At 42.2% G+C, this 71543-nt stretch overlaps 5 protein-coding genes across 8 annotated transcripts; 3 read left to right on the top strand and 2 right to left on the bottom strand.

Annotated features, from left to right (window-relative positions):
* The first annotated feature begins 28443 nt into the window (after positions 1-28443).
* LOC130689299 (uncharacterized) lies at positions 28444-29628 on the top strand. Its single transcript, XM_057512300.1, has one exon. It carries the CDS (start codon positions 28444-28446, stop codon positions 29626-29628), a length of 1185 nt encoding a protein of 394 aa, XP_057368283.1.
* Positions 29629-36156: 6528 nt separating this feature from the next.
* LOC130689309 (uncharacterized) lies at positions 36157-37791 on the bottom strand. Its single transcript, XM_057512317.2, has 6 exons — positions 37655-37791; positions 37394-37589; positions 37308-37326; positions 36911-37126; positions 36619-36805; positions 36157-36513 (listed from the first exon to the last, which is right to left on the bottom strand). Exons 1-6 carry the CDS (start codon positions 37738-37740, stop codon positions 36297-36299), a joined length of 921 nt encoding a protein of 306 aa, XP_057368300.1. The 5' UTR covers positions 37741-37791; the 3' UTR covers positions 36157-36296.
* A 608-nt stretch (positions 37792-38399) lies between these two features.
* LOC130689319 (isoleucine--tRNA ligase, mitochondrial-like) lies at positions 38400-44864 on the bottom strand. Its single transcript, XM_057512321.1, has 19 exons — positions 44759-44864; positions 44601-44697; positions 44263-44542; positions 44051-44202; positions 43916-43965; positions 43232-43554; positions 43067-43165; positions 42909-42979; positions 42610-42846; positions 42442-42550; positions 42291-42348; positions 41026-41164; positions 40791-40951; positions 40578-40712; positions 40271-40496; positions 39917-40023; positions 39710-39855; positions 38780-38970; positions 38400-38710 (listed from the first exon to the last, which is right to left on the bottom strand). Exons 1-19 carry the CDS (start codon positions 44785-44787, stop codon positions 38429-38431), a joined length of 2892 nt encoding a protein of 963 aa, XP_057368304.1. The 5' UTR covers positions 44788-44864; the 3' UTR covers positions 38400-38428.
* Positions 44865-47847: 2983 nt separating this feature from the next.
* Positions 47848-53238, top strand: LOC130689302 (polypeptide N-acetylgalactosaminyltransferase 5-like). Of its 4 annotated transcripts, none has more exons than XM_057512308.2 (12): positions 47848-48001; positions 48780-49097; positions 49206-49447; positions 49520-49686; positions 49785-49992; positions 50087-50197; positions 50260-50437; positions 51175-51355; positions 51783-51922; positions 52150-52198; positions 52255-52439; positions 52529-53238. In XM_057512308.2, exons 2-12 carry the CDS (start codon positions 48804-48806, stop codon positions 52691-52693), a joined length of 1920 nt encoding a protein of 639 aa, XP_057368291.1. In that variant the 5' UTR covers positions 47848-48001; positions 48780-48803; the 3' UTR covers positions 52694-53238. The 4 variants fall into 4 exon arrangements, with proteins under 4 accessions (XP_057368291.1, XP_057368290.1, XP_057368292.1 ...); XM_057512307.2 differs by lacking the exon at positions 51175-51355 and adding an exon at positions 50599-50779 and having other exon boundaries at positions 47849-48001; XM_057512309.2 differs by lacking the exon at positions 51175-51355 and adding an exon at positions 50599-50779 and having other exon boundaries at positions 47857-48001; positions 48788-49097.
* Positions 53239-57996: 4758 nt separating this feature from the next.
* LOC130689298 (uncharacterized) lies at positions 57997-64329 on the top strand. Its single transcript, XM_057512299.1, has one exon. The coding sequence runs from the start codon at positions 57997-57999 to the stop codon at positions 64327-64329; it is 6333 nt and encodes a 2110-aa protein (XP_057368282.1).
* Positions 64330-71543: the final 7214 nt, after the last annotated feature.

Below are 71543 nucleotides of genomic sequence, written 5' to 3'. Positions count from 1 at the left end.
AAACTCCTCTTTCATTCACGAATAGATAGTCCGAAAAATCCGTCTTTCAGGAAAAAAGAATTCCAAAAATTCTGAAGGCGACTATGTGTACAAAGAGCGTGGAGAACAGTATTTGAAGATTCACTCTCTAAGGATGTAAATTGGCTTGGGAGACGTGATAAGAGAGTAAACGGCGGAATGGGAAAAAAAGGAATCCACTCTTGTCGTATAACGGAATTAGTAAGAGGTAACCATTTTACATAGAGAAGAGATATAAGTAAAGAGTAAAATAAGTAGTTAAATAAAAATATTTTATATTTAGTTAGAATCATCTCCAATTCAAAGTTTAAAGATCTGGAAAAAGAAGTGTTCGTCGCTGAAACCAAATCGTATCTTCATAATGCAAAAGGGCGTTTTGTGGCAGAACAAGCGAAACTTGCGGCGGAAGACAACAGCAGCGATTCTAATTAATAATAAGACTTGAATGTCTTCCTGTCACAGTTTGTAACTTGTGTTTCTTTGCCAATTGTAATTCGGATTTTAAAAATAAACTGTCTTTAAAAAATGTATTCTTTTTTTTGTATTTACTATTTATTTTAGAGCGATAAGTTCCCTATACAGTTATGTAGAAAGTGGCTTTTAGGATATTCGTAAGATATATAAACAAGATATCTCCACCCCATGACATTTAGCTAGTACAAAGCTAGTACAAAGATAGTAGTAAGATATCTAAGATGTATTTGCCATAGATGTATCGCTATCTTTAAGATTGTGTGAAGATATCTTGTTCTACTAGGGTTTGGTTTGTTTTTCTTCCATAGAATTAAACTAAGATTAGCTGCTAAAAATATTGCTTGATTTTGACTTCTCATAGGTTTTTCAGGGAAGTCAAAATAGATAAATTTGTTGTTTAGGTGGGATGAAAGTGTTATTATATATTGCTGCAATTTTTCTTGTGACTACTTTTACTGATGGTTTTGTTATTTTACAATTTAAAAAATGATCTATATTTTCCTGTTCGTCGCACTGATCACATTTTTGGTTAATTTTAAATTAATCTTGCTTGCATTTTATCAATCTGTCCTGTCCTGTTGGGAGAACGTTGTGGATTTGTAAAAACAAGTGTTCTTTCAATTGTGGAGATAAAAATTTTTTCGTTATTGCTTTAAATCCAGGTTTAAAATCTATATTTAGATATTTAAAATGATTTTTGGATTTTTTTTTCTTCGCTTATTAGGCTACTATAAATTTATTTGGCCGTAATATTCTGGTTTAAGTTTTTTGTTCCGTTTCTTCACTTATTTAAAAAAAAATGGGATTTTTCTTTGTTTACCCTTGAATTTGTGGCATTCTTGAAGACTTCAATGCATCGTTCGAGTTGTAAAAGTTTCTTTTACTCCGTGTATTTTCAGTGGGTTTCCAAAAAACTCCAAATAACATGGTACAAGCATGCGGTATTTATACTAAAACAAGACACAAATCTCAAGGTAAAAAAGGTGGGATTACAATCACTTTTATTTGTTATATGCTTGAGGGGTGTAGAAGGCGAGACTTCCTTTTGTTAGCCTTTGGGCTCGTTACACAGTTTTGTTAGTTCCTTCGGGTTCTTAATAAAAATTGAAATGTGGTCTACGAAAGCACTACCTTGGTGACTTGCCTGGGCTATTTTTATTGGTTCAATTTCTTTTTGACTATTCTAAGAAAGAGCTTAATAAAAACAGTATATAAATACATTGCCAATGGACACCCTTTGCTTATTCCTCTTGTTCGGGAAATTTCTTCTCCAAATACTTTGTTGATAAAAACTTTACTAGAGGAAGTTTCGTATAAAATTTTTATATAATTTATAAAGATGTTACGGAAACCAAATTTGAATAGTACTTCATATAAAAAGGTTCTATCTACCATGTCGTAGGCTTTTTCGAAATCGAGACTTACAATTCCTGCTCTTTTTGTTCTGTTTCTATATAAAAAGTCCCTCTTACACTGTCATGCTGCTCTTGTGTTGAAAAATATTCAGTAATATTTCTAAATGTTACTAAATACTAAAAGTTATATCTGTAACGAGCCCAAAGACTACCCAAGGGAAGCTCCGCCTCTTACATTCCTCAAGCATTTAACAAGTAAAAGTGAATGTAATCCCTCCCATTTTACCTTGATATATTGTAGCCAAATGACAGCGCCAGTTTGAAGACATTCTCCAACAAGCTTCATGGAGCAGTCTCCGCCCTGTCAAACACTGGACTTGCGAGCGAGCTAGAATCGCTGGGCAACCTAATGCACGTCGTCGCCAAGTTGCCGAAGACCTTGCGGGAAAGATGGGGAGGAAAAGTGATGAAGATGCACCCTGCTACCTTCAATAGTCGATCTGGACGACTGGTTAACCCTCCAGTCGAAGGGTTCAGAATTCGCAAAACTTATGGCTGGTCCTCCAGCGCTTCTACCACCACCAGTTGTGCCCAAGAAGAATGGGAAGGGATATCCAACTCCTTATGTTTCTACCATCAATCACGTCACCACCTCAACGTCTGAAACAACTTGCTGCAAACAAAAGGGGGAGGTTTGCGCGTGAACCCCCCAATACAACCTCGTTTAGCCAAACAAGACGCAGCCCAACATGCTTTGTTTGCAAAGAGCCAATCCACAGAATTGGAGAGTGCAACACTTTCAAGCAGATGTCTCCAACGCAAAGAGCAGAGACAGTCTTCAAAGCAGGCAGGTGTCTCCGATGCCTTACGGGCAAACACATCAGTCGACTCTGCAGACAGAAATCGATTCGATGTACGGTCGAAGGATGCAAGTATCCGGGGCACTTGACGTTACTTCATGGTTCCGAGTTTTCGACAAGAACCAATGCAAGCATCTCCAGTGACTACAAGACTACATCAGAATCGAAACCACCGCGTCGAGTAACTTTCGACAACAAAGTCGGCGAAGCCTTCCTTGGTGCCGTATCACGCACTGGGTTAAACACACCACGCCAAGTGCTTTTCAAAATTGCTCCTGTTCCTCTACAACAGGGGGAGTAGGTCTTCGATACCTTTGGATATTTAGAAAGTGGAAGCGACTCCTTAATCCGAAGTGATGTGGCCAGAACTCAACTAGGTTTATCAGGGCAAACAACGAAGATCAACGTGACCTCTTACGACGGGGGGGGGGGTTTACTCCAGTCAATGCTCACATCGTGGACTTCGTCATCAGTTTGCTAGACGGGTCGACGTCGTTCCAAACAAGAAGGGCGTATGCAGTAGATAATCTACAAGTTGCTCAAAATCCAACCTTCTCGAGCGTACAATCTAAGGCGTTCTCACACCTGCAAGGCCTGAAGCTCCCGGAAGTCCAATCCGACCAAGTAACGGTTCTAATTGGTCTCGATGTAGCAGACGCTCACGAACACAGTGAATCGCGTAAACCAATGGATGGGTTGACTGGACCGGTGGCTTTCAACCCGCCGTTTGGATGGTGCCTAGGAGGCAAAGTAAGCCCGCACAGCGAACATGAGCAAACAAGCCATTATGTAGCTCACATCGCATCATAGGAAGAGGAAAGGAGCCTTTCCGAACTTGTCGAGCGTTTTTGGAGGCTGGAGGCGAAGGACGCTTTACAGCCTCCCCCACTCATGTCAGCAGACGACCGCCGGGGAGAGGAGATTCTGAAGAGGACCACCAGATACATCAAGAATCACCATCAAGTCGGTCTGATGTGGAAGGTCGACAATCCAGATTTACCAGACAACCGCAGTATGGCGCTAAGCCGCCCGTTTCAAATCGAACGGCGTTTCAGGAGAGACCCCAGTTACCCTAAACAATACGACGGCGTCATTCAAGAATACAACCTTGGTCATGCTCGTCTCTTGTCCACTGAAGAAGCCAAAAGGAGAACACCAAAGACAAACTACATGCCTCATCATGGTGTTCAAAGTTCGACGAGTTCGACGACAAAGACAAGAGTGGTCTTCGACTGTTCAGCAGAATGTGAAGGTACTTCCCTGAACAAAAATCTTTTTCGCGGCCCGAACTACCTCCTAAATCTACTTGGAATGCTTGCGCTTTCGCAAGCACCAAATTCCCATCAGTAGCGACATCGAGAAGATGTATCATCAAGTTTTAGTTCCAGAGGAGGATCAAGATGCCTTTCGATTTTTGTACCGGTCGCCGGATATCACGTCGCCACCGCTCACCTACGGAATGACAGTCCATGTCTTTGGAGCCGTCTCTTCGCCGTCAACTTGTTTGTTTGCCCTAAACAAAACAGCCGAAGACAACAAACCGAAATTTCCAGACGCAGCTGCCAGCGTGAGAACAAGTTTCTACGTCGACAACTATCTGGATTCGTTCAAGTCGGAAAAAGAGGCAATCAAACGGGCCCGCCAGCTAAAGGAACTGTTGCAGCTGGGGGGTTTTAACCTCACCAAGTGGTGGTCGTCGTCAAGACAGGTCCTAGCAGCGCTCAAACCATTAGGCTTGAGATATTTGCAAATTATTCAAAATCAAACAAATCAGAACAACAGCATACCACCCCCAAACAGACGGATTAGTAGAACGATTTAACAGAACCCTATGTGACATGCTAGCTTGCTACGTAACGGACGAACCAGAAAATTGGGACAAATATCTACCATTTGTCACCTTTGCTTACAACACAGCGAAGCAATCAACACTGCAGCAAAACCCATTCTTTCTATTCTTCGGGGGAAACCGGTGCTCCCAAACGACATCAAAATAGATAGACGGTACGAAACATACGAAGACACCAGTGTAATGTACTCACATCAATGGAAGAAGGCTCAGCAACTAGCGAAGGAACACCTATTTCGGGCGCAGACAAAAATAAAAAAGATATTACGACAAAGGAACAAAAGCAATCAAATACAACATCGGTGACTTTGTGCTACTGAAAGCCCCACCAACTGCCGGAAAATTCATCAAACAGGTGGAATGGGCCATTCAAAATAATCAGAAATTTCTCAGATCTCACTTACGAGATGTTAGCCAAACGGAAACGATCCATTCAGCAAGAAGTTAAATTCGTGCTAAACACTCCTCTCGAAGACTCAGGCAAACGCCTTTACAGCATTTCGTACGCCTGGGGACCAATCAGAATGGGATATCCACAATCAGTCAGAATCGGAGAGAAAGACCGGTTCGTGAATTACAACGCAACGATATACATAATATACAAACCAGAAGAAAGCAACCAGGTAACCTCACACTTTCGTCTCAAAAACGATTATCCACTTCCACAAGGATCAGAATTCGAATACATCGTTGACCAAACAATCAGAGTACAGAACGGTGATATATGTATCACAGAAGGAGAAGCAGCCAGATTGATCGTGGCCAAATGTTCAGAATATTCTACAAGATGGATCCTAGATCAACAAAATTATCAATTAATTTCACAGGAATCAAACCTCGGTATTACACTCGGAAACCAACAAACAATCATACTAACAGAGTGCAGAGAGGACAAAAACAGCGTAACACAAAAATGGATCTTCGAAACTGTAAACACCAATCCAGACATCTTAGAAAATTTCCCGGACACAACTTTGGCAGAAATGCAGGAAATTCAGCAAGAACAACGAAAGGCAACCACAACCACGATTAATTCGCCACTATTCGGAGGAATTTAAAAAAACTAATCACGGTAGCGGAAATATAATCTGGGACATGATTGCCTGGGGACTATTGAAGAATGGAAAAGCACCGAATGAAAAATGTTTAACACACCACGGAGTAAACAAACAGATGACACTAGAAGAATGCGACGCGGATTGGACCAAATGTCAAGAAGAACTAAGAACACTGGTAACCAGTAACGACCCATTGGTGCGATCACAAACTACAGTTGCTAACTGCAGCAGAACAACAGAACGAGGACAAGCTTTCGAATACACATCTGATTTTACCATCAGACCTTTTAATACAAACACATGTATCAAAGCCAATACGACAATGTTAGTGCTCCAGGAATGCGCTAAAACCAGTTCAATTTGGGGCACATTCGAACACACAGGACAGCTCATGGCAACAGATAGAACGGGGTTACATTCACCTTCATCGGACAGAAAGTGTCTCACTCAGAGAGTAGGACAAGTGAGCCTGGGGCATTGTCACGGCTCCAGCAAAAAACAACATTTTAGCTTCGAATATCGGAACCCACACCAGCCAAAAACGCTTTGAGCGGCAGCCATCATTGCATTACACACTCAACACCCATTGGACGGGAAAAACCTCCCATACATTCCACCACTAATGAAAAGAGAAGCCAACAACCAATCAGAAAGGAATGAAACATTGACTCCGCCCACTGTCACGCCCACAACAGAAAAATCCATAACAACGACAAGCGCTACAACAACTACGAAGCCCACAATAAAAACCACATTGGCAACAACGGCAAAAACAACGGTAAAAACTACGACTACAATTAGGCCAGTTACAAACACAGCAGCAAACAAACCCACAACAACGCATAAAATTACAACTAAGCCCAGTATGACGTCAACTTCAACAAAACCCCCAGCGACTACAAAGCAAATGATCACGTCAACAAGCACTAAACCTACCACTACTACTAGGCCTACGACAACTGTTAAAATAACTCAATGTCAACAACCACTACAACTACTAGGCCTACGTCAACGACAACAACGCCCACTACGACAATATCCACAACAACAGTTTCAACAACAACACACCAACCAAGCACAACTACACAAAGTACGACGACAGTGAAAGAGAGTCCAGCGACCCCACAATCATCAACACAGACAGCCAGAATGACCCCATTAGCTACAACGGGAACGACGTCAACAACACAAGAAAATCAAATCCCGGCCATAGAAGAAGACAATATTCAAAATTTACCGCCAGCAGAGTCCCTGTTAATGGATCAGAAAACGGAAGAGTCATTTAATACTGAAAATCTGGAAAGCGGTCTACCTAAAAACATCGAAGAATTCAACGACAAGATTAAATACGAAATAAGCAAGATGCACGACCAATATAAGATCTGTATTGAAACAGAACACGAGAACAAACTCACAAAAGAAATTCGAGATGTTTATTGCCAACTATCGGCCATCAAAAGAACACAGGCTGTTATCTTAGCTCAGACCAATGGAATCTTGGCCGCAGCAGCAGTAGGTTTACCTATTGTAAGGAACGGCCAATCGTACTCTTTACATTTCCCACGCTTGCAACCCTTTTCCCCCCTCTTCCGCCAACAGGTCATTTGCCGATTGTTCTGGCCTTCAAACTTGTCACTTCTTCACATATAGGTGCTACATTTACACGCAGAATATTTATTCCCGTTGGGACACTTAATCCTAAACGACCTTGCTTTTTCGTATAAATGTTGCCCTTTTTCCGGATGGTCAGTCAGTGTGTTTTAAGCTTTGAGTCAGTGTGTTACCAGCTTCAGTCTGTCTCAGTAAGTCTCCTTTCGTCAATTTGGTCCTTGTAAAATACCCGAACACAGTGCAACAATACAATTCATCATCGCTATCTAATAATTATAAGTAAGGAACAGATTCATTCGAACCTTACATTTGGTGACAGTGAACCTCGAACCCCGAACGCCTGAAGAGACTTTTACCAGTGCCATCCTTAACGTTTAGCAATTCTATAGCGCCATCTAGTCGGCAAACACTAATTTATTCACAGAATGCAGAAATCTATCAAGATAAATACGACGTTGATTAAAACAGTTTGGAACGAAAAAATTACACGTCAATTGAAGAAATTTGGAAAAATTTTGAGAGACATCTCTACACGGCAGACTGACATTGAAGTACCAGTAAAAATTCAAGTAAATCCCATGCTCAGTGAGAAACGAACTCCAGAAGATACAATCATCACTACCACTGAACCTCTTTCCATTCCAACAATTACACCTGAACTTCCAAAAACGATAGGAGGTCAACCCTCAAATGACGCCGCAGCACCGCAAGAAGACGATTCATTCATTAAATGCGCTACCGTGTCACGTAATCAAAAAGATTTAACAGCCATATCCTACTACCAAAACGAAGATCAAGCCTGCCCCAAGCATATCAAGAGTAATATCGCCATTTATTCAACCGAAGATTTTCAAACACAGTGCAATCGACAATCTAGCAATATCAAAGAAACTACCTCTTCACAGAGAACCTCTTCATCCGAACCTTCGGCTGTTCGTTCTACTGCAGCAACCACGCCATCTGCCGAGGATTTTGAACCACCTCACGTTCTTTCAACCAACTTCATTGCTCACCAAGCCAACGATATTCCTGCCAATGCCTCCATGCATTCTATCATACAAAAATATTGCTCTGAATTCAAGAAACCAGGAACAAGGTTCGCAGAAACAAAAAACTGCTACAGCACTCCGCAACTCAATGATCCACTAACCCGCCCGAGGCCCAATGCGAAGATGAAACTAACAGATCATCTTTATTATACCTTTTTGCTACACTAAATACTCGTACGACTTCACCAGCCCTCTCCTACAGCCGATTCCTGACCAATTATTCGACATCCTCATCGCACAACTCAACATAATTTACCATCGCCAACACGCTCCATCTGCACAAGTAACTGACGACCCATCAACGAAAGAAGATGTATCCATGGCCGGTTAAACATTGCACATACTGTTTTAGAAGATTCTGCTGATATCTACACATTCTTTTCCCTAATTTTCCTAACCCTTCCACCAAGCCAACTTTACAGGTCTAATATCGCATTTGGCTATCATCGGTGCGCGCAAAAAAACTTGAACTTAAAAAATTATATTATCCTCCGCCAGCCGGAGTGCATCCCTCGTATCGACTGCCGCGACAGCGTGCTAAGAAATAGACGCTGTCCCAGTCACACTTCTCCCCCTTTCTGATAGGCAAGGTGTTCTAGGTTTAGACACCCCCCTATCAGACACAAGAGCTAACGAACTAAAGAAGACGTCTGAATCCACAGAGACCACGTCGAGTTCAACGCTCAAGCAACTACGGACTTCTCAGCCCTGGACCTGGTTATGTTACAGATGTTTCTGGCATTACGGCTACCGGGTAGATGTTCGCATTCAGGGACCTCTGGATTCTCGCCTGCTGCGGAACCCACGTTCTCTTAAAAAAAAAAAAATTAAAAAAATGTCGCACCTTTGTTTGCCCGATCCAACATTGACCAAATATCTCTCTTTGTAGATTGCGGGACGCAATCTTTTGGCCCGGGATGCTATGTAAGGAACGGCCAATCGTACTCTTTACATTTCCCACGCTTGCAACCCTTTTCCCCCCTCTTCCGCCAACAGGTCATTTGCCGATTGTTCTGGCCTTCAAACTTGTCACTTCTTCACATATAGGTGCTACATTTACACGCAGAATATTTATTCCCGTTGGGACACTTAATCCTAAACGACCTTGCTTTTTCGTATAAATGTTGCCCTTTTTCCGGATGGTCAGTCAGTGTGTTTTAAGCTTTGAGTCAGTGTGTTACCAGCTTCAGTCTGTCTCAGTAAGTCTCCTTTCGTCAATTTGGTCCTTGTAAAATACCCGAACACAGTGCAACAATACAATTCATCATCGCTATCTAATAATTATAAGTAAGGAACAGATTCATTCGAACCTTACACTATCTGCACGAGACTACAAGGCTTCGGTCAAGCAATGACACTTCAACAATGCGAAGCCAAAAGAATTTTTATATCAGCAAATGAAACAAAATGTGGATTTCAACCGTTCTTTACTTACGAAGGAAAAAACTGTACGATCCGAATAGATGGATGGTCAATTCATCCGTTCTCCGATTGTTTTTGGAAAACACCGTTAGTAAATTTGAATGGAAATCCACACACCTGGGAACACAACTCTACAACAGGAGATTGGATACGCCAGAAACCTAGCATTCACATGCCTAATCTAGACCTAATTACAGAATTTGAAGAACTCCATCTCAATGACTTCGACTACTCGCTGAAAAGTCATCCAGCACACGAAACAATGGAGATGGAACAATTAAATATCATAAATAACCTAGTAGGCAGAATGCAAGAAGGCAATTCCAATTCTGTTGGAGATATTGTGATGTCAGAACAACAAGATAATCAAATAGGCCCCATGTTCTCATGGTTCGTAAAATTGAAGATAATAGGTCTATCAGCGATAGGATTTGTGCTGTTCCTCGTATGCTTACGGATCTTCATCATTTGCAGCCCCATCTCGAAGGTTAAAGAACATATCCGCAAAAACCGGAACTTTACAAGCAGATACAATGATGGCATAGAGGAAGAACACGAACTCGCATCAATGATACCAGCACGAGAAACGAATTACCATTCGGAAATAGCAGTCGAACAACCGTTCATAAGAACACCCGCCCCTGCACAACTGACAACAGAAAGACAAGGTCAAATACGCCCTCCCGGACCAAGTGCACCAAATTCATTAATCTACCCATCTATCGAAGAAACCGACACATCCACACGATGTACCGGAAAACACACCATGTGCACTTACGTCGTCGGATATGGCATGGTTTGGGAAGACCTATGTCGTTGCATGCCAGAAACAGACAGCAGTAATTCAGCCAAAAAATAAAATCCCCAAGGTCATGGAAAGTGAAAGTCCAACCTTGCCTAACTTGTTAGCGGATGATTGTTAACAATCATCCGCTAACAAGTTAGGCAATTCCATAATAAAGTAGCACCTTCCAAGTAAATATCGCACTTACCAGAATTTAAAAACTTTAACAATTAAGTTGATTATCATTAAAAAAAAAAAAAATTTCCAGCAACTAACTCGAGTACGACTATCCAATACTTCAAAAAAAACTTTATAGTAAAACAAACAAACACACAAACTCGAATAACTTTTTTTTTGTATTTCCACCTAACACCTTAACTACAAAATAACAAACAAAAACAAATAATAACACAAACAAAAGAAAATATAATCATCCGTCCGCGGAATCACGTTCGGGAAGAGGATCGCCATAGAGTAGATAATTGTAAATCTGCGCAACATGTGTTATCGCCAACCGATCTTCATGTTCTTCTTGGAGATGCTCCCGCATCAACCGAGAAGACGTTGGAGTAGGGTGATAAATATCATCCCCAGACTCCAGCCACCAAAGAAACCGGGCGAACCTCAAAGGCGGTAACGTGCGTACCCAAGATGGTTGCTGAAAGAAATCAGATTATTACTCCAACGAACAAACAAAATAAAAAAAAAAAAAAAAAAAAAAAAAAGAAAAAAAAACAAACTTACAGATAATAATAATCATTAATCCAAGGGCGCTTATACCCGAAATCACGTGGTGGAGCATCCGGCATATCAAAGGTCATTCGAAAAATGCTGAGGAAAAAGCTCTGATCTTCCGTACGGAACCTCCGGAAAACGCTTTCGGGAGAAGACAAAATAGAATGATCAACACAACACAGTACTATATCAACCAGAGAGCGATACTGAAAAACTTATCTATATTCGAATGGCTCCATCGAAAAAAAAAAAATAAAACTCAAAACAAGAGCAACAGAAACAAGCAGTAATCTCTACGAAAGAACGAAGAAAACTAACTCAACAAGTACAATAAAATCTCTATAAGAAACGACAATTACTAAAAAAGGAATAAAGAAAGTTCAAATACAAACAGGATTTTCGTCGACTCGCACTACGATAAATCCAAATGTCAACGCAACACAAGACGTAGAACCAAAACTCACCCAAAAAAAAAAAAAAAAAGAGAAAAGAGAACATAATTAAATGCACGAAAACTTGTTATTAAATTAAGAACATAGAATCAAGAACTTAAGGGGAAAGAAAAAGCAACGCGACAAACTTTGAAAGGTTTGCAAAAATGCGAAACTCTTCCCAGTGTTTCAACGGCATAAATCCAACAAAGTTTTACAATTCAGAGTGTGCATCACATTAACTCATCTCAAAATGGCAAACAATTTCATCACCAAAATTTACGACTGTAAAGGTACCATCATCCCCAGAAAAATGGAAAAAGTACACGAACTGATCACCATCGAGGACACCAAAAGTGAGGATAGCCAACCAGACTGCAGAGCAAAAGAAAGTCCGAAAAGTGCGGATGAAAACAAGAAATGAGTGCAATACATGGGATGGAAGGGAATAGAAACGGAAAAGAACGACTTTTACGGAAATAAAGAGGAAGTAAATGATAGCAGTGAATCAAGTGATGATGAAAACGAGGGATTAATGGCGTATAGTGGAATAGAACCCGATATGGAAAGTGAACACAGTGTTGATTTTATATTAGGATATGACAGTGACACCTACCTTCAATGTGAGCCTCCACAAAAAAAGGAACAAGCCGGACGACCAACAGAGGGAAGCGGAATCATGCAAAAACTGTCGGATGAAAACGATAGCATCCATATCAGCGGAGCGAGCAGAAAAAATACAACTACGAAGACAAGCCATGATAGACTTAGAAAACGGAAAACTTTCATTAACAATGATGGGAGCTCCAATGCAGGTAGTAAGAAGGTGCATCCAAAACAAATTCAAAACACAACAGGGTTGGCCAAGACAGAAGATGGCCACATTCCTCAATGAAAGATTCGATGAGGAACAGACACTACTCCACACCAGCGTACGAAGATGTAGGTACGACATCACCGATCTTCTACTATCCTTCGGAGCAGACTCGGAAATACTCTATCACGGCAAAACAATTGGTCATATCGCAGCGGCCGAAAATGATCTGCTGTTACTGAGAATCCTAAAACATAACAACTGCGAATTTACAGCTCGCAATTATAACGGTGAAACTACCTTAATGTTGGCAATCTCACACAAAAACCAAGACTGTGCAAAGTTAATATGGACACCAACTAACATCAACATTGCAACACCTGACGGCAGAACCGTTCTACATTATTTAGCCATGTATGGCCTAGAAGATCTGGCCACTCAAATTTGCGCGAAGAGAATCATCAATATCAACCAACAAGACGACTCAGGCGAAACCGCCTTACACATAGCAACCGGATTCAACCGAATCGACATGATCGAGATTTCACTGCTACACGGAGCAGACGCAGGGATAAAAGACTCCCATGGACACACGGCTGGATCAGAAACATGCAGCACAAGAGCGCAAACCATATTCCAAAAATGGGAACTAAAACATAACAGTAATTCCCTGACCAAAAGTAAAAGAAAGGAACACAAACAATACAGCCGCGAGGAAAATGAACAAGTCATAATCATCATAGCCGATATACCGGGCAAAAAGAAAAGCAAGAATAAGAGACGAAAGGAGAGAAGACAATACGCCAGCAACTTTATTAAAATTACCTACAATCCTTTTCCATAAATTTTAGGTTGAGGAACCAGTTTCTTTTTACCCATAGCAACGAATGTAGTTGGTGACGGGAAATACAAATTGGAGGACCAATCCTTCTTATCGAAGAGGGGAAGGAATGTAACAAGCCCAAAGGCTAACCAAAAGGAGCCACACCTATTACATCCCTCGAGCGTTTCACAAGTGAAAGTGAACGTATCTTCTCCCACTTTACCTTCAACATTTGTGTTCTGTAGTAGTATAAATACTGCATATTTTGTAGCTTGTAATTCGGAGTTGTTTCAGCAACTCACTGCAAATACACGGGATTTGGGAACTTTACAACACTATATTTACATTAAATACACATATATTTCTTCCTGTTTAGATTTTAATTCTAAAAATCAGTGTATCACACTATATTCCCGTTGAATAACACGTAGGCTACATTTGATCATGTTTAAGCTTAATTTATAAACAAATTTTATCACACTATATTCTCATTAAATGCACTATGTTTGACCGTGTTGAAATGTAATTCATATAGCTTATTGATCCACACTATATTCAAATTGAATACACGTCTGTTTCATTCTGTTTGGATTTACTTAATAAAACTCACTAGATTTCACGATGTTCACATTGATTGATACATATGTATTTGATCCCGCTTAAGTGTAATTCATCAAACTCGTTGTATCACACTATACTCACATTGAATACACGTATATTCGATCCTTTTTAGATTCACTTCATAAAACTCATTGGATCGCGCTATATTCACATTGAATACAGGTATATTCGATCCTGTTTAAGTGTAATCCGTAAAACTCATTGTATCACATCAAACTCACATTAAGTATACTTATACCTGACCCTATTTAGATTTTCTTCATAAAACTCGGCTTTTCATGCTATTATAACGAGCCAAAGGGGCAACAGTTGTTCTTAACAAAAGATTCTTACCTGTACTTCATTTGTGTTGTGCTCTACACTTCCCCAATGTGTTTTCAAACCCTACCACACGGCGGAACAACATCAAGAAATGCCGTTTTAATTTCCCACACCAGAGACTACTCTCAAAGAGAACACCTTATACTAAAACATTGTCAACGAGCAATTGCCACCCTTGTAACCCAAGGGTGGCCCCCGTAATGCAAGAACCAGACACAACGAGCTAAAACCCTAACCTAAATTGCTTACGAGAAAAACTCTCGCAGCCGAAACAAGCCATACCAATCCATTTCAACGAAAACAAATATCTAACAATTAGCGACAAAGAAACAAGTAACAAGCAAAGAGACCCACAATGCATTACAACTCTATATCTATTCTTTACTAGATCAAACGTAAGAAGTACCAAATGCCATAACAGCAGAAACTGTAGTAAAAACCACGAGAACACTTAATGATCAAGTTAAGGAAAGTTTAACGAAAGTTTAAGGAAAAGCCTGTTAGACACAGCCGCGAAGAATAAAGTGCTCGAAAAGTAATTGCAGAAGATCCATACACAGACAGGAGAAAAAATTTAATATCTAGAGAACCGAATAAAAGAATACAAGTGACATTCGTCGAGGCTCAAGATTTAAACAACTCAGTCCTAGAAAACGAGCCAGGAGAGAAAACGAAATTAGTGAGGGAAATAAACGACCTCACTTATCAATAGACAGTGGAGATAAATCTCTCCACTTCGAGTTAGAAGCAGGACAAATCTCCGAGTTACAACAAGTAATCGACGACCTAAAAAGCCAAATAGAGGCCCAGAACAGCAGCATATCTCATCTAGAACAGAAAATGAAGTCCTAAAACAGAAAATCAAAATAGGACTTTCACAAAACGAAGCTGAACATCGAGATTCGACTTCGAAGCAACAAAAAATGGAGGATTAAGTACCGAGGACGCAGACATGATGACTCGGCCCATTGTAAATGTGCTAGGAGAACTGTTCTCTAGAGAAGACAAGTAGTCAATTCCAGCTTTCAAAGGGAAGAGTACTGATAAACTAATGGCTAAAAGGAGCGAAACACGTCACACGTAACCACAATAGGGACGGACGAGCAAAAACTACGGTTCTTCTCAGACAGGTTGAAAGGCGAAGCCTTAGAATGGCAACGCACGATGAATAGGCAGAAGAACAAGATGGCGAATTAAATTATCGAGAATGGAAATCGCCATCATCGCAAGGTTTCAAGACGCCTACGACCCGACGAAAACTGCAAAGCCTTTGTTTCGAGACTTAACAGCCTTCACAACACTATAGAAGATAAAAAAGAAAAATCAGACCAACATCAAACCATTATGAAAGGCCAACTCCTAAACAAAGTTAAGAAAATGAGAGATAATACATCCATTAGGATCCTACTTCAAGGACTGCTACCAAAATTCATAACAGCACACTACCTAAGAATGCCAGGAGATACAGAAGATTTCGACAAGCTATATGAACAACTTTTCATATCCGAGCAGATCCTTCATAGCAAAGAGGCTGCAGAAGACAAAGAGATATCCGCAGTCATTGCAGGAATACCACGTCACGAAAAACAACAAGATAACGAACTTTCGCAACAAAAGACAAAAATTGAACTATTAGAACAAAAAATACTGGAAGTGGAATGTACTATTGGGAATCGTGGCTTATCACAGATAACGATCGAATCATAGCAGCAGCACTGTTGAGAATAAAGATTAGAAACACTAATTCATATATGCGAACATTACCTTATCAGTTCCCAGAGTTCGTGAATAAATACATTATATCTAATGTAACTATATATTAAATATGCTAAAGAACTTTACCACTTGCAGCAACAATTAATATGTAGAAGTGTGTAACGGAAGCTTTTGACAATTGACAGTAGCAGACGACAGGGAAACACCAAAATACCAAGGCTAAACAGCATCCTTTTGTGTAAGTGCATAAGAAGAGAAGAAAAGGGTTTGCGCTATATATTTCATATTAACACTCTTCCTCAAACCCTTGTTGACCCAAATAGATAGCTGACCTATACTGATCCTCCTTCTCATCTCATCGAAAGCTTGGGCCACCAGCGTCTGAGTAAATATATCAGTAACTTGATTTTCAGTTCTGGTGAAGTCCTTAAGTAGATAACTCAGCCATGCAACAGTTCTTGCAACCCTACAAGTAGATATTGTAGTCTGCATCAGTTGTCGAGAGGGCAGCAGAAGACTGCTTGTTGTTGGTTCGGGCTACTGGTCCAATGTGGAAAAAATGCCACCAAACGTAGATCCACGGTCGTTGATAAGTCCAGTTCTCTCTCCCTCGACCCCTATACCACAGGCTTCAGTTTCATTGCGATATCCGACTTTGTTGATGACAGCTCAACTTTGGGTTTTGAGAACACTTGTTACTGTTGCAGATGAGGCCGGCGTCGGACCCAGATCTTGGGCAGCTGGTAAGATGGGGCAGATAATTCGGGATATGAAGGAAAATAATCCAATGAATAGCCGAGACCGGTATATTTTACACGACACACTTAGATACAGTACACTTCACTTAAGGGTTACGCGAAGGGAAGCCAGCAATATGCGGAGCTCCTTCTTAGAACCACTTGGTAGACGGCGAGGTAACGGACTGCCCTACATGATTGACAGCAGACGACCTGTCGCCTACCTTTCGGTCTGCCATCTATCAAGTGGAGGTGGAATCAGGACACTAGATGGGGGTACATGATAGGATATAGGGTGCTCGTAACATTCGGCCCTTCCTGACTCGAAGTTACGAGAAGGTCAACATAACTACGGGGTATTCGAGGAACTTTGAAACACAAAAAAAAACAAAAAACAAATACTGATGATCATGGGAAGAGAGATGGATGAGATGAGAGAGGGAAACAAAAAAAAAACAAAATAAATAAGCAACTAATGACATCACCTTAACTCTACCCTAATTGTTACATCAGTCTTTATGACGAGAAAAAAAAAACAAATATCAAACAACAACCAAAACAAAAAACAAAACAAAACGTGGCTCGTAAGGATAGCGAAAGAAGGTGTGTTTAGTCAGTGATCGTAATCCTTCATCCAAGTCGGCCGTCTTGTTTGTCGTCCGGCTGTAGTTTTTACCAATGCGGTAGGTCTCTCTTGCTATTCTTCTGTGTCTTCAGGGCTTGATGAACTGGACGGCGATGAAGACGATGACTCCTCCACCCGTAATTTTTCAGACTGGTCCCACTCACGGTCGCATCTCGAATGGAAGCTCCGGATTGGACAAACGTGCGCATTGAAGCGTCGATACGAGTTCTTTTTCCTGTTGGCTGGTAGATCTTCCACTAAGTACGTTGTTGTCGTGATTTTTTTAACGACTTGAAATGGTCCAATGAATTTTGGCTGAGGCTTACAAGTTAATCCTTTTTTTTTTGTGGACGACGACGGACAAGGACCAAATCACCTGGAAGATGTTCGGGTTCTTTCTTTCTGCTCCTGTCGATTCTTTCCTTTGTAGTACGCTGTTTCTTTAAGATTGTTACCCTCGCTATTTTCCTCATGCTTGTAATTCGAGCTATGAAGTTAGCGTGCGTCTCCTTTTCTTCGGCTGGCCACGGAAACAAATTTTCAATTTGGAGAACTGGAGGACGCCCATTTACAAGTTCGAAAGGCGTAATTTCTGTTGTCGATTGTTTAGCCGTGTTAATAGCATACGCTGCGGCCGCCAGATGCCTATCCCAATCGTTGTCCCACATAGCACAATTCGGTCCCACGGACATCCGTGGTATATCCTATTTGGATAACGGTGACATCTTAAGGGCATCCGTGGAACTGCCTCACCTCCGAGTTGGATGTCCATCGGATACCGACTGAATATTACAAGACCTCCCGGGAATATGCCGATGGATATCCGAGGGACGTCCTGCTGGGCGGGAAAAGGACAAGCCTTGAACATGTATCAATTATGCAAAAATACCTTTGTTTTACCAATTAAAATAATTCCAAAATGGCAAATAACGCAAACGAAGAAAGAAGTTGAGGGTTCATGAGCACACTAATGTTTGCTAGCTGAAGGCATTCCTGACTACAGATGGCTCTTCTAATCCTCCCCTCCCCCGCTTCCAAGAACTGAGTAATGAATTAAGTAAAACAAAACAATTGCATTGTTACGAGAAATTTTTTTGTATTGAGAATGATGACATAAATACCGCAAGATAACATTTAACTGTTTACTTCAAACGAGAAAAAAACACCAACCAATTGCATAAAATTAAACAACCCTCGCATTATTTTTTTCTTTTCTTTGCAGTTGCGCAGTAAAGCCTGTCACCTTGATGGCATTCAGTTCTGTTATTATTGGTTTAGTTCTTTTCGCGGCCCGTATAATGAAAAATATTAGACACTATTTAAATCTATCACTGTACCCATTATACTTTTAATGGGAGAGTCCTATCTGACTAGCATCCGTCTGTATAGTGACTTCTAATGCGTCGTCGAAGTGTGCCAAAACAGGAGCAGAGGTGAGACACTCGATGATCCTGTTTTTTGCTTCTTCTTGTCGCGCCGTCCATTTCCACTCCGCATTTTTTTAAAGAAGGACATACAGAGGTTGAGCTAGTTGCGCAAAGTCAAGGATGAAACGACGGTAATAAGACGCGAGACCGAGAAACCCTCGTAACGATTTCAAATTCGTCACCGGCATGTTAGTTGGCGCTTGAATTTTCCCTATTTCTGGGCGAATGCCCTCAGCGTCGATAACGTGACCCAGATGAGACACCACAGTTGCTCCGAAAACACATTTATCTACATTCAACGTTAGATTGGCGCGCTCTAAGGCTGACAAAACTAATCCTAACCGCACTAAATGTTCTTCAAACGTCCTACCAAAAACTAATACGTCGTCCAAATACACTAAGCACATGTGCCACTTAAGACCCGCTAACACTTTATCCATTAGACGTTGGAACGTAGCTGGAGCGCAATTTAACTCAAAAGGTAAGCGAGAGAATTGATACAAACCGTCGGGTGTGACAAAGGCCGTCTTCTCTTGGTCTTCTTTAGCTACAGGTACTTGCCAGTATCCGCTCTTTAAATCTAGGCACGAAAAATAATGTGCGCCTGCCAATCGATCGAATACGTCATCGATTCTTGGCAAGGGATATACATCACGTTTGGTTACTGCGTTTAAGCGGCGAAAGTCAACGCAAAAGCGGTAGTCTCCAGTTTTTGCTTTACGAATGAGAACTACAGGCGAGCTCCAAGGACTGAAAGACTCCTCTATAATGCCATCTTCTAGCATTTCCTCCACTTTACTCGCAATAATGCCACGCTCGAATGCCGATACTCTGTACGGTACAGATTTAATTGGACGGGCCTCACCAGTGTCAATGTGGTGCACTACTTCGTTCGTATGGCCGATAGCTCTCTTGGACGATGGAAAGCATTGCATGTGACGTTTTAGCAACTCCAGTAACTTTTCTCGTTCAGATTGCCCTAGATTTTCTCCAAACTTAATCTTATCTTCAAACTTCGGTACCTGTCCCTCCGAAAAAAAAGTCGCACACACTTCCGAGCCCTCCGGGTTATCTTCTACAACGGACATATCCCCTTCATCTTGTACTTCGCCTGAACAAAAAAAATTTCGGCGGTTCAGTTTTAGTTCCGTTTGCGCATAGTTAATTATAGCTATGTTCACTTCTCCTTTTTCCATTTTCCAAACGCTCGAGGGAATAACCCACTGCTTCCCTGGTTTGGAACACGCATTAAATTTCACCACTCCCGTGCCCGAAATTCCTTCCGAAACGCTTCCTTTCAAAAACACAAGCGAATTTGGCGGAATGACTTGAAGTCCGTCTACTTTTACTGGAACCCAACTACGTCGTTTGGAAGGGGATTGTTCTGCTAGGGACTCTAAAAGCTCTTCGCTGACTTCCAGCCCACCTTCCATCTTCTCCTCTCTGTCTAACGTACTTCCGTCTACCTCTTCTTCTTGCATAGTAACGTTACTTTCTTCACCCTCTTCTTCTTCCATACTAACATTACTATCTTCGACCATCTCTTTTCCTATACCGACTACACTTCCTTCAACCTCCTCTTCTTCCGTACCAACTTCACTTTCTTCGACCTCCTTTTTTTCTTCTTCCATACCGACTATGTTTCTTGCTTCACCGATTCGACAAACGTTTTCCTCTTCTTTTTTCCTTCCCCTTCTCCTTTCAATACTTTCTTCCTCCCTTCCCGCAACTATTTCAATTCTCCCTTCCCTTATTATCATACTAGTTTTACTCGTAACAATCCAATCTACTCCTAATATCCGTGCAAATGGTGCGTGTCTCAAGACCCGTACTTTCTCTAATTTTACAAATTGACCCCCCTTCCATTGAATATTTAGCCCTATAGTTCCCTATACCTGTACCATCCTATTATCAACCCCTCTTAATTTCAACCGCAACCCACTTTGACTTTTATTAAAAACTTTACGCACAACATTTAGGCGAACGGCACTAACACAGGCCCCCGAGTCAACAAGCGCTATGACTTCCCCGATTTTCTCAATCCATACTTTAATTAAGGGCAAACCGGGGCGATGCTCTGAACAAAAATAGCCCTTCATGGTGGCCATTCACCCTGACGTGCCCTTGCGTCGTTTTTTGATGGACAGTCACGCGCGATATGTCCCATTCTATTGCAACCATAACACCTTTGTGGTGGTCCTCGTGGAAATGCTGTTCCGCTACCCCTAGGATATGCCGGTCCAGCGTAACGATTACCATTGCTCAACCCCACTGCAAGTTGAGACATCGACGAGGATATCTGGTTTACCAAACGGTCTCCTAGATTCTGAAAAAGCGCCGCAAAATCTAACGTTGCTAGAGTAGTTGTTGCAGGCGGAGGGTTTGTTCTAACAAAATCTATTTCTGGAGTCGGAGCAAACGAGACGTGTTTCGATGGCGACGGCAATCCCAATTGATCTAAATCTCGGATGCGCGTTAGAAAATCAGCAAAAGTGGCTGGCAAATTAGCGGTCAATGCGGCTATATGGATAGGGTTTGCGGGTCCCCTTAACAAGGCCCTAATCACGTCGGCTTCTGGTAGTTGAACCGGACACCGGAGGCAAACGCTGCGCTTACTAAGAGCGTACTCCATGCAGGACTCCCCAGGTTTGAACACGAGCTTCAACCTGTAGGCTCCATTCCAGGAACGAAAGAGGACGTGCGAAATTTGCTACTAAAGCAGCCGACCACAGAGGCCAAGTGGTATAGGTGTGGCCTTGTTGGATGTGCCACTGCGACGCTGTGTCGTCAAGACGTGTTACAGCTACTAATAACCGATTGTTATCATTCCAGTTTTCAAGAACTGCGACTCGGCTGATATTATCGATGAACCCATGGACATGTTCGTCTACTCCCCCCCACCAAAACGTGTAATCGAATTTACCGCAATCGACGACGGACGAACTACCTGTGCGACCTGAGCGGCAAGCGCTGCAGCAACTAGGGCTTGTAAACCAGTGTTGTTCTGTTGTTGTTGGGTGTTAATGACTTCTACTAGCTGCGTGATTTGATTTTGCCTAGCTTCGCTGTCAGCTCTGGTTGCGTCGGCGAAGTTCCCTATAGCTACGATCAAATCATTATTAGCCATGTTTATTGCCGTTGGTGGTTTCGATGACGATAGCTTAAATTCTGTTTTGGTAGCCTTTCCTACTTTCAGTGGTGGTCTAGTCACGGGGCGCACTATACGAGCTCTAACTGGGGTTGGTGGTGTCTTCCTTTCTCGATCCCTTAAATTATATTGGTGTTAGAACCCGTAAAAATGTTCTTCCTGTCGTTCTTCCGTATCGGACATTCAGAGAAGCCGCACACAAAAAGTCACTCAAAATTCCCCCAAAACAAAACAAAAAAAAGACAAACAAAAAAAAAAGTTCGTTTTGTGTCCACACCTAACCTAACCTAACCTAACCTAACCTAACCTAACCTAACCTAACCTAACCTAACCTAACCTAACCTAACTGGAGCAATCAAAAATAAATAATAACAATTAAGGACGCCAGAACGACAAGCGAGAAACAAAAACAAAAATTGGTGAAGTCGGTCAATGGCTGACAACAGGCAAAAGAGGAAAAAAAAATTCTTTAACACGCGTTGTGAAAACGAAAGGAAAAAAAACTAATTAGCAGGACTATATAAATGGCGCAGGCCAAGAGGCAGCGGGCAAAAATCAAACAATAAGGAACCAACACACCAAAAAAAACAAAAGAAAGACAGAAAAAAAAAATTAAGTAGCCCTCAAGTAGACCACACGACAAGCTCACACAAAAAGGAAAAAAAAAATTCTAACTACTGCACGTGACACGCCGTCTTTTCACGGAGAAAAAAAAGTAAGGCAAAAAAACAAGTTTAGTCTGAGATTTCTCCAAAATCTCAAATAAAAAAAAAATATTTCCACCCAGGCTCGTACAGTGGAAAAAGGAAAAAAAAATTCGAGCGCGGCGAAGAAAGGAAAAAAACAAAAAAAACAAGCGCAATTGCACAAGAGCACACAAAAAAATGATAAATAAATCACGCGAACGCACAGACACAATTCTACTTTTCTTCACACACACACACACAAAAAAAAAATTTTAAAGAGAAATGAACGAGGTGAACAAGGTCTACTTACCCACTACTTACCTGATTCCTTGGCACAAAGGCGTACAAGATGGCGGAACGCTGACGTCTCACGCGGGCGGAACACGCTAGTTCGGTTGAGGCGACTTATTAAAAGTCGTTCGATGGCCTGCAAAATCCCTCTTCTGACACCAATTGTTGCGGATGAGGCCGGCGTCGGACCCAGATCTTAGGCAGCTGGTAAGATGGGGCAGATAATTCGGGATATGAAGGAAAATAATCCAATGAATAGCCGAGACCGGTATATTTTACACGACACACTTAGATACAGTACACTTCACTTAAGAGTTACGCGAAGGGAAGCCAGCAATATGCGGAGCTCCTTCTTAGGACCACTTGGTAGACGGCGAGGTAACTGACTGCCCTACATGATTGACAGCAGACGACCTGTCGCCTACCTTTCGGTCTGCCATCTATCAAGGGGAGGTGGAATCAGAACACTAGATGGGGGTACATGATAGGATATAGGGTGCTCGTAACATTACCTAGCAGATGGCACATGCAAGAACGAGGCACGTTTGCAGAGCCAAGTAGAGAAGACCGCCAACTAGTTCATAGAAATGCTTAATTTTCTCTCCCCCGCTCTTCGACTTTAAGCAAGAGCCGGGGCGCAGCTGGGTATGGAACGGCTTCAGGTTTCACGCTCTGCCATTCGAATCCTGCCACCAGTTTGTCAACTAGGTGGTTTGCCACAAGATGGTCTGTCGATCAGTCCGATCTATTCTCCTTCACAGAGAAACTCGTTGATGTGTTTGTCTAAATGTTGGCTCGTTTCTCTCCATGTCAAGCAAGACCGGTGTAGCTCTTCCGTAAAGTCTGGAATTGAACAAGAATTACGCATTGGATGCAGTGGTAAACGCGGCAGAGTTCCTTCGAGACAGCGGACTGCTAACAACTTGTGCAAAGAAAATTCCCTAAATGGCAATGTTCAAGCTGGGATATAGTCCTCTCTGTCACAAAAATTCAAAATGAAGTACTGGGCGACGGCAGAACCCGCGACGGCAATCCTCCGCGTTACACCTAATCTAAAAGCGAACGGCATTAAAGAAACTGAGGTACATGATAAGCCATTTACAAACGCAAGACTCCAACGTACACGGTGCTAAAAATAGCAAACTTTTATAATCCTCCAAATACAAAACCATCCTTCGTCATGCTCCATGGCTACTCCTCAATCTCCAAATGATTAGTTTTCTCCAGCGGCGACGTTAAACCGTTTTTCAAAGAAAAATATGGAATTTGATGATATTGACGAAAAGAAGTGGTTCAATATACTTATTCTTGAAGTATCCTCTCTCTAATAGTGTACAGAACGCGAATGGTGTAAATAGGTCAAGTGCAAAATTTCCACTTTGCACTGCCATTGCAATTTCCTGCAATGTCCCCATTAAACCAAGAAAGTGGAAACAATTCATAGGAAAGACAATAAAACTTTGCGGAGCATGGGTGATGATATAGTGCTATTGAATGGCCTATAGTTTCTATGAAGCGAATCAATTGAACAGCAAAGAGTGTCAATAGCTTCCATCGCTTCCTTAGCTGAAGTGATCAGTTCAGAACACTTCCAACACAAAATTACATTCTACAAAAATCCAGGCTCGTTCACAATCACTTCCAAAGTTTCCACTTCAAAGAAATACCCAAAGGAAGCAAAATAGTATGTAGGCTATGATCACAAACCAGCATTAATCCAAAGTGTAATCGTCGTTCGAGAAAATGCGTTCAATCCCCTCCGTTGCAACGATGATGCGTCCTTCATCAGCTGTCAACTTTCAACCAAGCAACGGCGTACATCAGCCACCCCAATATTGAATTTAAAGGACTCGTTCAGAAGGGCTCCGATTAATGGAACTCCACGCCAGCGATGTTAGTAGTCCAGACGTCATCTCATCTCGGATGTTCGGTTTGGACACCAAAGCGACCCTGTTCAAACCATCACTATCATATATACTATAGCGAAGGTATCTCAAACTCTTCCCCCACCCCCAAGGTGAGATCTAACGTCAACTAGAACCTGCATTTTGTGGCTTCGAGAAATGCTACAAAAGTTCAACAGAGTTGTCGTCGGCTTCCAAATTCCTCTTCATGAGGTAAACCTTTGTCGAACCACTGAAAACATCTTTGAAGAATGCGATACAGGTCTCTTCAATTGGAGTTGGTGGTTAAAGCCATAAGACGAATCAGGCATATAGTTAAGTCGGATGCAAGATGCATAAAACTGTAGGCCACCAAGAAGTTAAGTATTGTTTGCATGCCAGTGGCGTTACTAGATCAAACACAGAAATTATACTTCCATAAGCTCATATTTGGATGGGGCTTTAAAAAGTAGATATCGGGATTTTTGAGTGGAATGAATAACCTGTAAATGGGAGCTCACTTCTTCCTTGAAAGAAAAAGGTCACGAAAGACTTCAGAAAATACAAACAAAAGCTACAAAATAAATGAAGAAAACACCTCAGCTCTACATACCAAAAGAAAGGATTCCTTAATCATGAAGGAGAGCTGTCTCGAGATTTGGGTACACTGTTTAAGACGAGGCACCTAATGGTAACGGTGATTGAAACAAAAAAAGAGCGGTGAGTAAACATTCACAGCTTTGTTTGGCAGCGAATCTTCACTCATCGGTTCAGAAACATTTCATCTCCACGACCTGTTGGGCTGGGAATACATAAATTCTTGACAAGTATTACTTCGCATTTGCACATTATTGGCTTGTGGGTAATGTGGATTATACGGCAGTGGCTGGCTAATCGCTTCAGAAGACATGGAGTTTCTCCTATAACGCTCGACTTTTTCTTTACCTTTGAGCACAGCTTACCGTCAAAGGGACGGAAAGTGTACTTCACACTTGGTCACCAGAGGCGCTGCAATGCAGCTGTTTTTTGTTTGAACATCATGCATTTAACACAGGATCTCAAATTGTTTGTGATATTTTTTTTATTTCTAAGAATTTTTAATAAACAGTACAAAGAGTGAATAAAACTTTGTCTGCTCTGATTGACAGCCATTATGTTTTTTAAAACCCCCCCAATTTCAAACATTAACAGCAAAAAGCTGCACTACACCGCCTCTAGTGACCAAGTGTGAACTACACTTTCCGTCGCAAAACTTAGAAGGGGTTAACTTCAAGGGATAGGGAGGGGTATTGAGAAAAATTATTTTTGAAAAAATAACATTACATCTATATTAAGTAAGGAATGCTATATCTTTTGGGAAAAAAGATTTTTTTTAGCTCAACTCTAAGTATTTTATATAAAATTTTAAAAAACCTAGTCTTAGCATTACGCTTATGGGGAAAAACCGGGTGTACCTATTTCGTGAACGAGGACCTAGAGCCTTAGCGGTAAGTTCTACAAAAAAACTAAGTATTAGTGAATTGTAGATCACGACCTAATCTGATCAGCAAAAATTAAAAAAAAAATCTACCTGTATCCATTAAATAGCAATGGGAGTTTAAAAACCACCGTAGCGCCATAAGAATACACGTAAATGAAGGAGGTGTGCCTAATAATTTGGTGGGTACTGTATATGGCACGTATCAACAACCCGATCCGCCGAAAATGCAGTAAACACGATATCCCTACCCAACAATCCACGAAAATATAGTTCAGAATCCAAAATAAAAAAAGAAATACGAAACATTAAGACATATACCTTAGTATTTGGGAAAGAAGTTCATGCCTTAGTAGACACTGAAGCTGCAGCTGGTTTAGCGTCACACAACATATTGCTTAGCCTTAAAAACAAGGCAAAATTCAAACAAATTAAAAACACAAATTTCCAATCTTTAGAACAGTGTCGGGACAAATATTGAAATCAATTGGAAAATGTGAATTCTCGATAGTTATTAACGATAATCATATTATTAATAACCATTTTCATGTAATGGAAAATTTTAATGAAAATTGTATCTTTAGATATGGGTTAGATTTTTTATCACATAATAAAGTAAAAATTTACACTAGGAATAGACAGATCTGTTACGAGCACTTTGTCTGGAAATGTTTGTGGTGTGCCTACGTTAAGGCACGCTTTTAAAGGAGACGTAAGGTCGACGAGACGTAATGAGAGCAGCGCTCGTTCAGGCTCTGGATAAATTGGAGATGGGCAAGCAGGACGCAAACTCCTTCCGGCGTTTTGCTGAGAAAACGCGGACTTTTTTATTTGAATAGAATCGGCGAGACGGCCATCACCGATATTATTGACCGGATTTGCCTCAAGCTTCAACTACTTGACCGGCTCGCGTGGAATGAGGAACGTGGAACCGGATTGGAGAAAATGAATCTCCTGACTTTAGGGAGGTGGTTATGCAAGCGGGCCGCGGCTTATCAGAATGCCCAAAGTCTTGCAGCGGAATAGTTGTCTGTCCCAACCACCAAGCCACCTAACAAGTATTCCGCCCGATCGCATTCTACCAACATCAAGATGGACCGGAAGGGAAGCGCAAGTGGATTCAGTGGTAAATCCGGCAATGGCAAAACTTTTTGTTTCCAATGCGAAGGATCGCATCGGTTAGAGGCGTGTCCAGTCTTTAACGAAATGGCTACGAAAGAAAGGTTATTCTTCTGCATCCGCCGAAGGTTATGCTTTATTTGCTTCGGCCCGAACCACTCATCGCGCGAATGCAAACTCAAGAAGCCATGTTCCTTTCCGGGATGGAAACATTGGCATCACTTGCTTCTTCACGACGAAACGGAGCCAGATACCAAGAACGTGCGTCCGGCAGCTGCACAGGTGAACTCCAAGAGACAGAAAACCGCAGTAGCGATGCTTCATTTGGATGTTTCCGATGCCGACGGGCACACAGTCAAGGCAAACGTGTTTGTGGACGAAGGTAGCGACAGTACGCTCTTTCGTGACGCCTTTGTACGGAGACTTCGAGTGAGTGGAGTCTCCCAGACCCTTTCCGTAGATGGAGCTGGAGCGGTTAAAAACAAGTACGCTTCTCAACAAGTACAACTGTGAATGAAGCTTCCCACCGGTGAAATAATAACGTTAGTCGGCTCGACGATGCCGACCGCCGCTAGTCCAGTTCCTACAGTAGATTGGGGTACGTTGAACACAAGATGGAAACATCTAGCGGATCTACCAATAACAACGAGCGGTGGACGAGTCGACATTTTGCTGGGTAGCGACGTGGTGCACTTGACAACGGCCCTGGAATCACGCATAGGCCGGGATTATGAACCTACGGCAAGCTGGACGAGAATTGGGTAGATCGTACGCGGTGCTATAGGAGATCCTTCTCCAACGGACGCCGTAAGGACCCACACTATCTTCGCCACAAACGACGACGGCGATCTCCTGGCTCAGCAATTTAAGAGGTTCTGTGACACGGAAGATTTTGGGACAGAATATAGGAGCCCTGGTCTATTCGAAGTTGATAGACAAGCCATACAGATTCTCGAGTCTGGCGTACGGAAGCTGGAGGTCGGATACGAGGCTCCAATCACTGGAAGACGGGGGAGCCATCGTTGCCGAACAATCAGCCGACATCGCCACTAGATCCATCTTAGTGGCAGAGGCGCTGCCGAGTGCAGTGGCCAAAGGATCTGCCGTGGATGGCGGTGCTGGATGAGATACGTCCAGTCCGGGCGCAACAGACGGGCACCCAAATTTCAAGTTTGGATTGGGATGGAATAAAGGTCGAAGTCGACGACCTTCCGTCTTTGGTACGATTGGACGGAGGTTACCTAGACCTTGTGAAGCGCTGTCAGGAAGAGGCCTACTCGGAGGAGATTTGTCGGCTACAGGCAGGAAAATGGCTCCAAAAGAGTTCCAGTCTTCTATCTTTAGCTCCAATTTTAGGATCAGACGGATTGGTACGGCTTGGTGGGTGCGCAGGAAGGGCGAAATTACCGTACGAGGTGCTTCACCCACCTTTGCTTCCGGCAAAACATCAATTCACCGCCACTATTGTCCGTGCGTTTCATTTGTCGCTGAAGCATGTTGAAACGGATTACCAAATTAGTTTCATCCGACAGCATTTTTGGATTCCCGGAGGCCGTGAACTTGTTAAGAGAATTCGCCGGGAGTGCGAAAAATGCCGGCGAGAAAGAGCAAAACCTGGAGAGCAGATCATGGCGGATCTGCACGAATCAAGACTGGAATTTGGGTCTCCGCCCTTCACTAGGACAGCCTGCGACCTTTTCGGGCCCATCGATGTTTTGCTGTCGCGAAACCGGACTGCCAAACGACGGGGAGTCCTGTTAACTTGTCTGGTGACGCGGGCAGTTTACTTGGAGATGGTTACTACCCTCTCTTCTGACGATTTTCTTCTGATCTTACGGAGATTCATCGGTCTCTACGGACAACCACGGGTGTTCCACACAGATAACGGCACCAACTTTGTCGGCACCGAACGAGAACTGTTTGAGGACCCAGAGGTGTTCCAATTTATCCGCCGAAAAGGAATGCAGTGGAATTTCCAGCCTCCAAGAACACCTCATTTCGGTGGAGCCCACGAATCTCTCGTGTGGTCAGCCAAGAGAGCGTTGTACGCTGCACTAGACGAAGAGAAGAAGTTTTTACGTCACCCGACAGAGGAAACGCTTCGTACAATGTTGTATGAAGTAGCGGGGCTACTGAACGGTAGGCCTCTGACCGCGGCCAGTGAAGATCCAGCGGATTTACGTCCACTGACAACCGCGGATTTCCTCAATCGTGCAAATACGGCCAGCCCACCACACGGTACTTTCGACGATGCCGCTGGCTGGACGTTCGAAATGGAAAAGGCCGACAACTAATTTTGCCGTAGGAGACCTAGTCTTAGAGATAGACAAATCGTCAAGACGGAGCCAATGGAATCTCGGCCGCGTTATTGACGTATTTCCCGGTCCGGATGGATTCCTTCGTACCATCGATGTGAAGATGGAACGTACGTTTCGCCGAGGGATCGGAAACTTCGCCCTGCTGGAAGCAACTTCCGCCCAAACTGCTCAAGGGTTACCGGATGCGGGGGAGTATGGTGTGGCGTCTGCATAGGCTTTTTCCGCAATCCGTGTTTCTATTGTTTTATCGATACATCGTTCCCAACCTTTATCTTTACCCGCTGATTTAACAAAGAAGCTTGGCTCCGTGGACAGTGGCAATTTACAATAGAGTTAGTGTTGCTTTCAAGTTCGTGTGGGTGAGTCCTGTCTTAGATTATTGTCAGTTACAGTCGTTAAGATAGTGTGTGTGTTACCTCGTGTACGGGAGGATCAACTCTGATACTCCACCCACCCCTTACGGCAATACAAAACTTTCACCGCCATCGCTTAAATTTATTGCCCTATTTCCGAGCTCCCGAACAGTTTGATTTCACTAGTGCTGGGTTGAACCCAGACACAGTGTATCAGGCTCTGGGCAGATAGGCAACGGTTTGAGTGCTGGCATTGCCAGTAAAAGTTTAAGGGCACTGAGACTTGTCACCTCAATGTGCACAAGTATCGGGATTGGTTTCACAGTGTCGTCGGGAAACCAATGGTCTGTCTCAGATCAGTGGACCTTCAGATAGATAAACATCTTAGTCGAGACATAGGTCGACTAGGATTAGAAATACTCTAGATAGAGTTATTTAATTATTCATATAAATTATGGGGTGTCTCATTTCCATGTGGGTTGCTTTGTGTGTCTTTGATGTGATGTGTTGCTTAGTTCTTATTACACATTATGCTTTTGTTAATTCTTTATATTTTTTCCCACTGCACTTTGTTTATGCCTTACTAATATTATTTTTATTTTATTTTTCTTCTTTGTAGGTTTTGAAGAGTCTTTGCCCCGCAATTTTTTAAACTCTTTCCTCCGGCCGTTCCAATGCTTTTTTTATTTCTTAATTTAATTTTTTAGCCATTGATGTTTCTTTACGTCTTATTGATTAATTTTATTTCTATTTTTTTGCGAGTGTTGGTAAGGTGCTTTGGCCAACGACGTTTTAATAAGTTCTTCAGGTCGATTGAAAGCTTTTGCTATTTTTAAACACTTTTTTTGGCAACTGATTTTTTTCTATGCGTGATTAAATTCGAGGGTGTTGACAGGGTTCTTTACCAGAAGATTTTTAAACGGTTTCTTTAAGCCGCTTAAAATTTTTTACTGTTTTCTATCAATATCCTTGGCAATTGATCTTTGCTTAGGGAAGATTAATTAATTTCGTTTAATATTTCGTGAGTGTTTATCGGGTTTTTGCCTTACGATTTTTTCAACGGTTTCTTCAGACGGCTTAAATGCTTTGGTTATTTGGTTTTTTTTTCAATTGGTTTCTGACTTCTTATGCCTTTTCATAATTAGGCTACGGTATGGGTTTCGTTTTCAGATTACATTGCAAATCTATTTTTCAATAATTATTGATTTTTTCAATATAATTTGTCGTTCCGATATATACCAAAAAGCACCGTGAAATGAAAAAAGGCTTTAGAGATGGAAAAGATTTTGACAACACATTTAGAAAGGCATAAAGGAAGTAGGAACGCCAGGAGAGCAAAGCAAACATTTGACAACAATAGTTTTGCCATGACAAAACTTTTGTTGAAAAGAACACCCGTTGCAGCCTTGACCGATGATTCCGAAGAGTGGTACCCACCTCCTCCTCCTTCACATTCTTTGCCCTTTCCCTCTGCTATAGATTATTACTAAGTAAAATTCACATAATATACAACATAAAACTACCTTTTCTATCAATATTCCCAGTTCCGCTTACAGTTTTAGACTTCCGCTTATCTTGTCTATTTTGAACAGGGCACACCAGTTGGGCGTTCGGAATCTTCACTGCTTGATTCTCCACCTGTAATAGTTGGCAACAACACCAATTTATGTACTAATTAGGAAAAGGTGTTGAGAATGAATAAGGGTAGTATAAACTATTCAAACTTACATATTCTGGTTTTGTTTGAGATTAAAAAATTTTCCCTTGCTTATTATGTGGGCCGGAGGGGAAATGATTATTCATCAGATATTTCAAATGCATCTGAAAATTGCATTTTATTCATTTCAAACAGCCCGTTACTGACATCGAATAAAAACGGTGCTAGCAACAAACGGCACAGAAATTCCAAAAATCATGGCGGTTAATTTATTATAAGTATAATGGGTACATTGATAGATTTAAATAGTGTCTAATATTTTTTGCTACAGTGGCCGTGAAAAGGATTCAACCAATAACGAATAAATCGAATAAATAATAATAATACCAATAATAACAGAACAGGATGTCAACGATGTGACGCAGGCTTTGCTGCTCCACTGCAAAGACAAAGAAAAAATTATACGAGGAGTGGTTAGGTTAATCTAATTGGCCGTTTTTTTTCTCCTGTGAAGTAAACACTTTAATGTTATGTTGTGGTACTTGTGTCACCATTCCCAATGTTAAAAAATTTCTCGTAATAATTCATTTGTTTTGCGTTACGTTACCCGTCACTCAATTTGGGGAGAGGGAGGCCTAAAGACTGCGGAGGCCATCTTTAGACAGGAATACATTCAGTTAGCGAGCATTAGTGTGCTATTGAACCCTCAACTTCTTTCTCAGTTAGCGGCATTTGCCTTTTAGGAGTGATTTTAATTTTCAAAACAAAGGTATTTTTGCATAATTGATACATGTTCAAGGTATGTTGGCAAGTTAGAGCTCGCCAAAACGGTCTCATTTAAAACCGATCTGACGACTCCGGATCAAGAGAGTCGTTAACGAAGGGCGGAGCTTAGGGGTTCCGATCTCACTCGACCTCGCAGCAAGTGAACAACATCTCAAACTCGTTTCGTCCCGTTTTTTTCGCCCGTAAATTGAACTTCGCACAAGTTCAACGTGTTCTTCCTTTGGCAAAGGCTTGTATCGCGTCCTCCCGAATGTTTGTGTTGTTTTCCGACTACTTGCAGTGCTGTGTTTGTGACGGCGCCCTAACTTTAACCTTTTCTTTTCCTACACGAGACGCGTGGTTTTGGCAGCCATTGCGTGTGGCACCCGGGCAGACCCCCCCCCCCCTTTCGCGTGTATCTCGATTCGCAACGTTCGTTGGCCGGCAACCAACGGTCTTATATCCGAATAAACCGGCTTAACTTTGCTTAATTTAAACTTGTGTGTTGGTTGTTTAATTTTCCCTTTCTTTTTTCCCTTACAACCCCGTAGAGAGGCAACAAGGCATGTCCTTTTCCCACCCAGCAGGACATCCTTCGGATATGCATCGGCATATTCCCGGGCGGTCTTGTAATATTCAGTCGCCTAGTACTATAAGTATAGACGAATACGCATTCCCGCCGCTTTGTCTAGTTCAGGGGTGTCTGATGAAGATAATGAAGAAACGGGCATGCTGACGTTAGTAACTCCATGTTGGCCAACCCAATCGTCCCACACGGCACATCTTCTTCCTGGGAACCTCCTAAAAGGCTCTTAGCCTCCCCAGCGCATCAATCATACCGCTGAGAAGTACTGAGGAGGGCCACAAGAGGCTGGAAAATTGTGGATAAACATTCCAATATTTTCAATTTAAGAAATTGTTGGTGATATGCTCAGGAGTGCTTTAGGAGATCCCTCCATGAAAGTAAGACTCGTGAGTTTTAAAGTATCACAAATACATTTGGCTCAAGTAGAATTGTTAGATAATGTAAATTTTGGCGTTTGCCATTTCAAATTAGAATTAAAGATTGGAAATTTAGAATTAGGTAACGATAGTAGTATGAAATAGTAAAAAATTTATGAAATTGGAAAAGTTTGTTATGACCACTATAAAGTGCAATATAAGTAATAAATATTTCTGATTTTGCTCTAATAGTATTTTGTTAAATTAACTCTATTAAATGCAATATAGTTCATGTTCTCCTGTAATTTTAAATAAAATAGCGTAAGAAAAAAAGGTTTTGTGAACCATTTAAGCAATGAGTAAAAACCATCGTTATTTTAAAAAGGAAAATGCATATAAGCCGACCCTTTTACGCGAAGATGAAGATGAAAGCGAACAATGAAAGATTGGAGGCTCATCGTTTCAATTGGAACAATTTTAGAAAATAGGACTATCTTTAAATAGAAATAGGACTAATGCCTTGGGAAAAATAGGGCTGATCTAAAATAATTTAAAAGTCAGTCCTATTTCACCGCCAATCCCAATAAAAGATAAAGTTTTTGAAATTGAATATACAATTTCCAATATTCTGTTATCGTTTAATATTCATTTTATGTGTTAATTACATTCAATTCCTATAAAACTTATATAAAGCCGCTGGGTATATCAAAGACATATGTCACACAATTTTTTTCATCACGGGAGGTTCTAGGTACTAGCTGAGGAGGATGTAAGAGGGACTGAAGAGCCTGTCAGGCAGCTACCAGGCGACCAAAAAGAAGGTTCTAAGAGGAATTTAGGATGGTTATGGAGAAGACTGAGGAGGAAAGTAGGCAGTTCTGCAGAGATACTGAGGAGCCCTGTCAGTGGTGGGGTGGCTCCTGTCACTATCAGAACTGGCTTGCAAGCCGGCTGTGATTCTTCCGAGGAAGAAGTTGCTGTTGGGACCGATGGGCTAGCAGCATCCGCTGTCAAAGCCGCTGCTACTAATCGCCTGTAGAGTGTCAGGGAACAACTTGAAAACAGCGGACTTTCAAGCGGAGTGTTCGATATTGTCGTGGGAGGAGCCACATCAGCTACTTACCAGTCAGTATGGGAAAGATGGTATAGAAAGTTTGGCACACATGGGTGTGCTCGAGAAGACACCGATCGCGTGTTTCCGGCTGAAGCTAAGGTATTATAATTCTCATTGCCATTTGTGGACGAAGGGAGAGCATATAGAACGATAAGTGTCACCTGTAACGAGGCTAGGTCTCGGACAATGTCGCTTGACTTAACGAGGCTAACTGTCAGGTGTGCTGATTTCATCCAACGAGACCTACGCCGTCGACAGACAGGCATGGGCCAATTTACACCGAACAAGGACTACGTCTCGTCGGAGTCACCTCCACATCACGCCGTCATCACGTGATACATCTCAGAAAACAACGCTGTCACGTCCCGAATGGGATTTACATCATCTGTAAGAGAGTTAACACCCCAACAGCCTAATTCCCCTAACACAAGACTTAGGGGTAATCACATCGTGTTCTTTAAATACAAGCTGAGTTCAGTCCAAACCGTGGATTCACTTAGCTTATCATTGAACAGTACACACATTACACACCCATTCAATGCTATCGTCGACGTTGGGCAAGATCGACGACGTCGACATCGGCAAGCATCTTCTCGTGGTGAAGCTGATGAAAGGAGTTTATAACCAGAAACCCCTGGTCCCAAAGTATACAGGGTTTTGGGACGTGAATGTTGTGATCAGCTACTTAATCTCTTTAGGCCCTAACAGCGAACTACTGTCGTTTTCAGGACTGTCGAGAAAATTAACCGTTTTGTTAGCCCTCCCAACTTTATGCAGAGTGCTGAGCTGGCCAGTATCGACAAGGATTCCATCGCTATTAAGGATAATCAAGTTACATTCTCCCTGGCAAAACCAAGAAACACAACGAGCTTCCCCACTACATGTCATTTCGTTAAGGAAATGGCAGCCCGTTAATCTGGCTTGTCCAGTCGAGACGTTGAAAGATTGCATTTACGGAGGCCTTTCGCTTAGAAAGAAAATCAAATTTACTTCTGTGGGCGCTACGTCCTCATCATAGTTCAGTAGGCGCCTCAGCTTTGGATAAAATCCGTTTTGTCTGAAGCGGGGGGTAAACACGGCTGTCTACTCCGCTCGTTCAACGAATGGTGCTTCCGCGTCTAAGGCAGTTAATTTGGGAGTGCCTACAGATATTATTCTATCTGCTGGGTGCTGGAATTCGGAGTCGAGGTTTTGCTCGTTTTTACCGTCGCCCGCCTGCCGACGCATCGGTGACAAACGCGTAGCAAGGAGTCTGTTAGATTCTCGATCCGGGGTTATATATGCTTTTAAGTCACCATATAGATCCAAGTCAAGCCACTTGTACAGCAATTAGATAACTGCTCGAAATCGCTAACTAGCTCCTGATGAGTAATTGATATTGTTGCACAAGTGGCGTAACCTTCAACTTCATTTAGAATTTAACAACAAACTCTTTATTTTGCATGATTATTTGGATGGCATGCCTGTTTTTATTTCGTATTCCTTTGTTTATACGTTAGTGCCAGAGTTAAATAGTAGTTGGAGTTTATAAGTGGCCAGCCGAGTATCGCACGTTATAGAATGAACAGCTTGCTCCATAAGCTAAACATGTTTAGTGCATAAATTGTCCTCAATATTTCTTTCTTGGTGCTTAGATTCCATTGTTCTATTTTCTTATGAAATCTCAATTCTCGTAAGCAATAGTAATGTATATTTAGAGTTTATTTTAATTAAAAGAACGGAACGTGAAACAGTACACTAGCTTTGATGACAGCGAACGTTTCCTTTCAAAATGATTTATAATGAATCGGCTCGTCATTCTTCAGTTCCCAGTTTACTCCAAGGAAACATCATTAAACGAATACAACTGGTCGTCTATGTTTGCCTGATTCATCACATATTTCTCAGCATAATCGAAGAGAGAGTGATTGAGAGAATTCAGGCTATATGGGCATTTCGTAAAATAAATGTTGCAAGTTTCGTCAATTTTTGCTTCACGAATTGCCTCCTCAATTTTAGTGCCCGATAGCAAAGTACTAAAATACGTCCCCCTGTATAAAAGAAAAAATTATAAGGGAAGAATTCCTTTTAGGTGATAAACTTTGCATAAATTTCTTTCATTTTCCGTGGAATAGTTTAAAGAAATAGAAGCTTACGAAGCAAAACCATCAATAATTTTATCAACTGAGCCAGCTGTTCCCTCAGACATTTTCCTTGTCGATGATGCAATATGAGTACAAAGAGCACGTTGTAAGCAACTTGGTGCATCAACATTATACTGATTTTGAAGCGCATCGTCAATCCGAGACACAATATTCGTTAAAATGCTATCGATGTCGTCACCTAAGGTAAAAAAATGACTATAGGAAATGTGAAAGTAATTCAAAATAATGTGATAGCATACGTTTTGCTATAACCCCTATTGTTAAAATAAGCGTTAATATTTACTTCGTCCATATGGTGAGGTGCTGACTCCAGTGAACGAGTAAATGAACAGTGGAATAAGAATTATCGCTGCAAAGCCAATGATCACAGCATATATTATGCTGCTGGAATTGACGCCTAGAAGACTTGTGCTTGTTCCATACGATGGCGTAGTTGCATAGTTTGAGCCATAATACGAGGATGTGGTGCTGGCTCCAAACGGGATGTTTAGAAACGGCACTACCAAGAAATTTGATATGCAATTAGTCTTATCGTGCGAGTACGAGCTTAAGAAAAGTAGAAAGTTTATGTTTTGTTTTTTTTAATTACGACAGTGTTTAGCCTCTTCGCACACAAAACGAAGTACATTTATGAAGAAAGTGGGATAAAAAATCCACAGAATCGCGGTGTGTATTCTTACCTATAAATGATAATCCAAGCTGAAAAAGAATAATAGTAATCATTGCGCATGCGTTACTTTACAACTATTCTTTAAATGAGAATTACTTGTAGATTATTCCCCGTGGTTCCTGTGGTAGTGATTCCAAAGAATTTCCCTTTTCTTCGGTCTGCGGTAAATGCCGTTTTACCATTAGCAGGGAAAACTGATGAATGATTTGTATTCTTGAAGTCACGTGAGAAATCGCCAGAGTGAACAGGATCTTCCTTTGTAGAGCCGTTAATGATTTTACCTAAATCGACACTAGCAAAAGGAGAATTTTGTTGAAGCAGCGAAAAATTGTGCGGTAAACTTTAGCGCCTGTTTACTTGTTCTCGGTGACACGCGCAGAAATCGTTAGAAACATTTGACTGCAGATAACAGCGAAATAAATGGTAGTCTTGGTACAGATCATTTTTTTTCCTCTTAAACAACGAACAACTTTGAATTATGCGATATATTTTCGTAACCGTGCCGGTATTTATATAGTAGGACCTCTCTCGTTGGCCTAATTATAGGAGAAAACGAAGTTTTAACAAATTGTTCCCTCCCAGCTTTACCGATGCATAACCTATTTACTTGATCTGTAACGGAGGAAATAAGCAAAATGAATATCCGCTGCTCCACCCTTCTTCCTAACGGTAGAAGTTTTTCCTGTTCCTCGCAAATACAAGCATTCAAAAGGTGTTACTTTGTTGTGTTTTGTGTTGAATTCTTTGTATCAAGATGTTAGATAACCACCATTCGTGCAGCATTTCCGACGGTGCTTGCAACGCCTTTTTCCATCTAAGTTATATAGCAAAGCAAGTAAACTTCGGTGTCTCTCCCATACCAAATCATAATTATACTACGTCTTGTATATGGAACGTTTGGAATGATAATGGTTTCTGTATGCGCATTCTCTGCCCATTGATTTTCAATCCCTAAATGCCGATATTGTGTTACAAAATTGACTACAAACAAGAATTCTAGGATTGTACTATATTAAGTTATTACAGGTTGTTTCAACAAACCTGTAGAAGGAATTCTAAAAATGCAGAGCTTGAAAGCAATAACATGTTAAGTTTCAAATGAGGAATTGATTCTAATGTATTTTGAACACTTTACTCAGCAGCAACTACTAAGCATAGGTGACACAATTTGCCATCGGTCGAGATATATCTTCTACAGCGGGGGCAAGTTGCTAGTTGCGTTTTAGACAAAGTTATTTGAATAGGACCAGAAGAATGACATGCCGTTATCTTCAAATTGTCCTCGTTAGCGAAAACAGTCTCTTGCTCTTCGGCTACGGGATTCGAGACGCTTTTGCCAAGTAAGGTCACTGTTGATACTTGAAGAAGCTCGCACAATTCGGAATTTTCATCACTCTCTTCCAATTGCAGTTTCTATTAAGAGAATACAGTTTTTTAAATTCCTATTTTGTCAACCTTACTGTATAGAGATAATAAATCTACTTGCAAGAGCCGCTGATCTCGAGAATCAAAAGCCGTGATCTTCACATTCCATTCATGAGTGTTTAACTGGCCAATGGATTTGTTAACCGCATTGCGTATGGATAACGACGGTTTAAGGCACTCAAAAACATCTGGAGACTGGAAGTTTCTCATATCCGCGAACCTACGGTTACGGAACAATCCTCCTTTATCTGCAAATTGTTGGCAAAATAAAACAATATTTTCCGCATAAACTTTACATGTTACACACCTTACATGTTAAATAGCAACTGGACTAGTTAAACAAATGGTTGCACATCCAACCCTTTATTCTAGTTTAGGAGGATATCAGACCTCCACCACAGTTAAGGAAAATATATCGCGATGGCATATCAGATACGCGTTTGGGGGTTTATGACTCCACCCACATACGGACATGGGTAATTTCAAAACGTACATTAGTCATGAATTTTCGCCAAAGGGAATTCAACGCAGCGTGTACAGTTACTATGATCACGGCGTTGAGTCCATCTATGGTTAAAATCAACCCTCCCCATTGATAGCAGTTACCTTGTGAGTACGAAATACTTTCCTTATTAGGGTAACAACATAGGGAGGAAAATCAATACGGGTTCGGGCAATAAAAATCAATTTTCCCTTACATCTTCTTCCATTCCTTCATCAGGAATATTTTACACGAATGATCTAACAATCGATTCTATTACAGTTCAACAAAGCGAGAGCATTAAACGTTGTTTGTGAACGTTTCTGTTTATGCCACGTTTACCAATTCGCTTAATATTTTATCTCGTCATGGAATTAGAATCAAGATATGAAATTTTAGATTACAAAAAATAATGGCTATCCGTGCTAATCATGCATCGCCTAAGCTTTGGATGCTTAAACTTTGATCACTCAATTAGATTGTAAACTTAACAGTGATTCACATACCTGCACGCCAAGGATGATATATTTCAATTTCTTCTGTCAAGTGTGGAAGAATTGGTGCACTTATTAATGTGACTTGATCCAGAATCTCACTCAGTACATATAGGGCAGAAAGTCTTCTCTTGCTCATCATACTGTCGCAATAAAGGCTGCGGGGAAAAACATAGCTTTAGCGAGAAGTTTCAACGGAGCCCATTAGTTTCATTTTACCGTCCTCTCACTATGTTGCAATAAAATGCCGAAACGTTATTACTGACGAAGTACGAAAGCAAACTTGTGACCTTTCGGAAATTAAGTTCACGGTACGCCGAAAACGTCTGAAAGTGGGGTTATAATAAGTTTGTGCAATCAATATCCCAATGCTTTGATCAAGATGATTTGTTGAAAAGTAGACTTGTCCTTGTGATCAATTTTTTTATCGTGACGGCGATCACGATCATAGGCGATCATCTTTCTTGTTAGATTGTCTCCGAAACATGATCGTAAAAATTCTGCGATCGCGATCGCCGACCAGAAAATTGATCATGTTCAAGGCAAATCTGCTGGAAAAAAATAATACATTACCGTTTCAACGAAGTCAGTTAAGAGGTGAAGCATGTAAAGGTCAACGAAACTCAAATTTTTCCAATCGGTTTGTTGCAATTGAAAGTCAGTGACACCATGAAGATTTCCCAGGATGAATCGCAGAACTGAACGGATCTTTTGTACATCGTCTGAGGCTTGTTGTATCAATTGGTTACTAACTGACACGTTACTACCGTTTCCAGACACATGACTAGCAACCCACCAGCTGTATAATGTAAATTTTGTGTTCTTTAATTTAATTTATAATCCGTAATTTACGTGATCGTATGCGTACGATGCTCCTTACCGCAACGCATCGATACCAACAGCAGGTTGGTTCCCATCACCGTCAACAACTGAAAGGGGATCCATTACGTTACCTAAAGATTTAGACATCTTGCGTCCCTCATGGTCTAAGACGAAGCCGTGTACAAATATATTCCTAACAAATACAAGCGGAAATACGATGTGAGAGGAAAAAAGCTGGTTCGATTTTGAAACATGAAGTTAAATCTATTACTTGTAGGGAGCGTGGTCACGGGATGCAACCGAAGTCAATAGAGATGATTGAAACCATCCTCCAAATTGATCAATGCCTTCTAAATATAAATCCGCTTGTTTGCCCTTAGGCAAAACGGAATTCCACGAGACTCCACTGTCAAACCAAATGTCCATAATATCCTAAATTGCACCAGAACTACTTGAATTTTATGTTTTTACGAAACTACGGGAATACTTCAACTACGAGACAATACCATGCCTTTAAATACGTGACCAGGAAGCAACTGCAACTCTTTCATGATTTCACTTCCAATCAAATCTTCCGCACTCTGCAGCCACCATTGGTCAATCCCGTTCTTCATTATGAGTTCACAGAGTCTTTCGACAGCACCCCTTTGAAACGAAATGACAACTGTGAATAAAGGCAGCCAGGACTAGAAATTGTAAACTTAATTTTTTTTTAGTTTTATTCTTATTTTTCATGTAACATCTCACGGCAAGCCAGCATAGAAGTAGCAACTATGATACTTGCTTAAAATGAAGTTTTAGCAAATTATAAGACATTACGTAGAGTACCACAAAAGAGGTGCATTATTATTTTTTTTTTTTAGTTATTCCAATGGCCGCAACAGGTAGGGGTTACCAACCGTGCGCAACAAGGAATTATCAGCAAAATGAAGCCATCATCTCCTTAAAAAAAAAAAAAAAAAAAAAAAAAAAAAAGACTATGGATTTCAGGGAGGAACAATCTGAAACAGACGTTCTCTAGCATTGTGTGTCAGATAATTTAAAAAACGATAGCTCATTTCTCCCACACAAAACCAGCTGAATAGAAATTTTTTGTTTAAATAGCTAAAGGGTAAATTCAAACAAGTAGAACTAGTAAGACTTAACGCCAGTAAAGGGAATTCGCTTGGCCTCAGTCAACTTAAATTCGTAATCAATTGCACCCATGTTCTTCAAAACTATTCAATTGATGTTTTACATACTGCTGCCAAACTGACGGAGTTCGAGAAAATGCAATCAGATTGGTCACTTGAAAATTCGGGATTTTTCGCATTTCCACTACGACAACCATACACCTAATTCCCATAAAAACTTAGCCATTCCGGACATAACGGTGCCACAGAAAAAAAACCCCACCCACTTAGAGCATGCCACGGTAAAAAACATCTTCTGGAGCCTGTTATTCCAAAAAGCTTTTTGATACTCCAGACGCGGAGTTGACGATGAGCAATCTCAGGCTGGAAAAGAATAAAATGAAATGAAAAACAAATTCCCTTGTTAAGGCTGCCGTGCCCGACCAATTAGAAGACATCTCGCTTTCAAATACATCCGATTATAGGATGATTTTTAGCTAATAAGACTTTTCCATTGGTAGCTTGCGTTTCCTGCGGAGAATGACTACGGAAGCACAATTTTAGGAGATATTTTAATAAACTTGAAACTCAAACCTTGACCGCGTTTCTATCTTCTAGAGAAAAGAGGAAAAATACTTCTTTTTTTTTTTTTTACAAACCTGTGCAAAATGGCATTTTTTGTAGGCAACGACGAATTGTAGAAAACTGGAATAGGAACTATGAAAAGTTTAAATTATTATTGATATGTGCATAATTTTAAAAATCACCATTATAACAATGAGGAAAAAGAAAGAGTTTACAATTACAAACCTCCCCAGGAACGTTGCCTCGAGATGCACCAGTATGGTCTACTTGCCAACTGATTGAGCATCGTTTTTTCGAAATTGGCGGGAAACACCACAACGCGCTTCATAGCCTCCTAATACAAGATAAAATTGTACCATCACCTAAGCAACTACCGAGATACAATACACTTACTATTGCTGCAGTTTTAATTTTTTCTGTATCGATAAACCATTGAAGACTAGCTCTCAGAATCACCGGCTGCTTTGTTCGCCAATCGTAAGGATAACTATGCCTAAAATTTTCTAGGAAGATTACATCGCTCCCTAATAGTCTTAACACAACATCTTGACCCTTGTCTAAGACGCTATATCCAGCTAGATCACTTCCAGCATCTGCGGAATACCTCCCTTCTTCATCAACTAAATTCAACTTCAGATAATATTTTAATAGTTAGTGGATTCCAAATTGAATCAGACAGCAATTTTTCTTACGATCGGCAGTTTATGCTCCAATGCTACAAGAAAGTCATCAGGACCATGGGCTGGAGCAGTATGCACAAGACCTAAAGACTGATTCATTTTATTTGTGATCTTTGTGGTAAATGTTTCATTAAACCTAAAATTTTTATGTTCAATAAATGAAATTTTACCTGTTCCCTTTTTCACAGTTACATGTTCAGAGGGTAGTAATGGCAATTTTTTGCTTTTCTGAATAGGATGTAAATAGAAGTGTCCCTGCAGTTCTTTTCCTAATATTAATCATAACTTCAGAAATAAAATGAAGGCACTGAGAAGGTTCAACTATGTGATGTTACCATAAAATTCCTTGACCACAGTTAACTCACACGACAATAGCTGCTGAAGAGACTGATGGAGCTCTAGTGCAATAACCAAGTACTCATGATCCACTTTGGATTTACACCTCACAAGGCAGTACTTTATGTCTGGATGAAAACAGACAGCTTGATTAGCTGGTAATGTCCATGGTGTGGTAGTCCATACTACTAGGTAAACAGGTGCGTTTTTGGAAACATCGATTATGCATTCAGGCAATGGTGTGTGTAGAACCAATTTCAGGTAAACAGATGTGCTAACATGGTTCAAGTTGTATTCCAATTCGGATTCCGCAAGAGCAGTCCTAGAAAGAGTAAATGAAAAAAATGTAGCTTAAAACACAGGGACAATTGGCAATAGAACACAGTTATATCTTCATGCAATTTGATCACTACTGGGTTGTACAAACTTTCTTCAGTGGTAGCTCTTTTGAAAGCACTTTTGATATCAAGTGATAAGTATTTGCTAAAAACGACACCAAAAGGGTTTCAGCCTCCCATTGCTCAAGAGTATTCTAATGATGCCCTTTGATTTAAAAAATTCGGAACAATTAGCGCCTAACATTCTAGATACTTACACCCTGTCGCTGATTTAATGCATGTTTATAACAGTCAATACTGCTGGAGATAACTGAGCATAGAAAAATCAAGGAAACAAAAATTTACCTTGCAGATGGGGACCAGTATACTGGCTTGTAGTCTCTGTAAACAAGTCCCTAATAAATAGATTAACAAATATGTAACATTTTACTAGCAAATTTGATTGCAGCTAAATTATAAGCCTAGCTTTATCATACTGACTTTATCATAAAGATCACAGAACAGTTTAAGCTGTGAAGTGACATATCTTGGGGAAAATGTGAAGTAGCAATTGTTATTCCAATCTGCCATCACTCCCCAACGTGAAAAGGCTGCTTTCTGAAATTTTATGGTGTCCAATGCAAACATTTTAGCTAAAGTTTACAACAAACAATTAAAGATGTTATACTGATGCTTTTAACAAAATTATTTACCTTTCTGACGAATTTCTAACCCACTTGATTTCTGTGTGTCATATGCTTCCAAAGCTTTCAACTCAATGGGCAGACCATGGCAATCCCAACCTGGAACATAATGTACCATCTTCCCAGAAAGCAGGTTGTAACGTAACAGTATATCTTTTAGAATTTTGTTCAAGGCATGACCCATATGTGGTTTTCCATTTGCATATGGAGGGCCATCATGTAAAACAAATTCATCTTCAGCCTGTGAATTCTTTCTTTGCCACTGATACAGTTGATCAAATGAGGCTGTCTGAAAGGAAAAATTTAAAGAAATCAATGGAATTAAACCACCTTCACAGCAATTTTACCTTCATAATCCATAAGTCTCTTTCCTTTCGTTGTTTGGAACTTACGCGAAGCGGAAAGCTGGTCTTAGGCAACAATACACTACTGCTAAACGGTTTCCTAAAATGAATTTTTGTCAAAAAGAACAAAACAGCATGCTTATTTTTTTCGTAGTTCTTACCGAGAAATTACACACATAAACGTATTCATCGCTTGCAAACTGATCCGCAAAACACAACCGTGATCATTCAAACTACCGTGTCATATGCCACAACCCTTGAATCGTTTGCACATTGAGTTATCGTCTGCTATCCTCAGTTACTTGAATGTTCAACCACGATATAATAGTACGGTAACGAACACGATCCCCTTATCCCTGGCTGTTGGAGAATTGGGCGTTGTTTACGAAGGGGTTACGCGATTCACCATCAGGTTCGCGGTAGAAGCTATTGCACCGAAATATTTCTTTGCAAGAAAGTAATTTTTCCATATTGTAACGAAAGATTAATTATCGTGTGAGTGTATATTTGTCTATAGTTAGTTTTATTTTAAGTTATTAGTTAGTATTTAAACATATTTTTAAAATAATTATTAATACAAATTATTTTAATTATAAAAATACAAGATTTCGCAAACACAGTTGGATTACAATTACTTGGTGCGGTCTCCTCATTCACATATTGTTTCAATTCACCTGTTTTTAATTCAGCAGTTTCTGCAGATATGATACCAGCTATGGAATAATGCTTCATCAGCAGTTACATTGATGTTCAATAAGGTTTCTCCACTGATGTTCGATAAGGCCGAACTTATAGGTTTTTTGGCACCTGAAGAATTTGAATTTTTGTTAGATTTTAATGCTCGTTTACCTGCCATAGTCCTATTTTAACTAGTGCGAGTGCGGGGAGTATTACCCCGCTGGCGCCATATTACGCCCACAAGAGTTAATGATTTAATTGGTTTCATTTGAAATTTCCGCTAATTTTCTAAATTATTTTGGATATGGCGATTGAAACCGTTAACTGTAATTCGAAAACGAGAAATTAACCCGACAGATTGATAATTTTTTTTTCAACAAATCGCGGTTTGCACCGATCAAAGACGATCGGGGATGAGCGCTGCTGCCTCACTGGTCATTGGCCGAGTCATGCAAAAGAAAATAACAACGAAATAGCAACCAGGCAATGTCGCGAAAGGCGCAATTTTCAAAAAATGATGAACTTCAAACATACATAAAACATTTCCAGATTTCACTGTTTGATGATTCTTGTTCATCAAACGGAATGAAAGGAAGCTTCAATACATTCAATTTTACTTTTAAGTACATTGACTGGCAACTACAAATTCTGTAAATGAAAAAAACTTGGTTTTCTCTATCAGCCGTGTAGCCGATCGGCCTGCTAGAATCTGACGGAGAGCTTTGGAATCCCGTAGTAAAATCTCGTCTTTTTTTATGTTTCTTTAGACAGAAAATATCAACATTTGCAATCGATGGAATAAAGGTAATGAGAATTTGTAAAGGAATCATCAAAGAAATCAATATGGAACGGGAGATGATGGAAAAACTGCTAATGATTTCATTAAATCACAAGCTAGCTATCGCTGTTTTCCTTCAATATCTACTCCTCCAGTCTCGTTAGTGTTCAGTCATCGTAAGGGAACGGTAAACAGTACCGATAAATCGTTGCTTTACAAAAATCTGAAGAATAGAATCATCAATGTTGGACCGGGGCACATCGATGTGTACGTAGTGGACGGATTTTTTTTCTTATATCTGCTTGATCTATATATGCCACAGATTTATGAAGATATCGCAAAATCTATCCTAGTAAAATTTTGTAAATGAAAAGCAAAGAGGATTGATCTTGTCTTCAATCGGGTACTATTCCCATCAAACAAAATGTTTGACTAAACGGTCTTTGACGGTCCGCCAATACAGTCCAAAAAAAATATGATTACGAGGTGCCCTAGTGTAAACCAAAAAATTGACTCAACCCAACCCACCAAAAAATATTCGGAATTCGATCTTGAATACGAATAGAGTTACAGCGTGAATGGAATAGCAATAACGAATAGACAACGTTGAACTTAGGCGATGAATACAGAATAAACAATAATCCTTTATTTTTATATCTTTTTTTAATTTGCTTTTTCTCAAATTTTAGTAGTTTTTAGTCCTAGTTTAGACCGCACTCACTTGCTGCTGCTATTTGGTTGCTATGTTTGGCCCAGCTTACGGCTGTAAGATACTGACGCGATACACGTACGTACAGTACAGGGAGGTTGCAGTGAAACGTGTCGGGTGTGGCAAACAAAGCATAGGGAAAACCGCCACATTTTTCTGCAGTTCATCCTGTTTTTTCGTCACACCAGTACATTGCCGATAGCAGTCCTATGCAGGTGCCGAGCATAGTACCCAAATAGCAGCGGCTATTACTGCGGAAAGTGGGCGTTGCCTAAAATAGGACTAAAGCTGCAAATGTGTGAGAATGGAGGCTCTCTAAAACGTTAATAACTTTTTAACTATCCAACTCTTTGAAAAATTAATGGTTGTGTTATACAACTGACACTGGCTTTAAAATAAGATCAATAAGTAATTTTTGGGCATTCGCTTATGGTAACAGGAATTGGTTTTAGTTTGGTGTATTTGTCATAAGAGCCTTTTAAATTCGGCTTAAAAATTGTTGCTGGCGCCTAGATTTTCTCATCATTATTAGGTTTTTACGTATGGTAATTAAAATGCAAAATAAATCAAATATTGTATACATGTGGTTCAAAAAAATTTTTATCTGCTTATTTTTTAAAATTGTAAAATGAAAAAAATATGTGCTTTTTTGCGCTAGCAAAATTATTGATCGCATTTTAGAATGTGATGTAATTATTGTTTCAATGAAAGGTTTCACACAGTTCCTGAGTAATGTATCAGTAACAACCCCTCCTCCCCCCCCCTAAAAAAAAGAATTATTCTTATAACTAGTTTGGGGTTAAAATACTATAATGGTTGTACTATGAAGTAGTCCTAAAATTGGACTCGGCCCCAAGAAGTCCGATGATTTGGTTTGGACCAAATCATGCCAACTTGAGGAAGGGATAGTGGTTGTACGCGACCGGTGTGATTCATCAGAAGCGCCATCTCGTTATATGGCTAGCAACAGAATATTTTCGCTTTTCCCTCATTTTCCACAATTTCCGCACCTCCAGTTATACATTTTATATTCATCCCACCTATGGCTCCTGCGCTTTAGGCACCACCCTAAAAACTCTTACCTTTACATTTGTTCGCTTCCGAGATTTTTATGCAATAGCCACGTCATGAAGCTTGCGTTTCTTCATGCGGAACGTTAGGAGCAGTAAACACATCTTGATTTCGATAGCACTTTCTCCTAGAATTGTACGAAGTGGACTTACTTTTGGATCAGGCAAGGTAACCTAAAACAGATGTTGTAACTTTCGTGTTCTTAGCATTAATTTGGCTTTATTTGAGAATTGAAGTTCAAGCAAGCGAGGTATGACAGAAAAGTTCCCTTCTCATTCGTATGTTGTTAAAACGTTATTCTTTTTAGCTACTTATCTTGAAATGGAATTAAGTTGTAAGGAAGATATATGTATTATTTCGCCTTTTCCAAATTTTTTTAATTTTTTAAATTTTTTATCCACCCTACTTACTATACCTACTGTCAGGTAAATAGATCTTCCTTGCCTGCAGAATGAAGTGTCAAAATGATTTGTCAAATTTCATATTAAAAAAAAAAGGCCAAAAAACATTTTTTTTCAAGTTTTATTTATAATTACCACCAGTTTGTATGTCAGGAGGAAATTGAAACTAGTGTGAAGTGAAAGGTTGATGAAGGCAAATATGTTTGTGGAGGAAGTGAAAGGAAAACCCCTGATTCGGAATGTAAACCAGGTTATTTCTGTTCCTTAGGTTGCATTATAATTGGTCATAATATCTCATACGTCTAGCAATCTGTCAAAATGTTTCTCTATTAGATGGTTATTTCTTGTTGACTTCCGTTAATGTAGATCCTATTTTACACTGATCCCATTAATTTTGCTAGCTATATTTTAGGTATGTTTCTAAAGAATTTTCCAGGTGGAAATTTTGTCATGGTGTTAGTAATTTGTATCTTAAAGTTTATGTAAATAAGCAGGCAATGACAACCATGTTAACTCCCTATTCATAGCACATTTTTCTTTTGTAGTAAAGCAGGCTCTACCAAACTAGAATGTTTCGAGGAAGGATAAGAATGCATACATGTCGTATCATCCTGTTCACTTCATTGGTGTGGTTTCTACTTGATGTTGCAGTCCTCTTTTACTATTCGGATTCTCCTACTCCTTCTCGAGGTAACGGGATTGCTGATGGAAATCATGGTGCTATGCCCCAAAATTCACTTGGCATTCTTGGTGCCCAAGCTGCTGGGGCCCATCCAGCGAAAAGAGAGATCCTTGATGATTCCTCCGGTAACGCCGTCAATCATTTTGCTCAAGCATCGTTACCATCCAACCATAAAGATGAGGTGTGCATTCAACTATAGCAACATCCTCTTTAAGATTACTGAGATAGGAACATAACTGGGCTAGATAAAAAAAAAAGTATTATTAACCGCTGAATTTCTCTTACATAGGTGATAGAGATGGATGAACGTGGGTTTTCGTTAAAATATGCCCAACATGAGCTAAAGAAATGGGTTCCAGCTGCAGTCGTGCCTGAACAAGCTGGCAGTCCCGGAGAAATGGGGAAGCCTGTTCATTTACCTGCGGATCAGGAATCTTTAATGAGAGAAAAGTTCCGTCTCAATCAGTTCAATCTGTTGGCTTCAGACTCCATATCTCTGAACCGCTCGCTTCCAGATGTTCGCTTAGAAGGGTATGTAAAATCCATCTAAACATATTTATGGTAGACCATGGACGTAAAATGATTTATTTCCAACCGTACTAGTTGCCGTGAAAAATCTTATCCTTCCATGCTTCCAACAACGAGCATTGTTATCGTCTTTCACAATGAGGCTTGGTCAACATTGCTTCGCACTGTATGGTCTATCATAACCCGCTCACCACGTGAACTGCTGGCAGAAATTATTCTGGTGGATGATGCTAGTGAAAGAGGTACGTGATTAATGTTTCTAATGATTTTTACAACCTACTAAACTGGATATTTTTTTATATTTTGTTATTATTATTTGTGCTTGGCGTGTCGGGCAAAGATTATCTCGGAAAGGAACTTGAAGAACACGTAGCTAATTTCCCCGTCCCTGTTCACGTACTCCGTACTCACAAACGTTCGGGACTCATCCGAGCTCGCCTTATTGGTGCTAAAGAAGTTAAAGGACAAGTAATTACGTTTCTTGATGCCCACTGTGAATGCACAGAAGGGTGGCTTGAACCTTTGTTAGCTCGGGTGGCGGAAAATAGGTGACATTTATTGATATTTCGTTGTAGACTTAGGTTTTTTTTTTTTAAATAACACATTACTTATTAATTCATCATTATCGTATATTTAATGCAGGAAAATCGTTGTGTGTCCGATAATCGATGTAATTTCGGATGAGTCATTTGAATATGTGACAGCGTCCGACATGACTTGGGGAGGTTTCAATTGGAAACTCAACTTCAGATGGTATTATCGTTATAATGATATGCTTATGCAAAAAGCATAAACATTTTGGTGAATCTTATTAGGTACCGAGTTCCACAAAGGGAGATGGATCGACGAAACGGAGATCGCACTCAGCCTTTGCGGACACCAACAATGGCTGGAGGACTGTTCTCCATCGACAAAGATTATTTTGAGGAAATCGGCACCTATGACGAAGGCATGGACATTTGGGGTGGTGAAAATCTCGAAATGTCCTTTAGGGTATGTTTTCGTACTATACGGAACGGTTTGAAAGGATACGTAAAGTGGATGCTGGGTGATCATTCTTTTTACGTAACCATCAAAATGCCGCTAAATTTATAGATTATGGTAAGAAAAATTACCGCGTGTCATGACGATGGAGAGTTGTGCTCTTGATACAGGTGTGGCAATGTGGTGGCGAACTGGAAATAATTCCATGTTCACATGTTGGTCATGTATTTCGAGACAAGTCGCCATATTCCTTTCCCGGGGGTGTTGCCAAGATTGTCAACAAAAATGCCGCAAGAGTAGCTGAAGTCTGGATGGATCGCTGGAAGGATTTCTTCTACGAGATGAACCCAGGTTGAATCATCTCACCTCCACCCGTTTCTGTTTACTATGTAGAACCAGCGTCCTCCTTTATACTAATATTGATCCGGGCTTCAAGCCCATATCTTTAGTAGAAACGCTTGGGTTGGGGCTTTCGGACAGGATTTACACACTAACGGCCCGCATTTAGGGACAGGTAGCTTATTGGTTACCCAGAGCAATTGCTGGTTTATGTGTTAACAGGAACCATTCTCGTGACAGTGTAGCTTTCTTAGGATTAAGCCTCGTCTTCGAATCGTTTACGAAGACCTAATTGTTGGAATATGGGCTGCAGTGGCTATTTGTAGATACAATGGTTTCGTACACATTAACTTTAGGATTCTACTAACCAATCTTTAGTGATTCTTTATGATGAATCGGGTGCCCAGGTGTGGATGTGTGGTGGGTCGGTAGAAATAGCCACCTGTAGTCACGTGGGTCATGTCTTTCGCAAAACTACTCCCTACTCATTTCCTGGCGGAACAGCGCGCATTGTCAACCACAACAATGCACGACTTGCTGAAGTTTGGCTCGACCAATGGAAGGAATTTTATTATGAGCTCAATCCCGGTAGGGAATCCATTGCTGATGTGTTCTATTTAGTCACCTCAGCAATTCAATTTGGCATGCAACCGCTCTATCGGGATGTATAGCATGGCAGGACAAGCGTTCCTTTTTTGTTTTTTGTTTTTTTATTTTTGTTGTTTATCCTTCCTCTCTTTCCTTCTGTTTTTACTTCTTTGTCACTTTACAACGTTATGTCTGTTTTGAAATTTCCATCGGTGACTCGGTATTGCTTCACGCCTACTAACGTAGTTTTTCACTTCCTTTCTGCTTCCATCTTGCGCCAATGGATATGTTTGGCTTTTAGAAACGCATTTAAACAAATGAAAAGTAACTCGATTTCCCTCTACCCATAGCTTCTTTCCTTTTGCATATTTAGTCAATTTAATGATTGGGCAAATGTTTTGACTTTGGCATTGAATGGATTCTTTAGGTGCAAGAAGTGTGGAAGTGGGAGATGTATCATCCAGACGCGCTTTGAGAAAGAAGCTCAATTGTAAAAGTTTTCGGTGGTATCTGGAGAATGTTTATCCCGAATCTCAAATGCCTTTGGACTATTTTTTCCTCGGAGAGGTATTAGAACTTATTATCATAGTTATTATTATTGGGTTTTTTAATTTTTATTATTATTTTTTTTTTTTACATTTTTAAAAATATTTATTTTATTTTTCACCTCTTTCTCTCCCACTCTCTTAGTTTTTTCGCAGCCTCTCTCGCATTCTCTTTTTCTAGCCTTTCTAGCTAATTATGTTCTCGTGTCTGTGCAACTAAAAGTGACCAATCCTTTTTTCAATATTTAGATTCGCAATGCAGAAACGCAAACGTGCTTAGATACAATGGGCCGTAAAGGTTAATATGAAAAGAAATCACAATGTTATTTTTCGTATTAACCAACGTATTCTTAGGTGGTGAGAATGTCGGGATCTCCTACTGCCATGGACTTGGCGGTAATCAAGTATTTGCATACACCAAACGCCAGCAAATCATGTCCGATGATAACTGTCTGGATGCTACTGGAACCGACGGAATTGTTAAGCTAATCCGTTGTCATGGAATGGGTGGCAATCAAGCGTGGCTCTATGAAGCTCAGGTATCGTGTTTTAAGTCGACTAATGTATTAACAAAGTTTGTCAGTAAGCAAACCTATTACATTTCTGGGAATATTTCTTTATGTTGTAGGACGGTCTGATACGCCATGTGAATTCCGGCCGTTGCTTATCGAAACCAGAATCACGAGATGTAACATTGCCTGTGTTACGAAGATGTGATGGATCCTCAGGACAGCAATGGGTCATGAAGAGTCGGTTTAAGTGGCAGGCTACTATAGACGATAATTCCTTGTAAATGGCTTTGTATTTCTACGAACCTTCCAAAGAGAGAGAGAAAACGATAGAGAAACGTGTTGTCAGATGACATGTATATAGGTGAAAGGTTGCCATTTAAATATGATGGGAGCTCGTGATGCCGTCCTCTTAACAACCTCCATGTTTTCTAAATATGTACCATTTTGTTGTATCACATGACACATTCCATCTCACTAAGACCATTGAAATGCATTCTCGGCAATGAGTAGCAGCAACACCAACTTAATGTGACATCAGAGGTTTGGTTTACTGGAGTCGTTTGCTTTTGTTTTTCATTGATATAGTTTTCACCTTTTTTCTCCCATACACCTGGCGTTTGCTGCGCTTTCATAGGCCCTCTAATGCTATACAGTACTTTCCGTTGTACTTCTAGATCATCTGCTAAAACGTAATTAAGTCTCAACTTCGAGACGTGCGTGAAAGCTGTACTTCTGATTGATTGGTACATCTACATAACATTTAAATTATCCAGCGTCAACTTGTTCCGCGTATCGTTTGACTGAATACAGATATCGCTGCCCAAAATTAGCATATACTATTGAAGACCAAAAATTTATTTCATATGAGACTATTTGGCGAGTTGCTACCATAAGCATGCTTTTTTCAAGCAGCTGCTGTCCTCATCGTGTCAAAAATCAAAACTTTGTTACTAACATTAAACATCCATTAACCTCCTCCGGTTTAAGCTTCCGCCACCCTGGCTTAGGTTTCAGGAATGAATCATCAGAGTATATCCTTGACATTCCATAAAAATAGGGAAGGTCATGAAAAATATCAGTCAGGAATCCCGTAAAGGAAAATGCTTTTCCATTGTGTCCCCCCTCTGGTCTCTAATTTGAAGTCGCAAAACCTTAACATATGGTCATATAGGGAGATACTGCTAAGCGACACAAATAAGTGTTTAAACGCCTGTATCCTAACAAACATATAGAATTTTTGCGCACGTTTTCAACTATACCCGTATAGAATGGGGCTTTGATTCTTGCACAGGTATCTGTCGCTGAGTTCTCTTTAAAAAAACGTAGTAACCATGTGAATGGTACCGAAAATCATATTGTCACATGATTTTTTGCGAAAAGGCATAGAGTCAATAGAGTCTCTGGACCTCGGGACAATTTAACCAAAAATGAAGACTAAACTGGCTGCTGCTTGCAAGCGCATGGTAGTCAGTTGGCTCAGCCTCCATTTATTGGCTAAAACACGACCAAGAGTGGATGTCACTAATTTACAAACAAAAACCATCTAGGTTATCCAAAGATAGACTTAGGCACGAAAAGACAAGTTAGACTTGCTTACTTCAAAATCAGAATTACAATCTTATAAAACACGCTTTCCTCTGGTGACTAGGGATGGGATGCTGAAAAATGCCGCAAGCCGTTGGTTTATTGCAAACTTTATCGTAATGGTAGAAGGTTTTTTTTCTCTGGAAAGACCAAAGCATGTCCATGGCTACCGGTCTAGATGGAAAAATAAGACATTGAATTAATTTAAATGGAACAAGAAGTTCATAACAGGACAATGCAGTATTTAGTTTTGAGAATTTTTCAAACTAAAGCCACGCCTTTCATTGTATAACGTTCAAGATCCATACATACATCCATATATACAGACTTGCCGCGATCGCAATCCCGATCACGATAAAAAAAATTGATCGCTAATCCGATCACTTGAGATTGATCGGGATTCGATCATTTTTAGCGACCAATCTTTGCGCCATCTAGCGGTCGATTTGGTTGTCGCATGTAAGTATTTTACTACTTTTGTTGTCGAACGAGAATTGTCAGAGACTGTTTAATACTCACTCTTTTTTGTAATGTACTAAATGCCTTAAAGAATGTGAATTTTAGTACACTAGATGTATAAAAATGATCGGGAAAAAAGATCCAAAAAATTCGATCGGCAATCCGATCATCCACAGTTTGATCGGATCGCCGATCACGATAAAAAATTGATTGAAGCGGCTAGTTTGCATATATAAAATCCAATTTATTCTCTAAAATAATTTTGCTTTAGAAATCCTTTTACCTTGAGTGATTTACCTACAAAGGTAATTTTTTCCTCGAAGCCACTTAGATAAGTTGGGATAATTCCTTCGTGAGACGTGAAAAAAGGAAGGCGGATGACAGTCGCGTGGTGATCTTTATACATTTGGAACATATCTACCATATCAGCGATTCTAAATACAATATGTAATACTTCAAGTATTGAGACAAACGGGGAAAACTTATGGGAAAAAGCTGTTTTCACGACAGCTTCCAAAAATCGAATTTTAGTTAAAATTCCATGGAGGTTCTTTTAGGTAGGTTCCTCTTTGGAGGTTCTTTTAGGTAGCAGGTACCCTTGACATTTTTATCAGATTTGGTTTATAAATTTTGTTTAGGTAGCTTTACTTTCTGTTTTAGTTAAATGTATTTGGTCGATCGAGATAATGTAATGTAAAAAAATGCTAATTTAGCTTCCTTGCATGGCTGAACGGCTAGCTATAGAGAAGAGGGTAAAAATGGGGGTATCTTAGTTAGCTTTGGTTAAATATTAGGGTTAAGCGGACCCAAATCGGACAAAAAACGTATTTTGTCATTATATCTGAAAAAAATGGCATTTAGCGCTTTGGAAGGTATGATGTTGTAAAGTGTACCTAAGTTTATTTTCAAAATTTTTCTCATTCTAATTGGTTTAGTAGTTTAGTCGTAAACAAATTTTTTTGAAAATGACAAAATTGAAGGAAAAAAAATGAAAGGGGGATAGCTGGACATCCATTGTACCACATTAGACATGGTCTTTAAACCTTGAGATAATGAAGATACATGCTTCGAAAAAATCGTATAACGTTCAGATTTCATTAAATTATATATGTATGTGTAAAAAAATACTAAAGTTAATTTAATTTGATCGAAGTCCGGCAATGAATGATTGGGGGTGGGGTTGGCGGTGAAATAGGACTGAAACGAAAAAGGACTGAAAATTTCCAGTCCTATTTCTACCGGAAAAATAGGGCTGACTTCAAAAAACTTTTAGGATAGTCCTATTTCTCCAAGCCATCAGTCCTATTTCTCTTTAGTGTTGGCGACTATCTAAACCTCAAAACGATATATCGATATTTTTAGATAGTTTTTAGATAGTGGAATTTTTTAGATAATCGCTGTATCGATACATTCCAAATAGATCTTCCATTTAACAAGAGATGGCGTCTAGTGGAAATGAGAAAAAAACTATAATAATTTAATAAATTATTACCTCTACCTAGATTTGAACTCCGATGCTTCGTGATACGAGCTCCGACTTAAACCCACACCGCTAAACCAGTAAAAAACAAACGACATGGCACAAGTATGGTTTTTGTTGGCGAGTATCGATACAAATTTCATGACATACAATATTTTTATCGTCTGCTTTACTTTACAAGTCTTAACAGATGATTTTAGTTATACATATCAGTGTTGCCTTACGTAATAGAATAGGTTTTTGTAGAGATATTTATTACATGAATATGAGATGTAGAGAAAATAATAATTTACCATTGTGCAAATGTATATATCGTCAGCATCTAAAAATATGTTTTTCAAATTTAAAAAAAATGTTTTGCAGATGGATTCGAACTTCTGTACTTCGTATTACGAGCGCGGAATTGATCCACAACGCTAACGTGTGTCAGGCAATGAATCCAACGTTTGGTGCCGAGTATCGATACAAATTTCAGAAACAACTGCTATTTACCGTCATCTGCTTTATCGACGGTGCTAAACAGAATACTATTTTGCTATGAAAATCTGTTACAATTATCAATTAAAACTTCTATTTTATTAGTACCGTACACGCCTCAGTTAACAGTGAGCAAGTATCCTAAATTGTTGTTACTCAGATACGTTTAAAATTTAATGTGTAGCAGATTGTAAAAAAAATGCCCCAAATCAGCTTTGCACTCGAGATTTCCGAATCCCAAGCACAGTCCTTATCCACAGCACTACTCCCTCATTAAATTTGTATGCAATGCAATGCATAATAATATGTTACCGAGTATCGATACAAATTGCAGACGAAATTCTAACATTGCTGTCGTCTGCAACGATTTAGATTGAAGATTTGTTTACTATTGATATCAGGGTTGCCACCGCAATTAATAGTATTCTTATACAGCGAATAAACTATTAAAAACGTCAAAATATTTATATAGGACTGTTATGCAAAATATTTTGAAATTCCCGTTAAAAAAACATCTAAAACATATTTTTGCAACAATCAAAAATAGTGAAAAACTATGTCTCCGTTGAGGATTGACCTCCGTATCTTTAAGTCCTGAGTCACATCTTCTTCCATTTAGCCATAACGTTCTTTAAAATACGTAACCAGCAAGGTGGTATTGTTGTGGCGTAGTATCGATACAAATTGCAGACGGATATCTAATTTTGTCGTCGTCTGCTCAATTTTACGAAGCTGCTGTTGCTAATTTGGCAACGTCAGGATCGGAGATGGGGAAATCGGTAACGAAGGGAGGAGTCACCGAACACCTCACCTGACGATTACCGCAGTTAGCTGAGGACACCTGTCCGTTTACCGTCGTCTCCTCTAAAACAAACTTAGTATCGTACTCGTGTGTCCATCACTTGTCCTGTTTTTTCTCTTCGTTTTTTCGCTCAAGTACTGGCAGGCAACCAGTACTTCGCTAACTCGAATTTCCTTTCTTTGTGTTAATACTAGCTGGCAACTAGTATTTCCTTTCGTGTCGAACTGTCTATTCCAACAAACTCACGTGGTAACCTGCTCGCAACAAGTCACCACTACCTGTTATTTTTCTCTCGTGCACTGGCAACCATACGCCAAAATACAATCCTAGTTTTTCTCAACGTCCCTATTTTTTCATCTGTCTCGTCCGTGCGTAAAGGCAACAAATTGGTGCATCGACCGGGAAATTATCGAAGCTCGGTACGACGGCCATTACGCACGCCTTTCGTCCGTCGCCTTCGCCATCGTCTCGCCACCAACTTCGTCTTCGCCATCTTCGCCTTCGCCATCGCCTCGCCGCCGTCTTCGCCTTCGCCATCGCCTCGCCGCCGTCCTCGACTTCATCCGGTCTCATCGTCTCTCACCTTCCTCACTCGCCTTCAAGCTGACGACATTCAATTAATAGTCATATTTCAGTAACATTTCATCCGCATCGCTCCGTTTCATATCATCCTAAGACCCGCGTGGCAGACTCATCGTTCCATCGTCCACGTCCGAATCACTACGTGTTCAGTTCGTAGCTCGTCTCGCCGTAATTACTCTGTTTCCTTACTTTACACCATCATGGCCCAGTCCCTTCCTCATCTTCCCGCTATCGATGAAGATGACGAAACAAATTTCGATTGGGAAACCGCCACCGATCCAGCACGTCTCAAAAGATTCCGCACTACCGGAAAATCAACGCACACCCGTTCAGGAAAGAAGTTGATGACGGCCGTTCGAGTCGGCGAAGATCGCGACACCGTCCGCGCCTTACGAGCCACGTATATCCGCGATTACGATGAACTGGAGGAGCGACACGACCGTTTTCTACAGTTTTTCGCCCCAGATGCTCCGTCTGAGGCCCTCGCTGGCGAACAACTTTGGCTGCAAGCGGTAGTGTGTGAACACCAAGCCCTGTTGACTACGTGCGACGATTATTTGGCAAGGCTTCCAGCCCGATCGACCGCTTCACTATCTTCCTCACATCACTCCAGCGTGTCATCCGCTCGCGCAAAGATACAAGAAGCCGAACGGCTGCAGAAGGAAGCTGAATTCAGACTTCAAAGCGCCCAAGACGAAGCGGTTCGTAGGGCCGCTGAAGATGTCACTTTAAGGCAAGTCGAAGACTACCAACGACAAGTCGCCGCTAATCGTCAACAGCGGGAACTCCGCGACCAAATTGAACTTCAACGGCTTTCCGGCGCCATCCTGAAAAGACAATTAAATGAACTTACCGACGGAGAACAGGATCAGCCCGAACAGACACCGATGCTACCCGTCACGAGCGCATCGTCCGAGGCCACTGCTCCTTCTTCTATTTGGTCTGCAAACCCACCTTGCCAAACGTCGACTGTTAGGTCTACCACAGTCGGCTTACCACCTCCTCAAAATGCCGTCCCTACGCACACAACGATGACACCCTCAATCGGCTCCAGTATACCGAAGTCGTTGACGCCTACTAGGCTCTTCACGCCGTCAAACCCCGTTCCATCCACGATCGCTACGCCTTCAGTCGCCGGCGGAGTTTTCAACCAAGTCCGCGGACTTGCAGCTAGAGCCATCAGTGCCCTCACTCCAAGCAAGCCTGCTCCCATCCCGTCGCACCGAAGAGCCTCACAGCCGACGACGGGCGGTTCTACCAACCCTTCTAGCGCGATGCCTACTACAGGAGCTGGTAGGCCCCCATATGTATCTACTCATGCAACGAGTACACCACAAATCAACCCCCAACGAACGCATGAATATTCAAGACATTCATTCCCACCGCCGTCTGGATCTTCAGTGGGAAATGGTGGCACGCCACAACCAACTTCGCTCCCGTTCCCGAGCAATGAAATGGCTCCACCATTATATTTACCGGCCCCACCAATTCCGCTAGCTCCGCCGCAAGTAACCCTCGACTCATCGCGGGTTTACACGCCAGACGCCTGGATCCATTCCCCTGAAAACCCATCTGCGCTTGGTCGTTCGGGTGTCAAACCACCAAGGATGAAGGCACCAAACTTTGACGGCAACCCACGCAATTGGCCCATGTTCATCCAAATGTTTAAGGTCTTCGTCCACGACGCGGTCAACTCTGATGCAGAACGGATTGCACACCTTCACGATGCGCTTACTCAAGCCATTAGAAAGGACATTGGTGAAGCCCTGCAGAACCCTGGGCTTTACCGACACGCTCTAAGCGAACTGCACAAACGCTACGGGAACCCTCAGATCGTTTCTCAAGCTTGCACATCATCTCTACTAAAATTGCAATCGTTCAGGGATAACGATTATAAAGCCCTGCGTGCTTTTTCGGCCGACCTCCATTCCGTTGTGGCCACGTTGAGACTTGGTGGATACGGCATGGAACTCCACAGCAACGCTACTCTTTCACAACTTGTCTCCAAGCTACCCCCTGCGTTAAGAAGTCGATGGGGAGAAAAAAGCTGGTCCATGCAACCCCAGTTATCTACCGTAGAAGACCTGGATAAATGGCTTGATGGAATCGCCATGGCTGAGCATTCCATCAGAGCAGGATCGATCGAAAGTTACCACGAAAAACCTCACAGAAAAATCAACGATGGAAAAAATCGCAGTCACCCTGGCCACAACGTATTCAACACTACCGTCGACAGACCGATCGAGCCAGCAAAATGTCCAGGATGCAAATCCATACATTACCACCACCTGAAAGACTGTAGACAGTTCAAGGCAGTCCCCGTCGAGAAGAGAGCTGCCATTGCAAAGGAATGCAATGCTTGTTTCCGTTGCTTAGGCCGGGATCACCTCAGCCGAGAATGTCGACGCAGCGAAAGATGCAGCCAGGCCAATTGTGACGGGGTACATCATCCGCTGCTACACGGAGCTCCCAGAATGTTCCCGAAGTGGGATAAACCAAAAGAAGCCGGATTCTCCGGATCAGTTGCCATGGGATCGAATAGAAGAATTTTGTTGCCGATCGTCCCAGTAATTGTGCAGGCTAACGGAAAGGAAGTTCAGCTATTTGCGCTCCTCGACGGTAGCAGCGAGATCTCCGTCATAAAGAGACGAATTGCCGAACTTCTCGGGTTGGAAGGCCGCGTGGAACGTCTTGTGACAAGAACAGTCGACGGAATAGGTCGACCGACCGACCACAAAATAGTCGAATTTGACATCGCTTCGCTGGATGGCCTATACTCTTTTAACGTTGTGGGCGCGCACGTTATGGATACCTTTCAGTTACACAAAGGGTCGATTGATCTGACCAACCTCGCAGAGAAATGGCCGCACCTCGCTCATGTGCCCATACACTCTGCGCTCGACCAAGACGTCGCCATTCTGATCGGTCAAGATCATCCGGCAGCGATCGAGATATTTGAATCCCGCAAAGACCCGTATCACCAACGAGCCCCCCGTGCTTACCTCACTGCCTTTGGTTGGTGTATTGCTGGACCAACGGCGCGTTCCGGTAAAGAAAAGGGGAACTACTGTTTTCATGGAAACTTAGTCGACGACCGATGTGGCGCATTGTTACAACAATTCATGGAACTTGACACCTTTGGAACGAAACCAAACGTCGCCAAACCGGTGGGCGATGAAGATAAAAGGGCGTGGAAAATTTTGAAGGAAACGACAAAACATAACGGCGAACGTTATGAATCAGGCCTACTGTGGAAGCTGGACGACCCGGCTTTACCCAACAACTTCTTTACAGCGCAACGGCGCCTCCTTTGCCTCGAAAAGAAACTATCCAAGGATAAAAAATTGGCCGAAACTTACAAAGGAGTTATCGACATGTACGTAAATCTTAAACATGCTCGAAAACTGTCAAAAGGAGAAATCGACGCTGGTCCGTCAGGGCGAACATGGTACAACCCGCATCATCCGGTGTTCAATCCGAACAAGCCTGGAAAATGTCGTGTTGTATTCGATTTGTCCGCCAAGTGCCGTGGGATATGCCTAAATGACGTTCTCCTCCGAGGTCCAGATCTCCTTACGAATCTTATTGGGATACTTCTCCGCTTTCGACAATACGCTGTACCAATCGTTGCGGACGTGGAAAAAATGTTCCACCAGGTCAGGGTGCGGCCTATCGATGGGCCGGCTTTCCGATTCCTCTGGCGTGAACCTGGTTCATCACAACCGCCAGACGTCTACCAAATGGATGTCCATCTTTTTGGTGCCGCCTCTTCACCAGCAGTGTGTTCAAACGCGCTACAACAGGCGGTGAAAGACTACGGTGACGACCATCTTCTCAAACAAATCACGAAACACTTCTATGTCGATAATTGGTTGGCATCCTTTTCGACGGAAGCAGAGGCCATATCTACAGCTCATCGTTTGACCGAAACGCTGAAAACCGGTGGATTTCCGCTCACTCAATGGGCGACGTCAAACGACGCCGTCCGCCAATCACTACCTGGACAACAACTAGAGAATGCAGTCGTCAATATGGATCTTGATGCCGAGCCGATTGAAAGGACGCTCGGCCTCGTATGGAATTTCAACCGTGATGCCTTCATTCTAGGTGCTTCCGTACGACCCGATGGCCGAACCAAACGTGATATTATGAAGGCCCTTTCCAGCATCTTTGATCCACTTGGTTTCCTATCACCCATAGTGTTGCAAGCGAAATTTCTGATGCAGGATATCTGGCGCAGGAAATTCGATTGGGATGTTGAATTGGACCAAGACCTAATCGACCGTTGGATCCAGTGGGCGAATTCTCTTCCACTGCTCAACGGCCTTGCCTTAGATCGCTGTATTTCACCAACAGGAAAGCATGTGTCGACAATAGAACTTCACGTTTTTGGTGATGCATCAGAGATGGGTTTTGGAGCCGTTTGCTACGCCCGCTTCGTCTACCCTAACGGTACGGCGGATACCAGCCTTCTTCTTTCAAAATCGCGGATAGCACCACTGAAGTTTATGACCATCCCGCGTCTCGAGCTGAATGCTGCTGTCTTAGCTGCCCGCCTGGCCGTTCAGGCGAAAGAAGAACACGACATTATTTTTAATAAAACCATCTATTGGTCTGACTCGAGTACCGTCCTGAGTTGGATCAAGTCTCGTTCCTGCCGCTTCAATGTTTACGTCGGTAATCGCATCGGGGAGATCCTCGAGTCTTCTTCTTCAAGCCAATGGAATTATGTCCCAAGCTCCATCAACCCAGCCGATGATGCAAGCAGGGGTCTCGACGCCGCTGAATTTGACATCCGACATCGTTGGTTTTCTGGCCCGGAGTATCTAAAGGTGTCAACCGACTGGCCTTGTCTTCCATCCCTACCGCCACTGGAAGCGGATGATCCAGAAGTTCGCGAGACAACATGGGTCGGCCAGGTCCAATTGCAAGACAACGAGATCGACCAGCTTATTGCAAGAAAATCGCGAGTTCATATCGTCATCCGTACCGTCGCTTACATGTTCCGATTTATTGCCAACGCGCGCAAGACTCGAGAACATAGAAAGTTGGATGGCCTATCGGAAGAAGAAATCAGCCTAGCCCGCAACGCACTATTTCGACACACGCAGCGAAACGTTTATCGTATCGAGATGGACGATTTACGGGCCGGCCGCCCAATTGAATCGAGTTCCAGTCTCATCAAGCTATCGCCATATCTGGATCACCGTGGTATAATGTGCGTAGGCGGTCGGATCGACAAGGCGCCGGTGCCACTTGACGTTCGCCACCCCATCATCCTTCCACGTCATGAACGTTTCACTCAGTTGATCCTCTCCCAGATGCACCGTGATCGAGCGCATTCGTCGGCCGAACAGCTTCACCACGAAGCGCGAAGTCAATACTGGATCCCCAAAGGCAGGCTTACTGCCCAAAAGGCATTCCGGATGTGTCTCCCTTGTAAGAGGAAGAACGCGAAAGGCTTTCACCCGAAAATGGCCGACCTACCCAGCTTTCGCCTAAAGGTAGGCTATCCCGCATTCACACACACCGGCGTGGATTATTTCGGGCCAATAGAAGTGACAATTCTACGACGCACTGTCAAACGCTGGGGCTGCCTTTTTACCTGCCTGACGTCTCGTTGCGTCCATTTGGAGATGGCATATTCACTCGACACCAGCTCGTTTATCTCCGCATTGGATCGTTTCCAAAACCGTCGCGGCGTCCCAGCTTCTCTCCATAGCGACAATGGAACGAATTTTGTCGGAGCTCAACGAGAGCTGGCTGAATGCCTTCAAAATCTCAACCAACACGAAATACTTAAGCATCTAGGCCGCCAACCCACCAAGTGGCATTTCAACCCGCCAGCCGCCCCGCATTTTGGTGGCGCATGGGAACGCCTCGTCCGCTCCGCCAAGACCGCGTTACGATCCGTCTTGGGAAGACAACGACTTTCTGACGAAATTCTCGTCACAGCTCTCACCCACATTGAGAACGTCCTCAACAGCCGGAAACTCACAGCCAGCAGCGACGACCCAGCTGACCCAGAGAGCCTCACGCCCAATCACCTACTTCTAGGACGCGCAAACCCAAATACTCCACCTGACGTCTTCTCTAAAGACGACTTATCTGCCCGACAAAGGTGGCGTATTTCACAGGCCATGGCCGACCAGTTCTGGCGTAGATGGATGAAAGAGATCATTCCCAGCCTCACGGAGCGTGAAAAATGGTACCAGGATCAGCCGAATCTCGAAGTCGGCGATATCGTCGTGCTTATAAACTCATCAACTCCCCGTGGTATCTTGCCAACCGGCCGAGTCACCCAAGTCGTCGTCGGTGGAGATGGAATTGTCCGGTCAGCGTATATCCAAACCAATGGCACCGAATACCATCGTCCCGTCCATGAACTACTATTGATTGAATCCGTCCATGTAAGAGAAGATGCGATTGATCAAAACAATCGCAGGGCCGGCGATGTTGCTAATTTGGCAACGTCAGGATCGGAGATGGGGAAATCGGTAACGAAGGGAGGAGTCGCCGAACACCTCACCTGACGATTACCGCAGTTAGCTGAGGACACCTGTCCGTTTACCGTCGTCTCCTCTAAAACAAACTTAGTATCGTACTCGTGTGTCCATCACTTGTCCTGTTTTTTCTCTTCGTTTTTTCGCTCAAGTACTGGCAGGCAACCAGTACTTCGCTAACTCGAATTTCCTTTCTTTGTGTTAATACTAGCTGGCAACTAGTATTTCCTTTCGTGTCGAACTGTCTATTCCAACAAACTCACGTGGTAACCTGCTCGCAACAAGTCACCACTACCTGTTATTTTTCTCTCGTGCACTGGCAACCATACGCCAAAATACAATCCTAGTTTTTCTCAACGTCCCTATTTTTTCATCTGTCTCGTCCGTGCGTAAAGGCAACAGCTGAGCAGTGAAATTTTTCAGTATTCAGCCGTGTTGCCATCAAATTTATCAGTGCTTTAAGTTTCGTAATATATTATTATAAATATTTAAAAAAAAGGACAAATGCTACCGCTTCTAAAAAACTTTCTTGTAAAAAAATTTTCTGCAATTTTTCTCACACAACCAAAAATTGTGGAAAAGTGGGATTGTTGGTCGAGTGGGATTGAACCCAAGGACTTTGTGTCATGAACCTTGCCTTATAGCTCTGCACCAGCACACTTATGAAAATTCGAATCATAATTCAAATGTATTTTTGTTGAATAATATCGATACAAATCGACAACGGAAATCTAATATTTCAGTCGTCTGCTTGCTTTTCAAAGCATGAAACACATTATTTGCCAAAAAAAATCGATAAAAACATGCATCCGTACCGTAGCGTTGAACTCGGAACTATTGTGCCACAAACGCCGTATATAACAACAGCGCTATGACATGTATTAGGGAGACGATGGCTTCCGCATAAGTTTATTGTATATAATTATCGATACAAACCCGACAAACTAACCTATATCATTTGTGCAGTGCTATTTTTGGCTGGTAGATGGGAGTTATTAGATATTTTATCGATAATCGTATCGTTATCTAAAAGTGGGCGTAGATAATTTGTATCTAGCAGAACTATATAATCGCCAACACTAGAGTAGACACAGATATCTTGGGGTCGTGTGCGATTCGTGTCTTGCTGCATAATAATCTGGTTTGGGTTCCATTCTGAATGTATGCTGCGACGCTGTAAGCATCGTCACTGGCGTCGCAGAATAGGTGCAGTTGTTGGGTTTCTGGCCCGATCCATCGGTCTATTTTGGTATCAACAAGGTCTAATAGTCCCTTGATTAATGTCTACCAGTGTGGGATGATTTTTGTCGGTACCGGCTCATCCCACCCAGTTTTCTCGACCCAGATCCTTTGCATGATCACTTTAGCGATCACGGTCACCGGTGATATCGAGCACATCGGATCAAAGACTTTCGAAGCGAGACTGAGCGAACAGCCTCCGCTTCGAGGGTCTTTTATCAAGCTTATCGGCTTCATCTAATATTTTCCGGGCGTTAAACCGAAAGGTGTCGGTCAAGGGATCCCAGGCTACTCCAAGTGCCTTGACTGTCTCGCCTGGGGTCTGGCCCATACTTACGGGTTCGTCTTGGAACTCTATTTCCTTCAATTCTTCTCGTAGTTCTTTACTATTTGTAGTCCATTTTCGTAGCTCCATTTTGGCGGTACTAAATAGTTGTCGTGCTTGAGTGATGAATCGTGCGGCCTGAGGTACGGTATCAGCTCCCCCCAACCAGTCATCCACGTATACTTGCGACCGTAGTTGATTAACTAAGTCCGGGTAGCCTGACCGTTATCGTCCAAACATTTCAGGATACCTGCCCTTAAAATGAAAGGGCTAATTGATAAGCCAAAGGGTACCCGTTTCCACGGGTACTCTACTAGCTGGATCGGGTTTTCATCGCGGTTTCTGACCCAAATAAAACGTACTATTTGCGCATGGTCTTTCTGTATCCCGATTTGCAAGAAAGCTTGTGTCATATCGGCCATCCATGAGGTTTTGTGCCGTCTAAGCCGAAGCAAGACGGCTAAGAGTTCAGGGTTTAAGTTTGGACCGGTCTCCAACAAGTCATTAAGGCTGGGCCTTCCGTGTAGGTGTACTGAGCCGTCGAACACCGGCCTGATTTTGGTCGAGGTCGCCTCCTGTTTAATTACAGGTCTATGTGGGAGATACGTGCAGGCACCAGTGTATTTCCCGTCCGCCTCTTCGATTTAACCTCCGCCTAGATATTGCTGGAATATCTCGTGATAAGCCCATCGATCGTTTCCTTCCATCCGCCTCAATAGACTGTTGAGGCGGGCTAACGCGATGCCTTTGTTAGACTCCATCGAGCGTCTGTTGTCCATGAACGGGAACAAGACCTCGTACCGGCCGGAGTCGTCTCTTTTGATAGTGTTTTGATATGCTTCTAAAAAGCTGGGGTCTTCTGATTCTTGGGCCGTTATCCCCATGTGTTCTAGACTCCAAAATTCCTTGAAGTGCATTACCGACCGGCTGTTGTCGGTCGGCGCCGCGAGCGTCAAAACTTGGGTGGTTTCTCCTGGGGATCCGAAGACAATCCACCCGAGCTTACTCGTTCAAGCTACCGAATCGTCGGTACCTTGTAGCGCTTCGTGGGTTAGAATGTGCCAATAATAATCGCACCCGATTATTATATCGAATTCGCCCTTGCTGTTTTCTTGTTCCACTCGGTCGTCCGCGAGTTTCTCTTCTCGTTGCGAGAGTAGTTCTATCACCGTCGAATGGACCATCGGCGTAGCCTTGGCAAGAAAATCCATTTCAGTGGTTCTGACTTTTAATTCTTCGCCCGTTTGGGTTATTAGCCAGATATCGTACGACCTGGTGGTCTCTGTCCGGGCTTGCGCTAACCCGAATGTGTTGATCCTTAATTCTTCGATTTCTTCATTCGATTTGGCCACTTCCTGGGCCAGCCGTCGTTTAATAAACGACCTTTGGCTGCCCGAGTTGATTAACCTGAGGACCGGGATTCTGATTCCTGACTCGCCCCGCAAAAACGCCGTGAAAGTTGGTAATCTATTGGACGTTTGCGCGACGTTGATATTGGTGTCGATCGTAACCGTCCTGCCGGCAGAACGTTGGGGGGATTGACTTACTGTTAATCCCCATGGGGGGTATCTGCCTCGATAAACATAGTGCTGGACTGTGATCCAGACTGTTGCAATTTCGGCAGGGCACCCTGGCCATGCAATGTTCGGTCCTATGTGACCGGCCTAGGCATTTCAGGCATCTGTTGTCTCGCTCGGACATCTCGCGTCGAACTTGGGGTGTGTTTATACGTTACACCGGTGATGAGAATGATTTTGCTGGCAGAAGAAGCATGACGAGCGGGCTGGTCGATCTTGGATCTCCCCCCGTGGGAGGGTCGTCGTCTCTGGCCGTCTTGCAGTGGTTTCCTCCCTTTCCCTCAGCCTGATTTCTATATCAAGCTCCTTGAGGATCATATCCAGCGTTGGTTGTTCTCTGTCGAACCACTTTTCCCTTAACCATCGCGAGGTAAGTGACCGTGGTAGAGCTTTTAATACGTCGCTTGCGATGTAAGAGCCGTAGCTCCCCATATCCACCTTGAGACTTACTAATGCCAGCTTAGTGTTAGTGAGCCCGTCAAACATAGCTTGTAGCTGTTCGGTTGTGGCGGACTTGCTTAATCGGATCGCTATGATGTTCCTCAATTCATTTATATAGTGGGCCTTAAGTTTCTCTGGGTCCCCAAAGCGAGATTCTAATCTTTCCATGGCCGCCTGGCTCCACGGCCGCCTCTCTTCGATTGTCATCGAAGTGGAGGTGCGTGATAAGTTCCGACGCCTTCCCTTCAGACTTAGTCGAAGGTATTGGAACTTCTCGACCTCAGACAGTCTAATATCGAGGTCATAGGTCGCCCAGATGGCTCTCCATCCCTTCCACGCGGTTATCTCCCCGTTAAAGGTGGGCAACGGAAGCGCGGTTCTTACCACTGATGACTGGAATTCGAATTTTTTTTTATTTTTTTCTCGTAGTCGCTTCATTCTTTCGCGGTACTGGTCCTCCAGCACGCGATCCTTCGCCTTCTCGGCGGCAGAGGATACTTGCGCTAGCTTTTCATGAAGGGCGATTATTGTTCCCGGTTTACTCTGTCGGCGTCCATCAGCGCGATGCTCTCTAAGAGTTCCTTACGGATGATCTCTCGATCTACTAAGAGCTCGGCTTTGGATCCCCCGATATTATCGGGCCGTGAGGATGTGCGGAGAGGTTCCGTTCGCCGTATCGGGCTGTTCTCCAGGCCCGGCAGACTGTCGTCATCCCTCGGTTCTCCTATCTCTTATTTCGCTTGATTAGTTATTTCTTTGATTTCTTCTTTGACGGTGTCCACGATCGTAGGGATGTGTACTTCCCAAGAGGTGGTTTGGCGGAGCTGCTCCATTAGCTCGGCCGCGGAACTTAAGGCTTCGTTGCTTCTAACGTTGATAGTAACTATCAGGGTCGTGAGGGTCTCGAGTCTTTTTCTAGCTCGTTATAGTCTTGTATTTTCTTCTCCAATTGATTGACTCGCTTCGTCATCGGCCTTTTTGGGCATCTCCCTGCCTAACTCTTCTATGGTTATCTGCGTTTGTCGGTTGGCAGCGGCCTGGGTTGCCCACATTTCTTTCATCCGTCGGATCTCAGTTTCGACCTGGCTTAACCGATGCTCATTTTGAGAATCATCGGAAGAGGCCGAGGTTTCCGCCGGCCGAGTAGGCCTAACTTGCCGGACAGACATTGTTACTAATTCCGTGCAAGAGTTGTAACAGAGACAGAAATGAGGATGAGTGGTGATGAGATGGATGGATGAATCAAGATGAGATATGAAAAGAAAAACGCATTATTTCAGGGCTTGGAGAAGAACAAAGACTGCACGCTTGATTTGAGAGACGGGGAACGAAAACTGAGACAAAAACGATGTGGAAAAACGAGACGAGACAGAAGACAACTGTCTGGGTTGATACTTAAATGGATACTGCAAAAAAAAGAACAACTCAAACCGGGGTGTAGCACCAAAGGCGACCCAACCCCCCCAACCTCAAAGGACAAAGAAAAAACTAAAATGGCACAAAGTAACTGCTTAGGCCCGTGCCCCCTACAACCCTGCCCGCGAGGGCAGCACCGTAGGTGACAGTGGGACCCACCGTGACAACAGGTGCATAAAAACAAAAGAAAAGACAACTTCGAACGTACAAAACTCGACATCAACGGTTTTCATGGCTGGGAAGATCCTTGTAAGTCTTCTTTGTGCCGCAGAGGATCTGATGATGGTGTGTCGGGATGAGTGCGGGTGTGACACAACCCGCACTTACGAGGGTGGGAGCAATCCAGAAGCCTCACGTGCCCAGCTACGGCCGTCGGAACAAAGCAGCCAAAGCACCAACGTTGTTGGAAAAGGAGCTCCGGCCGGTCTTGGTTTGTGAGGAGTTCATGCTCCTCACTTTCCGAAATCTTCTTCTTACACGGCATCGCTCCCGAGACATGGGATTTTAAGAAGCACAGGATGTTGGGAGTGTGCGACGGGATGATGTACGTAGGACGTTCTGGGGTGGTGGCCGGCGTGGTTACCGAAGCTTCGGTCGCCTTCTCTCGATCCTTACGCAGGAGCGACCCGACCCACTCAACAGGGTCTCTCCCTCCGTCTTGAAGTGCACAAGAACGTTAACAAGGTCTTGCTGCATCTGGTTGAACTCCTTGTCGATACGAAGAATCGCACTTTGACAAGCATAAACCTTGTCAACGAGTTCCTGTTTGGCCTTAAACATGCCTTCCATTGTCTCGTTCAGGTTGGTCACACACTCTTGCTCACGTTCTCTACTCACTTTAAGTTTTTCTTTAACGGATGGGGCTGATGGAGGTGGATACTCGGCCATGGCGATCACGTCGGACGTAGGAGTTCGTAGGGGGCACGTTTCACTAGATGAAGTTAGGTCGACTGAATGCCGTCTGCTAGCTGGGGAGGCTCAGCTGTTTCCAGTTTTGCCGTTTTCCCGCATTGCCCGCTTACAGGATTGTACAAGTCTTTCCCAAACACCACCAAAGAGGGGTCCATGGAGAAAAGTGCCACTCAATTTGTTGGCAAGCCATTAACGTCTGGAGTCCTTCGTGTATACTGGCGAGTTTTTCCAAGGCTTGCCGTAACTCCTGTTCGGCGGCAACAAAATGTGTCCCATTATCGCTGTACACGACCTTCGGTTTTCCGCGTAGGCTTACAAAACGAGAGAGAGAGAACAGAGTAAGAATTCCTCCATACTAAGTCCATTGGCTACCTCAGGGTTGTCAAGCACGTGAATAGACTGACCCAACGTTTTTCATGTCTTCTTCCCCTTCCACGAACTCGTGCGGTCAAGGGACCAAAGTAGTCGATCCCTGTGTACGTGAACGCGGGCAGATGAGGCGTTAAACGATGTACTGGAAGTGAAGCCATCAACGGTGGGCTAGGCTTCGCCGACGCGCGCTTGCAAGGCCAACAGTTGCTGATCACCGATTTTACCACTTTGCGTCCAGAAAGTACCCCATAGCGGGAAAGGAGGTCAGTCAGCAATCTCTCTGTCTTGACGTGCATGTTTCTAACGTGATAATCCCATATTATCCTTCTTGTTAACGGTTGAGTCGCTTTTAGGAGTATGGGGTGTTAGCCGCGTAGTCGATCGGCGCTTGAAGTATACGTCCGCCTATTCGCAACTGTCCTACGTCATCCAAGAAAGGCTTGAAGGTGCGAAGTTTTGATCTGAGTGGCAATTCCAGATTCTTGCTAAGGGCGTAGAATTCTTCAGCGTATGCCAATTCCTGCGCACGTATGATGCGTAATGTCAGCGACATTACCATTTCTTCTGCCGTTAACTCTCCGACCACGGGTTTTTCATCACGTAGTTTTGCTGTAGCGTTGTTGGCAAATCTTGTACTCCAGGCCAGCACTCGTTGAAGTTTCAACAAACTGGAAAAACGTGCGACACATCGATCGATGACATGATTCTCATCTTTCGTTTTGACTGCCAAGACACGAATTACATTTACGTCTCGTTCTTCGGGCTCCGTAATCCCTTCCCAAGTGCACCACTCTGAGGGGTCTAGGTTGAGGAACGAAGGTCCTCGATGGAAGTAGACCAATTCGTTGACGTCCTTTGGGTCGATACCCCAACTGCAGAGATACGCTGGGTTTAAGTCTCCAGCAACGTGATGCCATTGTCGACGACCCGTGTTTCGGAGTATCTTTCCAATGCGGTTGTTG

Source organism: Daphnia carinata, chromosome 10 (assembly GCF_022539665.2).
Source record: "Daphnia carinata strain CSIRO-1 chromosome 10, CSIRO_AGI_Dcar_HiC_V3, whole genome shotgun sequence".
Lineage (NCBI taxonomy): Eukaryota > Metazoa > Arthropoda > Branchiopoda > Diplostraca > Daphniidae > Daphnia > Daphnia carinata.
Note: the sequence above shows the minus strand (reverse complement) of the source record. Positions and strands in the feature narration are given on the sequence as shown.

Bases quoted from the DNA above. Each gene is read 5' to 3' on its own strand.
- LOC130689299 (XM_057512300.1), top strand. From the start codon at position 28,444: ATGGCGGTGCTGGATGAGATACGTCCAGTCCGGGCGCAACAGACGGGC.
- LOC130689309 (XM_057512317.2), bottom strand. From the start codon at position 37,740: ATGATCTGTACCAAGACTACCATTTATTTCGCTGTTATCTGCAGTCAA. The intron at 37,590-37,654 runs GTAAACAGGCGC...TCCTTTTGCTAG, and splicing joins GCGCGTGTCACCGAGAACAA to TGTCGATTTAGGTAAAATCA. The intron at 36,514-36,618 runs GTAAGCTTCTAT...TCTTTTATACAG, and splicing joins ATTATTGATGGTTTTGCTTC to GGGGACGTATTTTAGTACTT.
- LOC130689319 (XM_057512321.1), bottom strand. From the start codon at position 44,787: ATGAATACGTTTATGTGTGTAATTTCTCG. The intron at 42,349-42,441 runs GTTTGTAATTGT...AACTTTTCATAG, and splicing joins GAGGCAACGTTCCTGGGGAG to TTCCTATTCCAGTTTTCTAC. The intron at 41,165-42,290 runs GTTTGTAAAAAA...TTCGTTTCAAAG, and splicing joins AAAAATGCCATTTTGCACAG to GGGTGCTGTCGAAAGACTCT.
- LOC130689302 (XM_057512308.2), top strand. From the start codon at position 48,804: ATGTTTCGAGGAAGGATAAGAATGCATACATGTCGTATCATCCTGTTC. The intron at 49,687-49,784 runs GTACGTGATTAA...TGTCGGGCAAAG, and splicing joins GGATGATGCTAGTGAAAGAG to ATTATCTCGGAAAGGAACTT. The intron at 50,438-51,174 runs GTATGTTTTCGT...TCGGGTGCCCAG, and splicing joins ATCTCGAAATGTCCTTTAGG to GTGTGGATGTGTGGTGGGTC.
- LOC130689298 (XM_057512299.1), top strand. From the start codon at position 57,997: ATGGCCCAGTCCCTTCCTCATCTTCCCGCTATCGATGAAGATGACGAA.